At 36.5% G+C, this 72089-nt stretch overlaps 3 protein-coding genes across 6 annotated transcripts; 2 read left to right on the top strand and 1 right to left on the bottom strand.

Annotated features, from left to right (window-relative positions):
- Positions 1-29800: 29800 nt before the first annotated feature.
- On the top strand, positions 29801-34525 carry LOC127128144 (cyclin-dependent kinase A-1). 2 transcript variants are annotated; one of them, XM_051057389.1, is made up of 11 exons: positions 29801-30072; positions 30202-30545; positions 30782-31035; positions 32083-32159; positions 32240-32482; positions 32707-32821; positions 32897-33055; positions 33139-33302; positions 33398-33488; positions 33580-33633; positions 33746-34525. In XM_051057389.1, exons 3-11 carry the CDS (start codon positions 31003-31005, stop codon positions 33818-33820), a joined length of 1011 nt encoding a protein of 336 aa, XP_050913346.1. In that variant the 5' UTR covers positions 29801-30072; positions 30202-30545; positions 30782-31002; the 3' UTR covers positions 33821-34525. The 2 variants fall into 2 exon arrangements, with proteins under 2 accessions (XP_050913346.1, XP_050913347.1); XM_051057390.1 differs by lacking the exon at positions 29801-30072 and having other exon boundaries at positions 30090-30545.
- Positions 34526-34825: 300 nt separating this feature from the next.
- On the top strand, positions 34826-47005 carry LOC127128146 (uncharacterized). 3 transcript variants are annotated; one of them, XM_051057392.1, is made up of 15 exons: positions 34826-35108; positions 35197-35311; positions 40586-40697; positions 42133-42177; positions 42267-42334; positions 42435-42489; positions 42595-42674; positions 42784-42867; positions 43184-43297; positions 44269-44387; positions 44481-44598; positions 44851-44984; positions 45072-45225; positions 45342-45421; positions 46746-47005. In XM_051057392.1, exons 1-15 carry the CDS (start codon positions 34948-34950, stop codon positions 46840-46842), a joined length of 1536 nt encoding a protein of 511 aa, XP_050913349.1. In that variant the 5' UTR covers positions 34826-34947; the 3' UTR covers positions 46843-47005. The 3 variants fall into 3 exon arrangements, with proteins under 3 accessions (XP_050913349.1, XP_050913351.1, XP_050913350.1); XM_051057394.1 differs by having other exon boundaries at positions 44290-44387; XM_051057393.1 differs by having other exon boundaries at positions 42282-42334.
- On the bottom strand, positions 46920-52704 carry LOC127128145 (chloride channel protein CLC-b). Its single transcript, XM_051057391.1, has 6 exons — positions 52096-52704; positions 51814-52014; positions 51543-51720; positions 50250-50782; positions 47364-48522; positions 46920-47227 (listed from the first exon to the last, which is right to left on the bottom strand). Exons 1-6 carry the CDS (start codon positions 52311-52313, stop codon positions 47120-47122), a joined length of 2397 nt encoding a protein of 798 aa, XP_050913348.1. The 5' UTR covers positions 52314-52704; the 3' UTR covers positions 46920-47119.
- Positions 52705-72089: the final 19385 nt, after the last annotated feature.

Below are 72089 nucleotides of genomic sequence, written 5' to 3' on the forward strand. Positions count from 1 at the left end.
CAACTGGCATCTGAAACCAATCTGAGGAACCAAGTCACCATAAATCCGACTCGGGGAGTTCCGAAATAAACGAAACTGGAGATTACATCACTATCATCACAGGAACATCCACTGAACGGATGACAGCCAGCTCCTCTGAACAGGTACTCTCAAATTCAGCCCAGGGATCCGAAATAAACGGAACCCTCTGATAAACCACGGACAGAACTCCGGCGTCCCAAAAATAAATGTCCATAATTCATAGTCACCATTAGTACCGAGAGTCACCAACTGTACCTGCAATAATGATCATTCCCTCCCCACTCACGGGTGTCGTCTAGGCCAGGGTAAGGTCGAGAGAAACGCAGCATAAATAACCTTTCGCAGAATATCATCCTGTGCACACCCGATGTATGCACCGATAATATCCCACCAGGGTCTGAACTGGTCGTGATATCAATGTTCCGCTAAGTGGCGTACACCACCCGCTTCCCATGAATCACTCTATTCCTAGGTTTCCTAGATTTCACTCATAGCCTGGGTATTGGGCCTTTTACCTCGAGTAACTCCCACCCCAAACAGAGAAACACAGCACAGCCAGCAAATGAATATGAATGAATGCAAACATTAATGCGAACAATAAATGCAAACAGTAAATGCAAATATATACAAATGAATGCAATAAAACAGCACAAAGCAACCAAAACCCTAACCTAGAGAGCGCTAGGAGAGACTCGCTCAGGGAAGATGGACCAGCAAGAGGTCAACTTCTCTAGTTTCCCCAGCAGAGTCGCCAGCTGTCGCATCACGCGAAAAACCGGCGGGAAATGAAAACAACAGAGCCGCCATCGTGCGTTATTTATCCCAAAAGAGGGAAAGGAAACGCTCAGAGTAAACCTAGGAAAAAGCATGGTCTCGCGACCAAAGAGAATGGGATCGGGAGTCGGTTATGCGAAGGGAAGGTATTAGCACCCCTACGCATCCGTCGTACTCGACGGGATCCACGCACAATAGAAAGGAAAATGGTTGCTAAAACACTGCTCAAACACACACACACTGGCTGAAAGAGACACAAGAAAACAAACAAGACTGAAACTGACTCGGCAGGATGTCGCATCCTGGGCCTACTTAGTCTATCAGGCATAGACATCAGAGTCGAAGTAGTTCGGACTGGGGAAACGACACATGCTCGCTAGGATGTCGCGTCCTATGCATACGTATCTCCTTTGGACGAAAGAAGAATCAGAGCATTCGTAGCTCGGCTGACACGCACACACAAAACAAACACAGGCAAACATGGAGCCCGAATGCCAATCACTGGACTTACATCAGCATCCGAACCAAAACACACACACACTGGAACCCAAATGCCACTCGATGGACTTACATCAGCTTCCAAGCACACAACAACACAACAAGTTAATAGGGAGTCGGGGACTCGAGCCTATAACTGTCAAACAACACTCACAAAAAGAAAAAAGGCGCCCGGAGAGATCAGCTCAATCTCCTGCCTACGTACCTCATCTGGTATGAGGATCAGGGCGACGTAGTTCCCCTATGCAGGGAAAAAGGACTAGCCTAACCAGATAACAGAGGGAGACACAACACTAGGGAGACTACGACTCGAGCCTAGATGTTGTCATGCAAAAATCGTCCCTAAGTTAAGGTTTCTAGCTAACTTGCACAGGAAGCAAGCCTATCCTAACCCAACTTGCACAGGAAGAAGAAGGGTCTCGATTGCAACTAGGGCAAGAGAAAGGGGAGGTCTCAATCGCAACGAGGGCGAGAGAAAAGAATTAGTGTTAGTTGTTAGTCAAACTCGACAAGACATCGCATCTCGTGCCTACGTATCTCATCTGGACATGAGAATCAGAGTTGCCGTAGTTCGGCTAAACAGGGACACAGGACTAGCCTAACCAGATAACAGAGGGAGACACAACACTAGGGAGACTACGACTCGAGCCTAGATGTTATCATGCAAAATCATCCCTAAGTTAAGGTTTCTAGCTAACTGGCACAGGGAGCCAGACTATCCTAATCATGACTTGCACAGGAAGCAAGCCACACCCGCACTTAACTTGCACAGGAAGCAAGCCAAGCAAAACCTATCTTGCACAGGAAGCAAGTCTAAACTAACCCTAACTTGCACAAGAAGCAAGTCAAACAAACATACAAGCACAGATAGCACACACTATACACAAGCAAGTGGCTCAAACAAGGGTTAGGTTTTAGTCGAGGGGTCATATCAACCTCAACAAACAAACCTCTGGAACTGGGTAAAGGGTGCTCTTAACCTTGACATTGAGAGCCAAGGTGAAGCAGATGAAAGGAGATGAGGGGTGTGCCTCATTGCTCTTATCCCTGGCCAGGGAGAGCATTTGAATATCAGAAGGTGTGGGAGTTCAGAATGGGGGAACTCTCTCCACAAGTGACTCTATAGATCTTGGGCTTTTACCCACTATGCATCAACACAGGTAGTGTGAGCAATGTGAGTGACACACAGACTAGCAGGGGATAGGTTGCTTATCCCTTGGGTTCTGCCAATTGCCTCTTCACTTAGGAGGACTTTGCATATGTACAGGGACAAGATTTAAACATACACAAACATTGCCTCTTAAGGAGGACTTCAGACAGTTGCCTGGCCAAGTAACAGACCAGGTCTTCCAGACTACATGAAGATTAGAAGTATACCTCAATGCAAATTGCTTAATAAGCAAAGAAAAGCAAAAGTTCACAAGGAACTGAGCAACTAAAAGCACCTGAAATAGTCAAGCAGACATTAGTATACAACTTCAAACAAAGCAAAAAGAAACAGACATCAACAGTTAATTAGAGGCAAATGGATGTGCAAGGCACAAGGCTTAAGGCATGTGAGCCAAGCCACCTACAAAACAAACAAGTTAAACAATGATATTCAAGCAAGCTCAATCAAAAAGAATTGGTCTCATTGTTCATTTGTTGGTCAACCTGAAAACATGAACTCAAAGGTGAGTAACAGGACCACTAGGGCAAGCCTAGGGTCAAAAAGGAATGAAAAAGTCAAAACAGCAAAGGGCAAGCATCCAAAATCATGTTAAAACAATCAAGAATCAATGCCAATTGGGTTCACATTCATATCAATCACTATCATCATTTCATGAACAATTTAGGTCAAGGTATAGCAAACAGAAGCTCATAGGAGTCAACAGAAAGACTTGCATCAAAAGCAAACTCAAACATTTCCAAAAATCACCAAATAAATCATGATCAATCACAACACATAGCATGGTAAGCATGTCAAATATCATCTCATTTGGACAAGTGGAAGGCAGTCAATGAAAATCAGAAAGTCAAAGCAATTTTGAACATGCTCAAAGAAGTCAACCAATCATGCATCAACTTAGAAAAATCATAAATCAGAGATGGCATATGATAAATGAATGGGACTAAAACCATGGCAAAGCTTAGGATGTCTAGTTATCTCATGTAAAATTTCATGTCCATCTAATAAAGTATGAGCATTTCACAAAACAAATGGGCACATGCATCACATAAGGTCAACATTTTGGTCAAACAGGGGAGAAAATCTCAAACAATTGGAAAATGCCATAAACAAATCCACAAAAAATCATATGCAAACTAGACATGTTCAAGCTCAATCATACAAAAAATCAATCCATTTGGAGGTCAATAGGCATGGCTATAAAAATCAACAAGTTACACATCAATGGTGTGACACAAATTGTCACACCCTACTTCAAAAATTCACAACTCACAATCCAGATAAGATAAATTCACAAACTCTACATCAAAATAAACATGAATGTGTCTAGTTTGTGCTCAAAAAGTTTCAAGTCCATAGGATAAGTCATGACTATTTCACAAAGGTTTTGGTAAAATGTGTACAATATTGATACATGTCACAAACCCTAATGCCAAATAAAAAACAACCATCCAAAAATTCTGGAAAAAATGTGATAAAATAATAGAGGTCATGCTGAGCATTTAGCAAAAATTCCCATGGAAATTGGACTTAAAATGATGGAGATATGATTTTTACAAGTTGTGTGACAAAATGAAATAAATATTTGAAAGAAGAAATGAATTAAATGGATTTAATTAAATAAAATGGGCGGAATGGCAAACTTGTAAATATGGGATTCACTAAACCAAACGATGCGTTTTGCTCACGGCCAGGGAAATGATTCTATTGGTCAGCATGAAGAAACAGTGCCATGCACGCATGAATATCACTTTTCTGGGCAATGCATGAATGTGTTCTAGGGTTTATGTACAGTGCAACAACATCATCTTCTCAAATTCGACTCAACCAATTTTTTTCCAGAAAATGCAATTGAATATACAAAAATGATCAGCAAAGCACAACTAACATGAATCCAACATTGATTTTAACTAAAACACAACACAACTCATGAATCGAGCAAGAATGAAATTTATCATTAAACTTTAAAACAGCATAACTCCTAAACTAACCAACCATTTCATGTGATTCGAAGCTCAGGGTGATCAGCAAGAAAGGATTTACACAAGGCATAGCATCATTTTAAGAAATTAGAGATTCGATTGCTTACTTGATTTTGAAGAAATTCGTGGAACAGTGGTTGTTTTGTGATGCCTTGCTGAAACAGATGTCCTAACAGCTCCCCAAAGTTGAATGATGAAGTTGGTTTGGCTTGAAACAACTTGAAATAGCTTCAATCAAACTTTGCCATTAATGGAACTTTGAAAAACAGTCGAGCAAATGATGGTTACAGTCATGAAAGGAAGGTTGGAATGAGCTCAAGATGCTGTTTGGATGATGAAACAACAATGGGTAGCTCGAGGCCTTTGGTTCTTTTGACAGATTTTGAAAATGGGAGAAAAATCAAAATCTTGAGAGAGTGAAGTTTTCTGTGTTATGGAGGCAGCTAGGGTTTCCAAAATGCAGAAAAAATGATATATATTGTCTGTTTAAGGTTGCTTTAGTGTATGCTAATCATAATTAGTTTAATGAGTCAAATTGCTAAATGGCCATTTTGGTTCTTATGGTGAGGTGTGATGGTTAGTGCACGAAATTGGGCCTTGTAGCATGACCAAAACATGATTTCAGAACTTATTCAATTGGCAAAAATGGCTGTAAGTGGTTAATTCAAGATTTCACTTTTGCACCACACTTGAAAATAAATCATGATAGTGAAAAAATGCCATTTTGATCCATAGAGTTTTGGTGCATGAGAGTTACATTTTTGGAAAGAGGAGGTTAAATATGACTTGCTGGAAAAAACCTCACCAAATTTGGCCAAATGGTTTGAGAGATATGGCCTTTTGAAGTTCAAGAATTTTTGAAAATGAATTGATCATATCTTGCCAACCATACATGGGAATTGAGAGTTCTTGGACTTTTTGGAAATGGGAGAACAAGATCTTCAACTTTCATGTTGGGAAAAAATTCATCTGAAGCTTGTATCATGATGTAAGTTTAGGATCAAGAAGTTTCCATTTTTGGCAAGTTTCAATTACAGGTCCAGTTTCTATTTTTGGAAATTTCTGACTTGGCTTCAGATTCTTCAATGATGATGTTTGCCATGTTACATGAGGCCTATTTGGACATGAATAAGCTCTCTCAAACCAAATCCATCCATCAAAACCATAAAATCAATCACAGTTGACCAAGTTTGACTTTTTAGGGTTTCTGACTGATTGTGCATTGAATGATAACCTCTGAACATCCAATCTTTGACCTAAACACTTCAAATGGATCCCCAAGTCATGTGAACATGTTGGACCAACCCTAGGGCCTTGGCTCAATGAAAAACACACTTGCTTGCTTGATTGACTGATCTCCTGATCAGTTTGACCTAATTCTCTTGATGATCTTGCACTTGAGGCAAATGGGACAATGCAATGCTATGCAGTGGACCATGTTATGCTATGACCTAATGTGAGAATGTATGTACAATGATAGGTGCAAATTTGAGGTGCTACAGTATGTTTTACCGTTGTAGTGAACGTTGACGCTGTATTTTGGTGAAAATGATATTGTGCAGATGAAAACTATTTTATTGCTGCAGATGAATGTGAGTGATGTGTCTTGGATGTTGATAGTAAGACGCTTAAATATGGAAATGATGTGTCTCACATGCTAGCTAGTTCGAAATGATATGTCGCACATGCAAGCTAGTCCGAAATGATGTGTCAACCATGCAAGCTCCTAAGAAGTGACATGTTCAACATGCAAGAGAGAGGATAGCCACGTGTCAGACATGCAGACACACACTCTAATTGAATTGGCGCCCCCATTCATTCCTTGCACATGCTATTCATATTGACAGGTTCACAGTGGATTGAATAGGGGCAGCTGTAACACCTCAAAATTTGCCCTCCTCTCTTGGGACTAGCTTAACATATTGCATTGCATTTTTTAGGTCATTAGGAATTGCATCTTTGCATATCATGTGGTTACATGGAACAAGTCATCCTCATAAGTCTGGGTCAGAAGATAAAGAGGTTGATGTATGCAAGCCTGAAGGTTTCATGGACTGATCATTAATCATATGAGGATGTGTGGTGCAAATTAGGGTTTCTTGATTCTCAAGGAGATTGGTCTTTATCTTGGTTGCAATGATACATCATCATCATGGTCTTGTTATCATCCAGAAGATTCAAGAGATTGATCAGATACCTTGAGATTAGGGTTTTGACCACTGGTCAACCCTAATCAGTTGTATTGGGCCAATCAGGGCTTGTGAAGGAGATGAGGTCTACAATGGATATGGAGATCATTTCATGATTATATTGAGCTTATGGAAGCTAGGGTTTCATCATTGGGCCATTTCATCAGGAGTTTGAAGCTCAACTTGATCAGCGCATAGCCAGATTCATCTATCAGTCAGAAAAGTCAACTGTGGTCAACTGTGCCTAAAATGATGGATTTGGAAGTGGGAGAGGGTTAGATACACTTCATTCATGTCTATACAAGTTTCATTTGACATTTCAAACATCAAGAATGAAGAAAATAAAGTCAGATGAAAACTTTCCAAAAATAGAAAGTGACTTGTAATTAGAAACGGCCAAAAATGGAAAGTTTTTCACCTCAAAATTATATGTCCAAAAATTATTCAAATGAAATTTTGTTCAACATGAAAGTTGTAGATCTTGCTCTCACCTTTCTAAAAAGTCCAAGAACATGAATTTCTCATGTGTGGTTGGCAAGTTGTGATCAAATCATTTTCAGAAAATGTTGAAATTCAAAGTGGCATAACTTTTGAATGGAATGGCCAAATTGGGTGATCTTTATTTGAGCAAACCATATTTGACATGAACTTTCATGATGCATCATCACATTTCATTGAAAATCATCATAGCAAAAAGTCATTTTTCAAGTGTTCACTTTGAAAATTGGTGGGAAAAAGGGTGAATTTCCAAAATACAAGGCATTTGCATACAAAATTCATTTCAACACATTCCAAATGACAAATATGACTTGCTTGAACTGGTTTGGTACTGTTACATTGACTGATAATGAAAAGGATATTTTGGCCATTACACATAAATTGCATTTGTGCTAATTCACTCCAATTTTGCTAATTGTGATTAACTCTTGGATTAGGAGTTGGTATAAAATGATAATCATAACAGAAAAGCATAATCACAAATCACAATTTCAGATCTAACAAACTTTTTCATTAAAACCTCTCAATTTCCTTCAAACTTTTTCAAACTTTTTTCCATAATTTCCATTGAAATCATCATCTATTGTGCTGTTTCTTGCTAGATCCTTCTTCTGCAGGACCTTGTGTACATCTGTTTCAACAAAATCGTGGCCAAAGATTGAGAAATTGGGACTGTTGAAAGCTCACTCATCCATGGCATTTTGCTGATTCTTCAAACTGGAGCATGCTGGAGCTGAACTACTTGTTGTAATCACTTTCCTAAGCATCAAGCATCATCTGTTTCACACTTTTGGACTTGGAAACGCGCGAAATCATCACTGCCATCATCATAAGGTTAGATCTCGACCTCAATAATTCTCCGAAGCATGATATGGTTCTTATAGGTCTTTGATCATAGAGTGTAGTGCAGCTTGTGGTTTTGAAAATCGTTGAGAATCGCGTGAGAAATCTGGATCTAAAGTTTAGATGTCAAAACTATTTTTGATCGAATCTTATTGTGTGTGGATTTCTGGACAAATTCATGTGGATATTGTGATTGTACGTGATTAGACGGTTCCAATGATGTATGATTTGTTCGTTTTAGAGAAAAAGTGTTCATGAGGATTTTCTGGAAATTTGTTTGATGAACACGATGAAGAACAGCTCCAGAATGCTGTTTGATCTTCATGTCTGGCCTTCAATTTGAATTTCTTGTTTACCGCGCGTTTCAACCAATAGTGTGGTGCCACCGTTTTAATGGAACGGGCGCGTTTCGCCCTGGCTTAAGTTAATTACACAATTGCCATTCGTTTCATTTAAATGTTGAATGTTTCTTTCATTTTGATCATGTAACTTCAAAAATCCATATCTAATTCATTTTTAATCCAAATTTGATGAGACTTTTTTCACCATTCGACTTGTGATGTGTAGTTTTTATGGTGATTTTTAATATTTTTGTGCACGTGTGGAAAAATAAAATGCCTAGGGATTGTTTGAATGTGTCATTTGTGTACATGTTTTGCCATATTGATCATGAAATCTTGATGCCTTATCCAAAATGCTTGAAATTTTACATGCATATTCTTGACTCTTTCCTGGTGATTTTGATGTATAGTTTGTTAATTTTGAGTTTCTGGATTGAAATATATGATGTGATCAAGTTGAGTGTGACAATGTGTGTCACACTATGTTATGCCATGTTCATGAATTTTGTTTCCATGCCTATGCAATGTATTTTGACCTGAATTTTTGCATGATTGAGCATCTGTTTGTCTAGTTTCACCATGATTTTTTGTAGGATTTGTTGATACATTTCCTATTTGATTGGTATTTTTGTTTGCTGTTTAGTCATTTTTAGGTTTTTCTTGAGTGATCAACTTATATGACTTGTAAAATTCTCATTCCTTATCATATGATGATGAAACTTGGTGGAGTGGTTCTTAACATGTTTAACTTCATTTTAGCTTTGGTGTGGTTCATTTATCTTATGCCATTTATGTTTTACACTTGCCTAAAGTTGATACATGATTTGTGGCATTGTTTGAGCTTGTATAAGCATGACTTGACTTAGTGAATTTAATTTCCCTACTTCCACTTGTCCAAATAGCATGAAAATTGATATGCTACTCATTGAATGTGTTCTATTTAAGCTGGAATGTTTGTGGAATTTATTGAGCTGTTTTGATATTGATTTGATTGTGATCATTCTGTTTGCTCTAATGTGTTTCCAAAGTGCATAGTTTGGCATGTTTTGTATATGAAATGAATTTGGTACATAGTTTTGGTGTGAGACCAATTGGATTCTCTTTTTGCTTGATAAATCTTGGTTTTGATTAATTTTCACTTGCTGTTTTGAATTTTTCATCTCCTTTGGACCCTAGGCTTGTCCTAGTGGTCTTGTTTCTCATGTTTGAATGTGATTTTCAGGTTGAAGAAGCAAATGTTTTAAGGAGATTAATGCAAGTTGATTGAGTTTGGTTTATATGCTTGTTATGAACTAACTTGGTTTATTTTGTAGGATGCTTGGCTCACTTGAGTTGCTTGTGCTTTGCACAGATGATTGATTGCATTGTCTGTTGGCTCTTATGCTGTTTGTTTTGACTTTGTGATTGGTATACTGATTGTATTTGATTGATTTCAGGTACATTAGTTGCTAATAGTTCTTTGAGAACTTGATGTGCTGCTGCTTGGTTGTATAAACCAATTGAGGTAGACTCTCTTGTCTCCATGTAGTCTGGAAGACCTGGCCTGTTACTTGGCCAGGCACCTGTCTGAAGTCCTCCTTAAGAGGCAATGATTGTGATTGTTTATTTTTGTCCCCAAGCAGGAAAAGACCTTGATTAAGGCAATTGGCAGACACAAGAGATGTGTAGTTCACCTCCTGCTATTCTTGTTGAGTCGTCCCTCTGCACACACCACTGTGTTGATGCATTGGGATATTAACCCAAGATCTTGTACAGTTGTACAGTTGAGTCAGAGTCATGAGTGTAGAAGGGTTCCCACTTTCTGAACCCACACTCTTTTGTCTGAAGCTCTCCCTGGCCAGGGATAAGAGCTATGAGGCACACCCCTCACTCACCTTTCATCTGGCTTCACCCTGACTATCAGTGTCAGGGTTAAGAGCTAACGCCACCCTGACACAGTTGTGTTGCTTTTGCAACTTAACCCTTGATTGAGCCTACATCTGTCTGTATATAGTGTGTGCTAACTGTGAATGTTTGATTTGTTTTGTTTATGCTTGCATGCTTTGCTTTTTCCTGGTTAGGATTAGCTTGCTGTTGTGCAAGTAGATAGAAACCATAACATAGGGCAATGATGCATGATAACATCTAGGCTCGAGTCCAGCTCCCTAGTAGTGTGTCTCCCTTTGTATTTGGTTAGAATTTCTTTCCCGTTCAGGGGAACTACGTCGCCCTGATCCTCATACCAGATGAGGTACGTAGGCAGGAGACCGCGCGAGGTCTCTCCGGGCACTTTTTTTCTTTTTTGTGTGTGTTTGCTTGACAGTTGCTAGGCTCGAGTGCCTGACTCCTTAGTGACTTGTTGTTTGTTTCTTCTTGTGTGTCGGGATATGGATGTAAGACCAGCGATTGGCTGTCCGTATCCTGATTGTGTTTGTTTGGTTCGGAAGCCGATGTAAGTCCAGCGGTTGGCATTCGGGTTCCAGGATTGCCTGTGTTTGTGTGTGTCCTGTTTGGCGTGCGTGAGCCGAACTACGGCAGCTCTGATTCTCGTTCCAGACGAGATACGTAGGCATAGGATGCGATATCCTAGCGAGCCCTCTCCCCTCTTTCCCCATCTGTGTTGTCTTCAGTGTGTGTGTGTGATGTTTGTTTTAGCAACCTTTTTCTATCGTTTGAGCGTGGATCCCGTCGAGTACGACGGACGTGAGGGGTGCTAATACCTTCCCCTTGCGTAACCGACTCCCGATCCCATTCTCTTTGGTCGCGAGACCATTGCTTTTCCCAGGTTTACTTCGAGCGTTTCCTTTCCCTCTTTGGGATAAATAACGCACGGTGGCGGCTCTGTGTTATTTTTGTTTCAGCTCGCCGGTTGTTTTTCCCGGATGCGACACATGGACCTCTTGGAGACTGATTTGTTAGATGATAACGCAAGAGGTCAAGGTATACTACTTTCACGCCTTAAGTCATACTATAATAGTTTATACTTAGATGAGCATTCTACCGAAGATGCTCAAATAATAAAAACTAGGTGTTACATTATGCTGTTAATTGGTTCGTTTTTATTTCCCGAAGGTAGTGGTTCTAACATGCATATTATATATTTACCTTTACTTAGACATGTAGATAGAATACGAAGTTACAGTTGGGGATCTGCTTGTCTAGCCTATCTTTATAGCTCCTTGTGCAAAAACTCACACAAAGACACATCTACATTTTTTGGATGTGTTGTTTTGCTACAAGCATGGGGTTGGTCAAGACTATCGTCCCTAGCACCCGTCAATAACAACCCTTTCACATTCCCTTATGCATAAAAATAAGTTGTTTAAATTGCTATACCTTTACTTACTTCTTTAAAGATTATTATCTCTAACTAATATTCTTACCTTTTTGGTGTAGATGATCTGCACGTGGTATGAGTTATAACAGATGTCCTAGACATTGTATTACTCAGTATCGCAATCTGTTGGATCACCTTCGACCGACAAACGTAAGGATAATAACTTAATTTATTTCGTTATAATTTGTTAACTTCTTCTACCTAGATTATAATCCTATCTTCTTTCATATTTCAGTTTATTTGGCGTCCATACCTTAATTTGGATCATGACCATGAGGTCAACGCTGAAGACACGGCCGTATGTACTGCATGCACACCGATAATACGGTTCACAACTGTGGAGATGCACAACAGTGATCGTGTGAAGTTGTAGTTCGGTATGCCCCAAAACATCCCAGATCCCCCAGCAAGCCTAGGAGAGTGGCATATGTGCAAAGTTAACGACCAATAGAACTTCAATCCATGGCAAAGCTTCGCAAGATTGGAGTGTCGCAAATGGAAGCACCGCCATGACCATGTCTTAACTGACGCAATCATGCCATATGAAGAAAAACCAAGTCGTACTTATATGGCTTGGTACATATCGGTTGGTTTTCAGTTCATCGCCGAAGATATGTACCTCTACGACCCACGCCAGATGACTTACACACCTGACACCTCAACATCAAACCCCCAACAACAGTGTCAGACCGGATACAACAACCCCTCGTCTGTCAAACATTTCATTCAACCAACACACAAACATACAACCAAAACATGTCATACACCCAACCCCAATACCAAGAGCATACCTCATACCACCACCAACAAATTGACCATCAACCTGAGACCCAACATCTCTTCACACCCACCCAATCACCCTGCCAAAGCCGTCTTAACCAGAACACCCAACGATCATTCAACACCAACCACCCCTCCTCCTACCATAGCCAAGAAGCCCAAACCTCACAAAACCAAAACGTCTAACAACCCTATCTCTACCAAACACCCCAACAACCTTTCCAACCTTTCCTCGACGCATTATTCACACCCATGTCTCCCTTCAACCATTCCGGTCACCCACCAATGAGTCAACCACAACCCAACTACTCTGGCATGAGTCATGAACTCAGCTACGGCTGTAACAACCCAATTTTAGTATTTATTTCGTATATTATTATTATATGTTATTTTATTTATTTAGAGTGTTAATTAATTAATTGGTTGTTAGGTAATATAATAATTGATTATATTAATTAATTTGGTGTGTTAATTAATTATTTAATTGATATGAGATATAATGAATAATTGAATTAATTAACTTGGTGTGCATATTGAGTTGGTTTAATTTATTTGAATTAAATAGAGATATTATAATACTAGGTCTTATTGGGCCTAATAATTAAATTAGAGGTATCATTCTTTAAGCCCAAATATAATAATATAAATAGTAAGAGGTGAGGTGAGCGAGGAGTAGGATTATTTTGATCATTTGACGGCAACAGAGAATGAAAAGAGGAAAAGTAAGGGGAATAGGGGAAGAACAGGATAGAAGCTAAGGTTTCCAGAAAATTGAAGAGGTAAGGGGGAGAATCCTTATTATTATGGGTTAGTATAATTAGGGCAATGGGTATAAATATGTTTAGGTTGAAATCCCTAATTTGCATGGTTTTGGAATTGTTAGGTCTTGATGAGTATTCTTGATTTGTGGTGATTTGATTGTGTTAAAACTGCAAATTAACGTTATATACTTAGAGTATTGTATGAGTGATAATTTTCTGAACGTTTGGCTTTTTACGGAATCGAAATCGGAGGTCCGAAAGTCCTCCAACGATGAAAAATGCAGAAAATTCTGCATTCTGTTTTATGTTAACCGGTTACCCTCCGAGCGTTAACCGGTTACTTGCTTAAAAATATGCGTAGGAAATTGATTCTGTTTTGTGTTAACCGGTTACCCACCGAGCGTTAACCGGTTACTTGCTTAAAAATCTACGCAGGAAATTGATTCTGTTTTGCGTTAACCGGTTACCCACCGAGCGTTAACCGGTTACTTGCTCAAAAACCTGCCCAGAAGTTGATTCTGTTTTGTGTTAACCGGTTACCCACCGAGCGTTAACCGGTTACTTGCTCAAAAACCTGCCCAGAAGTTGATTCTGTTTTGTGTTAACCGATTACCCGCAGAGCGTTAACCGGTTACTTGCTGTTGAAAAATGAAAATTTTAGATTTTAAAAGTTGTATTCATTTGAAATGGAATCTAGTGTGCGTATTTGATAATTAGCCTATATTTGTGAATGATATATTATTATGAATGTGTATATGTACCATTGATGGATAATTCATAGAGTTGAATTATGGTGATATGTGGAATGTTAAGATGGTAGAGATGATCTTAATTGTATATGTGTTGGTATTTGTACATTCATTCATGGCATGGTCGGCTTCATGGTGGAAGCGGTGAAACTGTGGGTTTACATGGTAATAGACGTTGATCCTTGAATGGAAATAGACGTAGCAGACGTTGATCCTTAATTGGAAATAGACGTAGTGGCTTGGATTCTAGATATTGAATCGGAAAGCGGTGGAACTGTGGGTTCACATAGACGTTGATCCTTGAATGGAAATAGGCGTACCAGACATTGATCCTTAATTGGAAATAGACGTAGGGGCTTTGATCTTGTCCTGATCGGAAGCGTGGCTTGGATTCTAGATGTTGAATCGGAAAGCGGTGAAACGTTGGGTTCACATTGCGGTACCACATGCATAGAGTCACATGTCTTGCATTGAGTCACATTAGAGTTATGTGATAATTGAATGTTTGCATTGATGTGATTGTGAGGTGTGTATGAGATATAGTAATTGAATTTGGTGATGTTTGGATACATAATTTGGCAAAATATGTGATTAGGTGATAATTGTAGTTATGTGTATAATTGGGAATATAGTATTGGATTGTAATATTATACTCCCTGAGTTTTGGGTGTGCTTGAAACATGTGAAATAAATGTTGGTTAATATTATTGACATGGTTATACAAGGTGTGATGAATTTCGTTCATTGTTGATTTAATCATTGTGCATTATTATACTTCTTCATAATGATTTGAATTCTCATCCTTCTGTTTGAATGTTGCTTTACATAGCATCGTGCAGATACTCCAGAGTAGTATTGCGGAAGTAAGTGGACGGTAACTCACTCGAGATTTAGCTGGAGAGTTTCCGTGTTTCAGTTTAGAGACTAAGTAGTGAGTCAATGCTCTGGTCATGTAACACTGGGTAGATTAGTAGTATTGAACTCATATCTTATTTGGATATGCATTATGTTATTGCTTGTTTATTTTATCTTGAGGTGATTATTGAGAGATGATCATGGTATGGGACATGGATTATTTTATGAAATACATGAGTATTCATTATTTTCCGCTGCGAACGCATATTCTCAAATATTCATGATAATTGAAATGTGTTATTTTAAATGACCAGGTGTATTGTATATTGATGATGAATGAGGTTGGTTTTTGAAAGCTTTTAGTTTTTGAAAACGTCGATGTGACGCCCTTTTGTTTATATGCGTGCTTATTTACTCTGATTATATTTTAAGTATTTTGGGGTAGAAAAAGGGGTGTTACATTAGTGGTATCAGAGCATGGTCGACCAGTTGGTCAATAGTCGTTAATGTTTTCCAATCCTGTTGTATTTGATTTGTGTATCTGACACGATCGATATTGTTTGTCTGGTGGTTCGGGCTGTTCAAGACGATGGTTGCAGGCAGGAATGATGATGCCATTACTGAGGCGCTGAGGATGTTGGCTGAATCCATTGGTCAGATCCCTCAAGCGAATGCTGGTAACCGAAATGGAGATGATGATGAGTTCCGTGCTTTGGGGAGATTCCAGCGGAACAATCCTCCTGTCTTTGAGGGTGAGCATGAACCTGATAAAGCTCAAGCTTGGCTGAAGGCAATTGAAAAGATCTTCAGAGTCATGAACTGTACTGATGCTCAGAAGGTGCAGTTTGGTACTCATATGCTTGAGAAGGAGGCTGAAGATTGGTGGAATAACACTCTTCAGAGGTTTGAAGAAGACAACATTGAGGTTACTTGGGCTCTTTTTCGTGATGTCTTCTTGGAGAACTATTTTCCAGAAGATTGTCGTGGGAAGAAAGAGGTGGAGTTCCTTGAATTGAAGCAAGGAAATGGTACTATTGCGGAATATGCTGCTAGATTTCAGGAGCTTATCAAGTATTGTCCTCATTACAATACTGCTAATGCTGAGAGATCTAAATGCTTGAAGTTTGTAAATGGCTTAAGACATGATATCAAGAAGGCCATTGGTTACCAACAGATTAATCGTTTTGCAGAGTTGGTTAACAAGAGTCGGATTTACGATGAGGACAGTAGGGAAAGTGCTTCTTTCTACAAGAGTTTGAAGGGGAAAAACCAGGATCGTGGGAAACCGTATGATGACAAGAGGAGACAATCTGGTTTTGGCAAGAAGCCAAGTGGGGGAGGATCTTCTACTCCACTTAAGTGTTTCAAATGTGGCGTTGAAGGTCACCGTGTTGTTGATTGTAGTAAGGATTCTGTGACGTGTTTCAAGTGTGGCAAGAGTGGTCACAGAGCAAACCAGTGTGGAGTTGGTTCGAGTGTGACTTGTTACAATTGCGGTGAGAAAGGTCACATTAGTACCAAATGTGATAAGCCAAAGAAGGAGCAAGCGAAGGGAAAGGTGTTTGCATTGTCTGGTGCGGAGGCCACTACCGATGATAGGGTAATCCAAGGTACGTGCTTTATTAATGGTACACCTTTGACTACCATTATTGATACCGGTGCAACACATTCTTTCATTTCTTTGGATTGTGCTAAGCGATTGAATCTTATATTATCTGATATGCGTAGAAGTATGGTTATTGATACACCTGCTATGGGTTCTGTTTCTACTTCCTATGTGTGTCTGAATTGTCCGTTGAGTATCTTTGGTAGGGATTTTGGAATTGATTTAGTTTGTCTTCCTTTAGAGCAACTTGATGTGATTTTGGGTATGAATTGGTTAGAATTTAATCGGGTGTATATCAACTATTTCGAGAAGACAGTTATTTTCCCTAAGGTTGGTGCTAAGGAAGATTGGTTTGTGTCTGCTAAGCAAGTTGATGAATCGGTGCAAGGTGGTGCCGAGTTGTTTATGTTTTGGCAACTTTGGATATTCGTGAGAAGAGGACGATTGAAGAATTGCCAATAGTTTGTGAGTTTGCGGAGTTATTTCCGGAAGATATAAGTGATTTACCGTCGGAACGTGAGGTTGAGTTTTCGATTGATTTAGTTCCTGGAACTAGTCCTGTATCGATGACTCCCTATCGAATGTCTGCTTCTGAGTTGAAAGAGTTGAAGAGTCAACTTGAAGACTTGCTCGAGAAGAGGTTTATTCGTCCTAGTGTGTTGCCGTGGGGTGCACCTGTTCTGTTGGTCAAGAAGGAAGAGGTTCTATGAGATTATGTGTTGATTATAGACAACTGAATAAAGTGACGATTAAGAACAAGTATCCACTTCCGAGGATTGATGATCTGATGGATCAGCTGGTTGGAGCTTGTGTGTTTAGCAAAATTGATTTGAGGTCTGGGTATCATCAGATTCGTGTAAAGGCTGAGGATATTCAAAAGACTGCTTTTCGGACAAGGTATGGTCACTACGAGTACTCCGTGATGCCTTTTGGTGTGACTAATTCACCTGGTGTATTTATGGAGTATATGAATAGAATTTTTCATGATTATCTGGATAAGTTTGTTGTTGTGTTCATCAACGATAAATTGATTTATTCTAAGAGCGAAGAGGATCATGCCGAGCATTTGAAGGTTGTGTTATCGGTGTTGAAAGAGAAGAAGTTGTTTGCTAAACTCTCTAAATGTGAGTTTTGGTTGAGTGAAGTAAGTTTTCTTGGACATGTGATTTCGAGTGGTGGTACTTCTGTGGATCCTACGAAGATTGAAGTTGTATCTTAATGGGAAGCTCCTAAGCCTGTTATTAAGATTCGAAGTTTCCTTGGTTTGGCTGGTTATTATAGGAAGTTCATTGAAGGATTTTCTAAGTTGTCATTACCATTGACGCAGTTGACTAGGAAAGGTCAAGCTTTCATTTGGACTTCGCAGTGTGAAGCAAATTTTCAAGAGCTTAAGAGAAGATTGACTACGGCTCCTATTTTTATTTTACCGGATCCGTTAGAACCTTTCGTTGTGTATTGTGATGCTTCTTTGTTGGGTTTGGGAGGTATTTTGATGCAAAAAGGGCAAGTGGTAGCTTATGCTTCAAGGCAACTTAAAGTTCATGAGAGGAATTATCCGACGCATGATTTAGAGTTGGCCGCCGTTATGTTTATGTTGAAGCTTTGGAGACATTATTTGTTTGGCTCGCGATTTGAGGTGTTTAGTGATCACAAGAGTTTGAAGTACTTGTTCGATCAGAAGGAATTTCATATGAGGCAAAGGTGATGGTTGGAATTCTTAAAATATTATGATTTTAGTTTGAATTATCATCCTGGAAAGGTGAATGTTGTAGCCGATGCATTGAGTAGGAAGGCATTGCACATGTCTATGTTGATGATTCTAGAATTTGAATTGTTGGAGCAATTTAGAGATTTGAGTTTGGTTTGTGAAGCGACGTATTCGTGTGTTAAACTTGGTACGTTGAAGCTTACGTGTGGCATTCTTGACGAGATTAGAGAAGGTCAGAAGTCAAATTTGAAATTAGTCAATGTTATGACATTGATTAATCAAGGCAAAGGTGGTGACTTTCGGATTGATGAGAATGGTATCATGAGGTGTCGTGATCGAGTTTGTTACGGATTTGAGAAAGAGGATTCTCGAGGAAGGGCATAGAAGTGGTCTGAGTATTCATCCTGGTGCTACTAAAATGTATCAAGACTTGAGAAAGATGTTTTGGTGGCAAGGTATGAAGAAGGATGTAGCGGAATTTGTGTATTCATGTTTGACTTGTCAAAAGTCAAAGATTGAACATCAAAAGTCGACTGGTTTGATGCAACCGTTATCTATTCTCGAGTGGAAGTGGTATAGTATCTCTATGGATTTTGTTTCGGGTTTGTCGAGAACATCGAGTAATTGTGAGGCGATTTGGGTCGTTGTGGACAGGTTGACAAAATATGCTCATTTTATTCCGATGAGGATGGATTATTCGATGGAGAGACTTGCTAAGTTGTACATCGAAAGGATTGTGTGTTTGCATGGTATTCCGTCGAGCATTGTTTCGGATAGAGATCCGAGGTTCACTTCGAGATTTTGGGAAGGTTTGCAAAGTGCTTTGGGTACGAAGTTGTGTTTGAGTTCGGCATATCATCCGTAAACTGATGGTCAAACAGAGAGAACTATTCAGTTACTTGAAGATCTTTTGAGGTCTTGTGTTTTGGAACAAGGAGGAAATTGGGATAGTTTCTTGCCTTTGATCGAGTTTACGTATAACAACAGTTTCCATTAGAGTATTGGAATGGCACTTTTTGAGGCTCTTTATGGTAGAAGGTGTATAACTCCTTTGTGTTGGTACGAATCGGGAGAGAGTATTGTGGTTGGACCCGAGTTAATTCAAGAGACTACGGATAAGATTAAGATGATTCGAGAGAAGATGAAGGCTTCTCAGAGTCGTCAAAAGAGTTATCATGATAAGAGGAGGAAAGCTCTTGAGTTTGAGAAAGATGAGCATGTGTTTCTTCGAGTTACGCCAATAACGGGTGTTGGTAGAGCTTTGAAGTCGCGTAAGTTGACGCCGCGTTTCATTGGTCCTTATCAGATTTCCGAGAGGGTAGGCGAAGTGGCATATCAGATTGCATTACCACCGTCACTTTCTAATCTTCATGATGTGTTCCATGTGTCTCAATTAAGGAGGTACATTGCGGATCCATCACATGTTGTTCCAGTAGATGATGTTCAAGTGCGGGATAATTTGACGGTTGATACATCACCTATGCGAATTGAAGATCGAGAAGTGAAGAAGCTTCGTGGTAAGGAGATTGTTTTGGTGAAAGTGACATGGGGTGGAGCCGCTAATGGCAATATTACTTGGGAACTCGAGGATAAGATGAAGGAATCGTATCCGGAGTTGTTCGTTTGAGGTAAATTTTCGAGGCCGAAAATCTTTAAGTGGGGGAGAGTTATAACAACCCAATTTTAGTATTTATTTCGTATATTATTATTATTATTATATGTTATTTTATTTATTTAGAGTGTTAATTAATTAATTGGTTGTTAGGTAGTATAATAATTGATTATATTAATTAATTTGGTGTGTTAATTAATTATTTAATTGATATGAGATATAATAAATAATTGAATTAATTAACTTGGTGTGCATATTGAGTTGGTTTAATTTATTTGAATTAAATAGAGATATTATAATACTAGGTCTTATTGGGCCTAATAATTAAATTAGAGGTATCATTCTTTAAGCCCAAATATAATAATATAAATAGTAAGAGGTGAGGAGAGTGAGGAGTAGGATTATTTTGATCATTTGACGGCAACAGGGAAAGAAAAGAGGAAAAGTAAGGGGAATAGGGGAAGAACAGGAGAGAAGCTAAGGTTTCCAGAAAATTGACGAGGTAAGGGGGAGAATCCTTATTATTATGGGTTAGTATAATTAGGGCAATGGGTAGAAATATGTTTAGGTTGAAATCCCTAATTTGCATGGTTTTGGAATTGTTAGGTCTTGATGAGTATTCTTGATTTGTGGTGATTTGATTGTGTTAAAACTGCAAATTAACGTTATATACTTAGAGTATTGTATGAGTGATAATTTTCTGAACGTTTGCTTTTTACGGAATCGAAATCGGAGGTCCGAAAGTCCTCCAACGATGAAAAACGCAGAAAATTCTGCATTCTGTTTTATGTTAACCGGTTACCCTCCGAGCGTTAACTGGTTACTTGCTTAAAAATCTGCGTAGGAAATTGATTCTGTTTTGTGTTAACCGGTTACCCACCGAGCGTTAACCGGTTACTTGCTTAAAAATCTACGCAGGAAATTGATTCTGTTTTGCGTTAACCGGTTACCCACCGAGCGTTAACCGGTTACTTGCTCAAAAACCTGCCCAGAAGTTGATTCTGTTTTGTGTTAACCGGTTACCCACCGAGCGTTAACCGGTTACTTGCTCAAAAACCTGCCCAGAAGTTGATTCTGTTTTGTGTTAACCGATTACCCGCAGAGCGTTAACCGGTTACTTGCTGTTGAAAAATGAAAAATTTAGATTTTAAAAGTTGTATTCATTTGAAATGGAATCTAGTGTGCGTATTTGATAATTAGCCTATATTTGTGAATGATATATTGTTATGAATGTGTATATGTACCATTGATGGATAATTCATAGAGTTGAATTATGGTGATATGTGGAATGTTAAGATGGTAGAGATGATCTTAATTGCATATGTGTTGGTATTTGTACATTCATTCATGGCATGGTCGACTTCATGGTGGAAGCGGTGAAACTGTGGGTTCACATGGTAGTAGACGTTGATCCTTGAATGGAAATAGGCGTAGCAGACGTTGATCCTTAATTGGAAATAGACGTAGTGGCTTGGATTCTAGATATTGAATCGGAAAGCGGTGGAACTGTGGGTTCACATAGACGTTGATCCTTGAATGGAAATAGGCGTACCAGACGTTGATCCTTAATTGGAAATAGATGTAGGGGCTTTGATCTTGTCCGGATCGGAAGCGTGGCTTGGATTCTAGATATTGAATCCGAAAGCGGTGAAACATTGGGTTCACATTACGGTACCACATGCATAGAGTCACATGTCTTGCATTGAGTCACATTAGAGTTATGTGATAATTGAATGTTTGCATTGATGTGATTGTGAGGTGTGTATGAGATATAGTAATTGAATTTGGTGATGTTTGGATACATAATTTGGCAAAATATGTGATTAGGTGATAATTGTAGTTATGTGTATAATTGGGAATATAGTATTGGATTGTAATATTATACTCCCTGAGTTTTGGGTGTGCTTGAAACATGTGAAATAAATGTTGGTTAATATTATTGACATGGTTATACAAGGTGTGATGAATTCCGTTCATTATTGATTTAATCATTGTGCTTTATTATACTTCTTCATAATGATTTGAATTCTCACCCTTCTGTTTGAATGTTGTTTTACATGGCATCGTGCAAATACTCCAGAGTAGTATTGCGCAAGTAAGTGGACGGTAACTCACTCGAGATTTAGCTGGAGAGTTTCCGTGTTTCAGTTTAGAGACTAAGTAGTGAGTCAATGCTCTGGTCATGTAACACTGGGTAGATTAGTAGTATTGAACTCATATCTTATTTGGATATGCATTATGTTATTGCTTGTTTTATTTTATCTTGAGGTGATTATTGAGAGATGATCATGGTATGGGACATGGATTATTTTATGAAATACATGAGTATTCATTATTTTCTGCTGCGAACGCATATTCTCGAATATTCATGATAATTGAAATGTGTTATTTTAAATGACCAGGTGTATTGTATATTGATGATGAATGAGGTTGGTTTTTGAAAGCTTTTAGTTTTTGAAAACGTCGATGTGACGCCCTTTTGTTTATATGCGTGCTTATTTACTCTGATTATATGTTAAGTATTTTGGGGTAGAAAAAGGGGTGTTACAACGGTGGTACACCCTCGATGCATACTGAAGACTATGCTGACTTGTCTGACTACCTCAACAGACCATCTCCTGTAGTTGGTAGTGACACTCCTGGCCCCTCAGATGCTCAAACACCAGTGGTGAATCATCAACATGGGTTAGGGTAGCTAGGGGATGTGGGACCGGAGGTCGGTTAGGTGATCCCGGTCATCACCATTAGGCTTTTTTGTGTAAACGGAATATTTTATTAATATCAATTGGTCATATTTCAAATTTATGTATCACGTAGACCATTTACCAAAAAAAATCATTTTACACTGAGGTGCCAATCCAATTGGCGCCTCCTCTCAAGTAATACACATGGGCGCCAATTGGATTGGCTAGGGCATGTGCCCTAGCCAATCCAGTTGGCGCCTCCTTTCAATTTTTAAGAGGAGTCGCCAATTCAATTGGCGACTCCTCCTAAAAGTGGGATAGTTTGGGATTTTTTTTTAAATCGGGGGTATTTTGGGAATTTCAATGAAAAAGTGGATTATTTTTGTAAAAAAAATCCATTAAATGTCCATGTGTTCATCTTCTAAAATGATAAGAAAAATAGAATGCAGTAAATGTTAATAAATATAAGGGAAATAGTCTCACATGGATGTTTTATTCACATTCAAAACTTTTATCATTTTCACGAGTTAATGCTTCTATAGAATTGCAACAATTATTTTTGGATGGTTCAGCTGAAGGAAAATATTTTATGCAACATATTCGAAGTGATAACCATGTTGTCTCATTCACTTCAATTGGTGTTCACGTTGATGAGAATATTCATGCATTTGGTCGTGGTATATACACATTTTGTGCTCAAGGTGCTTTTTACCATAACATATGAGGTTTCTATCCAAATGAGGATGTCATGCTGCATTTCTAACAATTATACATCTACGACACCGATAATGAGTTACATAATAAAATGCAGGAAAATCCACAGTTACACCAAAATGTAGTTCACAAATTACAGAAAATACTCCATCAGTTTAATCCTTTTGTAATATAGCCATCATATTTAAGGAGCGTCCAAGTAATCACCATTAATACAATCTTCCAACTGTATAACAAGTTGCGGAAATAATTATTGGATGTGATGCAGATTCTATGGAATATGGAAGGGATATTAATGTCATTCGTCATGATGGAAGTCTCAAGAAAGTTCAAGAGACAGAGATATTATGATCCTTTGCAATACCCTATATTTTTTCCATTTGGGACGCATGGTTGAAACATTATGGTGATAGGAGCGACAACCATAAATATCAGACAACGAGAAGGTGCAAATGAAAGAAATGATGAGGCGAGTTAGGAGCGACAACCATTCTAACCATCTCCTCCCCTGAACACGCCTTTAGGATAATGTTATCCTTGTTACTATAACTAGATAGGCGGATATGTTGATGAAAGAAGTCCAACCTCTCCTCACAAGTATAAATGGTCTCAAAATCATTGATGCTCATGTATTTGAGATTGTTTGTCGTCATTAGTTGCTTGGAGTTTCCTGGTAAAGAAAGGGGAGTAAATAGAGTTAGCATCCTTTACAAAACTACTAGTGCTCTTGTAACTCCCAAACACCCATATGTCTAAGAGCCTATATCCTAACTAGTCATCCGTTTGTTCAACATTCCTCTTTCAATGAAGATACATTTTGACCACTCTCTATTGTTATAGGGCTCTATCACCTTGCCTATCTTGTCTAAGTCCCTAATGATTTCTACTAAAACAAGAAATGAGAGAATAAAGATGAAAACCTATACTTGTAAGTAAAGGAATGAGAATTGAACCTGGTGAAGTTATAAGCGAGTTTGCATTGAGCTTGATGAATGTCCAAATGAGAATTTGGAGGAAATAGTATCTAAATAGGTGAAAGAGCGGGGGGTTAAACCCCTTTTTACAGGGATTTGAAAGTTAGGCTCAATAGGTAATGAGTAACCACTATCTAGGTATACCTAAGACAAACACATCATTAGTTGCATTTAATGTTGCACGTGTGTTTATCTATGACGCTTGAGGGACTAACCCAAGCTCTGCTTAAGGGAGTCACCCCAAGCTCTATTTGAGAGACTCGCCTCAAACTGTATTTAAGGTACTCACCTTTGGGATGAATAGAATAACTCTTTGGGGGGTTGGCCCAAATGTGAATATTAGAAGAAATAGAACTAAATCACTTTATCCTTTATAAGACCCCATGCTGGAGAGATTGTGTACCCTTATAATTATGTCAGGCCTTAAGAAGGAACAACCCATGTAAGGAAGGAAAAATAAATTGGCAAAGGGCCAATTGCCTTACAAGCCAATCTCGAAGAAAAAAAAATTAACTACTACATTTGTGAACTAGGATGGACGAAGTCTATGATATGATAATCATCATAACGAACTAGAAGAAAAGGTCAAAAAGGATAATCATCGTCTCCATGATCCAAGGAAGAACAACTCCCTTACTCTCCATGTTTCTAAGGGAGGAACAAAGGTAACTACCTTAGCCTTAAGACCGAGGAAGGGAGAATCACCTTCACCTAGAAAATACATATACAGAGCTTTTCATCACTCTACATGTGCTAGCTCTAAACATCATCAATAATCTTAAACATTACTAACAACCCTCAAATACATTGCTATCCTCATTGTACATTTTTAGCAAGTACAAATATTTTATCAAAAGAAAATAATTTTGAAAAACATTTTATGTGTATGTATTCAATGCCTTAGTACCTTAAAACTTATTTTTTTTTCCTTTACAATTTACTGATCAATCTAAAGCGGTAAGCACATGATCATGAGAGATTTCACAACTTCAAGTTCCTTTGCTTGATTTCGATGATAGAACTTCAACTGGAAATTGACATGTTTGACTGATGAGGCTTGAGATATCTTCTTCTTGATAGATGTCATCATGAAAAACCATTGGAGAGTTGTAATCAACTTCCATTTGACAATTTTCACCAAGAAACTATTTAATAAACACCACACTTCATTTGACTTATGGAGTTTTAATAATTTAAATCACGTTACAATTGTCATAATTGGAACCGTTTAATAGTTTTCATCATCAAAACTAATTGAAGGTTATACGTGCAGAACACATAGATTCACGAGAGTGTGATATTTTAGTCTTCTGGATAACTTACAAATTGGCCGCTATCATATGTGCTGCTATTAAAGAAGTTTTTACATCACACTTAAGACTTCTTACACATTATATGTGCCGCTATTAAAGAAGTTTTTCTACTACGAGATTAGGATTAGATATATGAGACTGAGAAGTATATCTAACCTAATCTAGTAGTAACTATGGCTAAACCCCTTTTTACAGGGATTTGAAAGCTAGGCTCAATAGGTTATGAGATATGATTGGCCTATACACGAGAGGATTTATAAGGCGAGAGATCGTCTAAGCACGAGAGGTCTTATAAGGCGAACAATGATTATGAACTAATTGGCCTACACACGAGAGGATTCACAAGGCAAGAGTTTTGTCTAAGCACAAGAGGTCTTATAAGGCAAACAAAGGTTAAGAGATGATTAGCCTACACACAAGAGGACTTATAAGGCAAGAGATTCGTCTAAGCACGAGAGTTCTTATAAGACGAATAAAGGTTAAGAGATGATTGACCCACACACGAGAGGATTTATAAGGCAAGAGATTCGTCTAAGCACGAGAGATCTTATAAGACGAATAAAGATTAGGGGGTCTGCCAAAGCACAAGAGGACTGATAAGGCAAACAAAGATCAAGGAGTGGGCTAAAGCACAAGAGGACTGACGAGGCTCACAATGAATAGGGGTTTGCCAAAGTACAAAAGGACCGACGAGGCAAATAATGATTGAGTTGATTGATTATGATTCAAAGACTTGGTTACAAGGGAATTGATCCAAAGGATATCTGAATGTCAAAGGGAGTATGATTAATGATCCACTGAGGAAAGAAATGATTGATGTGCAATGATGCTTCAATAATGGGGTGTTGAAAGATTGATAAATAAGGTAGCTCGCGAAGAATTTGAATTCTCCTGCTTACGTATCCTTATAGTCCAATAAGGAAATTAGAGCTTTCGTAGTTCAGCCTACTGGGGCTGAAAGCAAGATGATTGATGAGGCAAAAGAATATGATTGAATGATTAAATGGAATGATTATAATGAAGGATGGATTATAAGAGACTTGACATTCGATTGATAAGAATCACACTAAAGTCTATGAATAAGGGTGAATGCTCTGAATCGCTAGGGCCTACGCCCCGTACGCAGAGTCACTCTAGACAAGGATAGGAGAAACTCTGTCTCATCATTCCTTACTACTTAAGGCTCATAGCGCATGATACTTCTCTTAACTGACAAGTTGTTGGCGAGGAATCTGAAGGAGAATTGCCATCCAAGGCGCAGCGGAATTTAAAAATTTCTCCATTTAGTGATCCTTACGAATGGGCATGATCAGTGATAGAATCGTTATCTCTTATGGCGATTCAAACCTTTGGTGCAAATCCCTTGTAACGATCAAAACCTTGGATACAAATCCACGGAGCGATCACGAACGTTGAACGATGACAACGTCTCTACTCAGTCCACACGAACGGGTTCCTTCAATCTCAGTACTAGCTGGTACGAATGAAGGCTTTGAGTGAGAGAGAGAGGGAAACGAAATTCCAAGTCTTCACTTAAGTTGAGTCTGAGTGACAATGCTTCTACCCAAGGGTTCTATTTATAGAACCACTTGTGTGGGCTTCAAGCTAAAAAGCCCACTTAAGTGTATTTTGGCCCATATCTCATAATATGCCAAAATCACTTAAGTATTTGGTACCTTACCATATTTCGTATTCCACTTAAGTGCACCGTATCTTATGGTGTTCCTTAGTTACTCTATTTCTCATCAATCCATCCTTTGTGTGTGACCCTATAGGTTTTCGCGACGTTGACAATTATATTAAATCACTCATTTAACATAATAAACAGTGAGCGGTATCTAGCAACACATCACTGCTACCCAAGTCACGAAAATGTCATGTGATCTGACAAAACCTCCTGTGATAATAATTATGTGTATAATTACCCCTTTGCCCTTATGTCTATATTGAACACAAGGTATAGACCGTGTCATCCTTGTCCAGTTCAATATTGGGCCCATAGACATTTATCCTGTTACGCAGGATGAGCAAATTCCATCTAGGTCACTCATGTCCCTCAGCATGCTTCGTGGAGTACCCATCAACTGTCTTTATGGTTATCCAGTTACGGACAACGTTGGATCAACAATAAAGCACTCGACTCCACATCTAGAATCCATAGTGGTTTCAGGTCGAAGAGTGGTATACATCATTATCACCATGAGAATAACTTATGACACTTTGCATAACTTTCTATATAGTATTCTCATAGCGGGTCAATCCGGTATAAATATTACTCTTAATATTCATACCTATGTTTAAGACTTGATAACTCTTTATCCATGATCCTTGAGATGTGATCATCAGTCTACCAACATAATAGTCTTAATGCTTTAATGTTATCCCACTTCACAATAAAGCTCGACTACGGATACTTTAAGAATAGTGTCCTTATGTTTAATGTGATCTCATGATTAAGTCATACTTGATACATTAAACAGACTAGCTATTCTAGGGACTTTATTAATCAAACATAATAAAGAAAAAGCCTTTTTATTAATTAATAAATAATTTGATACAAGTACCAAAAGCATTGGCCTCTAGGGCTTACACCAACAGAATCTTCATTGTTGATCCTTGTATTAATGTTGTCTTGTATGAAGAAGACTTGGTAGTTTATTCAATTCGTATTGCACCAAAGTCTATGAATAAGGGTGAACACTTTGAATAGCTAGGGCCTACGCCCTGTACGCAAAATCACTTTAGACAAGGATAGAAGAAACTTCGTCTCATCATTCCTTATTGCTTAAGGCTCATTTCGTACAATTTGAATTGTATTTACCAAGTGTTAACCTTTGATTTATCTTGTATAATCCACTGCTTGATGTGACTGAGGATGCCTTGACCGAGAATCTTGACTTGAGGTTTCGAGCTCCACAGCTTAGAAGAAAAAGTCTTATTAAGTGACGAATGATCTTTTGGTCACTCAATTTAGACTGTGGGATTATACAAGTTCAACTGATTTAATTGATCAAAATTGTTTTTGATCAATTTGAATCATAGGGTTTGAAACAAATTAGAAATTAAAACTAATCCTAATCTAATGGTTAAAAATTAATCAAGTTATCCTAAGGGATCATGTCATAGTTAGTCAAAATCTTGATTAAAATTCTATATCAAAATTAATCCTAGGGGATTATGCGATTATATGGTCAAAATACCAAAATCACCCCTAAAGGGTAAAATGCTCATTTCATGAAATAATCCATTTAGGAACACAAATTAAATCTTAATCAATATTTTCTAAAAAAACAAACAAGTTCTAAAATCAATTTAAACTAATTATTAAGGAATCTAATCAAAATTCTAAATAAAATTCCAATTAACCATAATCTTATCAACCTAATTAGATTTTTAAGAATCCTAATTAATTTTAATTCTAATGTAATCTAAAAATTAATCCTAATAAAAAAAATTCTAATTGTATATTCATTAACATAATTAATTAAACACTAATCTAAAACCTAAATACTAATCGTATTTAATTACTAATTAAGCCTAATAGTTAACCAAATTAACAAGTCCAAAACTGAACTGGTGATGATGCAGGCCCATACATCAAAGCCCAATAGTTGCTTTAGGTCCAAAAGAAGTGGGGTAAGAATCAACAAGGTTGAGAGAGGGGTGTAGCGGATTGTGTGAGGTGTATATCCAGAACAAGCTCTCACAATACAGAAACGTTTGGGCCTTAGGCCCAAACCGGATTCACAAGCCTATTTCCAAAACCCGCCCGCTGACTAAAGAAAATTTTACCCTATACCCCTACAATTGTACCCATACCCCTACATTAATTTTTTTTTTACCACAATACCCTCATTTCTGTAAAAAAAAAAAAAAAAAAAAAAACGTACCGGAAGACTTTAGGAAAGACTTCCGGAACACACATAATGCATACCGGAACACTTCTCCAAAGAGTTCCGGTATGCAAATTTTTTTGAATTTTTTTTATCTGAACCGGAACTCTTTCCTTAAGTGTTCCGGTTTGCTTTTTTTGTGTTCCGGAAGTCTTTCCTAAAGTCTTCCGGTTTGAAAAATACATACCGGAAGTCTTTTTGCAAGAGTTCCGGTATGCAAATTTTTTTGAATTTTTTTTATCTGAATCGGAACTCTTTCCTTAAGTGTTCCGGTTTGCTTTTTTTGTGTTTCGAAAGTCTTTCCTAAAGTCTTCCGGTTTGGAAAAATACATACCGGAAGTCTTTTTGCAAGAGTTCCGGTGCGAGGGGTGTGAAAGTGTAATTTTTGCAATTTTCAACTGAATGATAAAAATGAAATGGTAAATTGGTTAAAATCAATTAAGGGTAAAATGGAAATTTTTAAATTTTTGTAGGGGTATGGGGTTAATTGTAGGGGTACAAGGTAAAATTTTCCTGACTAAACCTGGCAAGAAGAGACTGAACGCCTGCGTGAAAGCTAGAACAACATCATCGTCTCTCGCTGAAGCATGAGGAAGCTCCAAGCGGCCACAAACGCTATCTCGCGTCTACGGATCGCGGCACCTCACCACCTATTACCACCGCGTCTTCGCCATGAGGATAAACACCATCGCGCAGGAACGTAGCAGATAGGAAGAAATGCCTCGAATCGGCGCGAAGCAGAAACGACAATGGAGTGGACGTTCACCGATTCCAAACCTTTGGCGCATCCATGGTTTTGATCTCTTTTCCCTCTCTCTGATTTCACTTCTCCTTCCATTCTTCTTTCTGTTTTCTGCGAATTCCGGCTACACGTTTGTGGTTTGTGGAATTTCTGAGTGAGGTTGTGAAAATACTGTTGCAGGAGCGGTGATAACGCGGAGCGATGAAGAAAACGGTTGCAGGAACGGTGCATGAGCAACGACGAAAATGAAGCGAAGTCGCAAATGGTGTCTTTCCGATGCAGAAGGGATAGAGTAGTCACAGAGTGACGAAGATCGGTTGGACAATTCACGATTGAAGAATGGATGGTGTAGAATCAAGAGGAACCTTGAAGGAGAGATGAAGGTTGAAGATATTTTTGAAGAAAACAGAATGAAGAAACAGGATGAAGATTTTGAGAAGAAGAGTGGAAAAAAATTCTGCAGAAGATTGGTTATCTCAAGATTGAAGAGGTTGAAGATTGATTTATAGTATTCCCAAAAATCGGTTAGAAATTCAATCTCAAACTCATCTGAAATTTAGAGTTGGTTAGCAAATTCATAATCTGTTAGTTAGTTAGTTATCAAATGAAAATCGAAATTCAAGTTTGAAGTGAATTTGAAGATTGGTTATCTCAAGAGGAACCTTGTTATCAAATGAAAATTGAAATTCAAGTTTGAAGTGAATTTGATTTGCATGTGATTTTAATTTCATTTTGTGTTTGCTGCCTCTTGTTTCTTCAGATGAAACGCTTTTGAGTTTGGAGGTGCCGTTTTGATCTCGCGTTTTGCCGTTTGGACTTGGAGTGTTACCTGCGTTTTCTGCTATGCTTCTATGTTTTCCCTGCTATGCTGCTGCGTTTTCCGTCACAGGGTTTGACTTCAATTGAATGTGGTTACTAGTATGGAAAAGGGACTTGGATATGGATTGGATTGGATTGGATTGGATTAAGAGTGGATGGTAAATGGATATCGACATGGATTTGGATATTAGCATGGTAATTGGTTATTTTCCTGGTAAATGGATTTGGATATATGTTATTAAAATGGTTATTGGGTTGAATATCTAAAATAATTCCTAAAAATTAATCTAAAAATGATCATTTAAAAAATCAAAATTCAATGAAAAACTCCAATAAAACCAAATTGAAAGTCCAATTAAAATCACATTAATCGATTAATTTAAAAATGTGAATTAAAATCAAATAAAAAAATCCATTGAAATTACCTAATCAATTAAAATTTAAATTAACTTAAAGATAAAGAGTCATTTAAAAATGAAAGAATCCAATTAAAAATAGATTATAATTAATTGGAATTAACTTGAAAGTAAAATTGGAATTGATTAAAAAATTAAAATCAAATTGAAAATCCACCTTTGAATTGAAACTTGACTTCACTTGAAATTAATTGAAATTAATCAACCTGTACTCACAAATCAATTAAAAATCCAAGTTGAAAGGGTACGGAAAACGATCGATGTTATCGAAGTTGAGATAATATGGATTTGAGAATGAATAGTTGACTTTGGTCAACTAGTTGATCGGAAAATCAACCAAGGACCTCAATCAACCTTTTATATTAGAATTAGAGTTTCAATTAATCACCAGTTTTGAATCTATGAATTAATCGATGCTAACATAAATGCATATGAATGAAGTATGAATATGCGCAGAAGAATCTCAAGTCGTAAGTTATTTTTTTATTTTTATATTGTGAAATATATAGTCAAGATACAAACATTTTTTTTTATTGAAAATAATAATAATAATAATAATAATAATAATAATAATAATAATTTTAAGATTTGTTTTTTTATTGAGCGAATCACACGGAGCTAAAGCTAACGATAATAACGAATCGGAGGGAAATAAAGAGCAATAATAAAGCGACTCACAGTAGTAACTACCTCTCTCTCTCTCATTGGGCGATTCACACGGTTCTAAACGTAACGATAATAACGATTTGGAGGGAAATAAAAGCGACTCACAGTAACTACCTCACTTTTCCAAGTCTCTCTCACTTGTTCTCTCTGTCTTTCTCAGAAACTCTCTCTCTCTCTCTCTGAAATGGGAATCAACAAACTAGAGGATCTAAAATGGCACGAACATGACATCGCCATGTGAGTATTTACACTTTCCAAATTTCAGCTTTGATTCTCCGTTCTTCCAAAATTCTGTGATTCATTTTCTTGTGATGCAGACCGAAGCTATCAACAAATCAAGCGGAATTCCTATTTCGGTTCTACAGAGATCTTGAACGGGTCCGAATTGACACCCTGTCTTGTTTCGGCAATGTCATCTCATGCATTCAGCGATTTTCAAATGAGAGAGTCGCTGTCAAGATTCTCCCCATTCCTCAAGACCAGATCATCAACGGAATCCCTTCCTCCATTTTGAATCACGCCTCTATCCTTAAAGATTTGGACCATCCCAATATCGTCAGGTCAATTCTTTGTTTTCTTCAACTCATGTTTTCATTCAATTCCAGTAATTAGTTACCATTTTGGTCGTGTTGCTATAGTGATTGCGGTCATTGCATGTGATTAACCATAATTTGTTCTTTAACATAAAATTGGTGAATAACAGTATCGGCATCTTCTGATACCGTTTTCTTCACGCAGACTGTATTTAAATAGTTATTATATATGTTTGGTGTGATATCTACAGGCTACTTCAAGTTGTGGCTACTGAGGAAGATGTGTATCTTGTTTTTGAGAATGTTAACCTAAATCTTGAAAGATACATCACCAATCCCATGCTTAGCATTGACACACTTGAAAGAGTAAGTCATGTTTAGTAAACTATTGTTTGTTTCTACTGCACTGCTTTGATTCATACCTCAAATTTGTGTTTGCAGTCTGTTCTACGTCAAGCTCTTTCTGGACTGGCATACCTCCATTCTCACAACATTGTACACGCAGATATCGATCCTTTTAGCATTCTCTTTAAATACACCCTAGAGGAACCTCCTGTAGTGAAGCTATGTGGTATTCGTGCACCCAAAACTTCTACTAGTGTATGATACTTTCTCTTTTTTACATACCCAGGATACTTCAAATTACCCATTCAAAGTAATGTTTTTGTAATTTCGATTTGCAGCAGGGTCATCCTTCCTATAAAGCACCTGAACTTTTGATGGGCTCCACCAATTACTCGACCGCAATTGATATCTGGTCTATGGGCTGCATGTTTGCTCACATCATTAAGCGCCGACCTCTGTTCAATGCTATAGAGGAGCATAGGGTATTGGCTGAGATATTTTGGTAATTTCCTCAAAACACAATAACTATTTCTATGATATCTCTGCATGTATTATTAAACAAACAAAATTCATTAATTGGATATTTTCTATGTAAAGTTTGTTAGGTACGCCAACAGAAGAAACTTGGCCCGGCGTGTCTTCTATATGCAAATTTATTCAAGCATTTAACCCTCCAATACAGCCAAAGGTATTCATTAATGTTGTGATTTTTGTTCCATTTCATTTCATAAATTCTGGCCATCCAATAATCAATGTATGGAAACTAATTGATTTTGTAGGATCTAGCTGAAGAGTTCCCTACCCTTGAACCTGTTGGTCTTGATCTTCTTTCGGTAACTTAACTGCCTCCTTCACATTACTGTTTCCGTTTCTTCGAGAATCGGTGCCTAAATTACTTAACTCTTTTATTGATCAACTGATAGTTTATGTGTTTGTGTTGGACAGAAAATGCTTTGCCTGTGCCCAAATGGCAGGATTTCAGCTTATGAAGCTCTTGACCATCCGTATCTTCGACATTGACCACCCATGATGAAGCTCTTGCTTTGACTACTATCTCATCCTTTGTGTACTTTTAACAGAACAATCTTATAGAATCTTAGGTATCCTACTGGTATACGACCCACGCACGGTATATGAAATCTAAAAACCATTGATTTTTAGTAATTCCTTGATCATGTTGTGTTTTCGTATGAAAAGTATTCCATTGATATGTTTCGTTGTTTTAGGAATTTAACGCGTAATTTCTATTTTTCTGTTAAATAATGTTGGAATTAATAATGCTTTAAAGTGGTTTTATGAAGTTTCTGAAATATAGCTAGTAGACATAAGTGTAAATTGAGTAGGAGGCTCAAGTTCAAAAACCAAGTTCGTTACATGAAGCAATGCATGTTGCCTCCAATTATTCATCGTTTAGCTTTCATAAAAAAACACCTTTATGCCTTAGTTTTTGTCAGTAATTTCTTGTGGGCAGAGATCTTGCATGTGTTTTCCAAGTAGAGGCGGGTTTTTCTTGCATTGATTTTTCGTCTCTTCTGTTGCTTGATTAGGGATTGGTTTATCAACTATCTTGGGGTTTTGCTTTTGAATGATTGCTCCTTTTTGTTTGTTTGAATGTCTCTTTTTTTAGTCATATAAGTTCGGTACATCTTGTGCAATCTCTTATTATTATTGTTCTTTGTTTTTTTTTTTTTATATTTTACGTGATAGACTTTATTAGATTGGAAGAATTTAAACCCTGATATTTACCGTTGTGTCCAAGACAAAAATCTATTTTTTAAAGACGATTGTGTGTAAATGATTGAATAAATAATTAATTCAATTTAACTCAATTATATTCATTAATCATATTTTAACATATGATTTTTTAATTTTTTTAACATAAATTAAATTAATCATCTATACAATTAAATTAATAATTTATTTTATAAGAGGATGTACAAAAAAATTTATTGATTGAAAAAGAAAAGTATTTTAAATGGATGCACAGCAGTATAGCAGTATAGGAAACATTTTTAAAAATGGATGTACTCTATAGCAGTGTAGGAAACATTTTAATTTTAAAAGGTATTTTTTAGATAAATATCTTTTCGAACTTTTTGTTACTATACCCTGTTATCCATTCCCGCCTCCAAACTCCAAAACGGAAAATGGCTTTCCGACTCATCTCACCACCGCCGTCTTTCCATCGCTTCACTTGTCACGCCACCACCGTTCCTCCCCCTCCTCAAATCTCAACCGCAACCCCTATTTCTTCAACTCCACAGCCCCCGCCACTAACATGCGCACTTCATTGCCCCCATTTCCAATCGTACGCTTCATCCTCTCCACTCCTAACTGTCCTCTTTTCGCTCATGAATTTTTACTTTATTTTTTAAAATTTTGATGATTGATTTCAGGTGTTCGGGGTGCACGCACGAGCTTAACCTACACCGCCCTGTGATTTTGGAGGACGCTACCAATTTCTTTCGGAAATATGGCGTCACGGACTTCACATTCGATACTTGCAATTTGGTATCTTCATCCACTCTTCTTCTTAATTCACTAATTCATTTTAATTTCACCTTTTAAACCATTTTTCTATCAAGTACTAACTCATATAGGGATAACAATTTGAGAAAATGGAAGTAGTTGTATGTAATGACAAGTGACAGTCGATGTATTGGCGCTCAAGCACGTCTTCAATATGAAGTTAAGGTGTTTGATAGAGTGTTTTTTGAAACATTTAACTGTATGTTTGGTTCTGTTGGCGTTAGTTGTCAACAAGTTTTTAGGAACTATAATAGGAATATAGTAATTAATTGTTAATTACCATGATTTGGCTATAATTATTCTGATTTAGTTATAATTAGAAATAGGTTTTCTGTGTATATAAATATAACCTATTCCCTCCTTGTAATATACGATTGAAATAATATGAAAGTTGTATATCAGTTTAACATGGTATCAGCCGCCAGGTCTTAATCCTTACCTACGGTAACCCTTTCCATCCTTCTTCCATGGCCGACTCGGATTCAAACTCCAATGAGGTTACCTCGTCTTCCATTCTTGCTGAATTGACGATTAAAATGACGGAAGTTCTGAACCGTGCGTCAACCTCGTCACAAATTGGCTCTGACCATACGGTGGCACCGATTGGCATCAAGTTAGATGGCAACAACTATCCCCTTTGGTCCCAGGTGGTCGAGATGTATATCTCGGGCAAAGACAAACTAGGATATATCAATGGAGATCTCCCGCAACCCCCTCAAACAGATCCTACGTTTCGACGTTGGTGGACTGACAACGCGATTGTTAAGGGATGGATAATCAACTCAATGGACTCTTCTCTAATCAGCAACTTTATTCGCTTCTCCACTGCCAAGCTGGTGTGGGATGCAATTGCGACCACGTACTTTGATGGCAGTGACACCTCCCAGGTGTATGACCTTCGGCGACGGGTGATACGTCTTAAACAAGCCGGTGGTTCTCTTGAAAAATATTATAACGATCTCCAAGGACTTTGGCGTGAGATAGATTTTCGTCCAAATCCGATGACATGTCAAGTTGATATCCAACACTACAATACACTTATCCAAGAAGAACGAGTGTATGTGTTTTTGGATGGACTTGATGACCGCTTAGATAATATCAGAAGCGATGTTTTACAAATGAAACCGTTTCCAACAGTGGAGCAAGCATATGCACATGTTAGGAGGGAAGCTCTTCGTCAGGCAGTGATGACAGACAACTCCAATGAATTATCTGGAGCAGTTCTTGCATCTAAGGGTCTCAAATTACATAGCAGTGCTCTCATTGTGGAGGTAACAAACATACTAGCGAGACCTGTTTTAAGCTTCATGGATATCCAGACTGGTGGACAAATTTTCAGGCTCGAAAGCGTCGCGATACAATTGATATCAACCCGGGAAAAGCTGCAGTAGCTACTGTCGAACCCCATCTTTCCCTCATTCCAAAATCAAGTTCCCACACCACTGAAGGTAATGTTCTGATTTGCTCTAATCATGATGATGACTCTAATGCATGGATACTTGATTCCGGAGCTACCGATCATATGATGTTCGATGCTGCTGATTTTTCTGAACGTTCAACCCCTCGGCGCTCAAGTATTGCCAACGCAAATGGTGGTTTATCGGCGGTAACAGGGGCTGGAACTGTGATGTTATCACCAGCCCTTTCGCTTTCAAATACACTACTTGTTTCCTCTCTATCTCATAAGTTGCTGTCTGTGAGTCAAGTTACAAAAGACTTGAACTGTGTTGTGCTGATTTATCCGTTTTTTTGTTTCCTTCAGGATATTCTCACGAAGGAGATCATTGGGCGTGGTACTAAGAGAGGGGGACTTTACTATATGGAGGATTTTAGTGTAGGCCGAGCGCATCACATGCATTATCCAAGAAACAATAAAATGGAGCAAGTCTTACTTTGACATCGCCGATTAGGCCATCCTTCGTTTGGCTACCTGAAACATGTGTTCCCAAGCTTATTTTCAGATACATCTTTGTTGAACTTCAAATGTGAAGCTTGTATTTTAGCCAAGAGTCATCGAGTTACTTTTCCATCAAGTATGAATAAAAGTAATGCTCCGTTTGCTTTAATCCATTCTGATGTATGGGGTCCATCCCCAAGATCTTCTATCTCTGGTTATCGGTGGTTTGTGATATTTGTTGATGATTGCACTCGAATGACTTAGATTTATTTGTTGAAACAAAAAAATGAAGTGATACACATATTTCAACAATTCCATAAAATGATTCAAACTCAATACTCAAAGAAAATTAAGATCCTTCGCTCTGATAATGGTGGGGAGTTTGTAAATCATCAATTCCATGAGTATTTCAAAAACCACGGACTTATTCACGAAACCACGTGTCCACAAACCCCACAACAAAATGGTGTTACAGAACGAAAAAATCGCCATATTCTTGAAACTGCCCGTGCTCTGTTACATGGAGCACATGTGCCTCACCACCATTGGACTGACGCTGTTACTACAACAGTATATCTCATCAATCGGATGCCATCGAAGGTCCTTGAATTTAAAACTCCGCTGCAGACCTTGTCCACATTTGTACCGCTGCCTACAATACAAATGCCGCCACCTCGAGTCTTTGGGTGTGTTGCGTTTGTTCACCTACATAAAAACCAGCGTACAAAGCTTGATCCGTGTGCCATTCGCTGCCTGTTTTTGGGATATGGTGTACACCAGAAAGGGTATCGTTGCTATGACCCTATTACTACGCATTTATGTAACTATGGATGTTACATTCTTGGAATTCGACCATTTCTACTCATCTGTATCACCCAATTCTTCTCTTCAGGGGGAGACACCAGAAGAAGAGTCGAAAGAAGAGTCGAATTGGTCGACATTTGACTGGTTCAAAGATATTGATATACCTTCAACTGAAGTTTTTGGTGATTCTTGTCAAACTCAAACAGACCATATGAGTCCTGAAGTTGAAGTATCGGAATTCCCTCCCTCTCCAGTACTCAACGATCCATCTCCTGAGAATATCATTGAGGTAAACTCTCCTATATCTCATAATAATAATAATAATGGTGATATCTCTGTTAGCTATGAATTACCTCACAGGCATAATCAGGGAAAACCACCGAAGCGTTACTCTCCTGAAGAAGAGGATCATAGATCAAGGTATCCAATTGCTAATTATGTCTCTATGAAGGACTTGTCTGAATCCCTTAAGAAATTTGCAAATGAGCTGTCTTCATACAGTGTACCTAGCAACGTTGAAGAGGCCATTGAAGATCCTAGATGGGTTCAAGCTATGAATGAAGAAATGGAGGCATTAAACAAGAATGCGACATGGACTCTTGTCCCTTTACCAAAAGGAAAGAAACCAGTAGGGTGTAAGTGGGTTTTCTCTATCAAGTACAAAGCTGATGGGTCTATTGAAAGGTACAAAGCAAGATTAGTGGCTAAAGGCTTTACACAAACATATGGCGTAGACTATCAAGAAACTTTTTCACCTGTTGCCAAGTTGAGCACTGTCAGAGTCCTGTTATCTCTTGCAGTAAATCTGGATTGGCCATTGCATCAGTTAGACGTGAAAAATGCATTTCTCCATGGGCACTTGAAAGAAGAAATATATATGGATATCCCTCCGGGATACATGACAAATTATGAGACTAAGGTGGTGTGTAAATTGCAACGCAGCTTGTACGGCTTGAAGCAATCTCCTAGAGCGTGGTTTGGGAGATTGAACCTGGCAATGAAAAAATATGGCTTCCAACAAAGCAACGCAGATCATACGTTGTTTCTGAAACATCGTCAAGGTAAGGTCACAACTTTGATTGTGTATGTAGATGATATGATTATTACAGGAGATGACTCTGAGAAAATAGCAAAATTTCAAAAACAACTTGCAACCGAATTTGAGATGAAAAATCTAGGTGGGCTCAAATATTTTCTAGGTATTGAAGTTGCTAGGTCGAAGAAAGGCATCTTTTTATCTCAACGAAAATATATCCTAGATCTTTTATCAGAAGTTGGGCTACTAGACTGTAAACCTATAGATACTCCAATTGTCCAGAACCACCAACTTGGAGAATATCCAGACCAAGTGCCAACAAACAAAGGAAGGTACCAGAGATTGGTTGGCAAACTTATTTACTTATCTCATACACGACCTGATATAGCGTATGCGGTAAGTGTAGTAAGTCAATTTATGCACAACCCGAGCAAAGATCACATGGACGCGGTAATTCGAATCATGCGGTACTTGAAGTCCTCGCCTGGAAAAGGATTGATGTTCACAAAGAATAATCATGTACAAGTTGAAGGTTATACAGACGCTGACTGGGCAGGAGATATCACCCCAACAGAAAATCCACCTCAGGCTATTTTACCTTTGTCGGAGGAAATTTGGTTACATGGAAAAGTAAGAAACAAAAGGTTGTAGCATTATCAAGTGCTGAAGCAGAGTTTCGAGGGATGGCTAAAGGTCTTTGTGAGCTTCTTTGGCTTCGAAGATTGTTAATTGAAATTGGCTTTGCTCCGAACAATGCGATGAACTTTTTTTGTGACAACAAGTCTGCAATTGAAATTGCTCATAATCCGGTTCAACATGATCAGACAAAACACGTGGAAATAGATTGACACTTCATTAAGCAAAATTTGGAGACCAAGATAATTCAATTCCCATTTGTTAAATCTGAAGATCAATTAGCAGATATACTCACAAAAGCTGTATGTAGCAGAGACTTCTGCAACGCACTTGACAAGTTGGCCATTCGAGATCTCTATGCACCAACTTGAGGGGGAGTGTTGGCGTTAGCTGTCAACAAGTTTTTAGGAACTATAATAGGAATATAGTTATTAATTATTAATTACCATGATTTGGCTATAATTATTCTGATTTAGTTATAATTAGAAATAGGTTTTCTGTGTATATAAATATAACCTATTCCCTCCTTGTAATATACGATTGAAATAATATGAAAGTTGTATATCAGTTTAACAGGTTCCACTTTTGAAGAAGGTTAAATTGGTTCCTGAGTGTAAAATTGTTTTCTATATGTTTCGATGTTCTTACAATTGCTTTTACGTCCAAAATTGATTTTAATTTGAAGATTTAATTGAGAGCTTTTGTCTTTAGCCTCAAATTTGAGCCTAGGGTTAAAGAAGTTGAAGAAGTTAAAGGCTCAAAAATGCGGTGAAATAGAAAATACTAACATTTGTCTATAAAAAAATCAATTTTGTCACCTCAAAACTAAACACACTAAAACTAAAATTTATTTGACTTTGGTTATTTGGGATTCTTTTTACAGTGGGGGTGGAGGTGTCGTGCGAAATTGGCGGTGCGTGGTTCTTCAACCAACCCTCTCATTGGACTCTATGAGGAGGGTACTCATAACGTAATTGACATTCCACAATGCAAAGGTCCAGAATTTAATTATATAATTTTTAGTCCCTTTGGTAGATATATTAGATTACAACACTACTTATAGTATAATGCTTAATTACTGTGATGATATACTAATACCTTAAGTTAAGTCTGCATTTTACTATTTTATATTTTGCATTTTACTATTTTATGTTTTGTATTTTATTACCTAATTTCATTTTATATGTTCCCATTCGAGAATTTGATGTACCTTATTACATCTGAGATCACCTGATGTGTTTGACCACACCTTTTGCTTCTTACAAGCTGAGGCGGCATTAGAATATTTCTATTGGTGTAACAACTTTGCATCCGACTAGGCCATGTGGCTAATGGAAATATGACATTTAAAGAAATTATTCTCTCTTTCTAACCAACTCTCTGTTTGTTTTTCGTTCTCTTCTCATTGCTGCTCTTGCTTAGATCTCAAGGTATTACGCATTTAACTCCCTAAAATCCAATCTGTCATAATATTAAGTTCTATGAACTTTTCAACAACTATTTATGGGACAACAAAATTTTAAATTATCTTGTAATAATTATAAGTTTTTTAAATAATATATTGTGCTATCTCAACTTCTTGAGAAGGTCTTTTACTAACATCCTTATAATCACTTGTTTAAATACAACCAGATGAATAATGAATAGAAGGACAGAGAGTTAAAACCTGCTAATACAACAAAATTGTAACTCAATCTAATTTTTTGTATCTCATCTAATAACCTAGTTACCACCTAGGTGCTTATAGTTATATCTTTTAATCCTCTAATAAAGTTAGAACTAATTACTTATTTTAGTTAAGGAATTTCTTAAGCTACAATATAACATCTCAACTAATAATCAATATGCTTATTTCTTTTATTCCTTTAGTAAACATAGAACTAAATGCTTATTTTAGATGAGAAATTTCTTAAGCTAGAAGATAATTCAAATTGGTTTTACATATTTGTTTCATTATAAAACAGAATAAGCACGGGTTTAAGAAATAATACATATTTGATCACTATCAGTTCATGAGTGGAATTCTGTAAGGATATATAATAATGGCTTACCAGAGTGGTTAAAATAGTTAAAAGTTGTTAGAGTAGTTAGTTAGTTAAGCTTGTTTTAGGGATATTTGTATAAATAGGAGAATACATGTATTGAGTATTGTAAATTGTAATCATTTGTGAATATAGAGTAGTGACTCTATTGGGAAGGGGAAACCCTTGAAAGAGAGGTTTCTCTTCTACTTTCTTTTATAGTTTCTCAACCTTTCAACAAAACAATTCATTCTTTTCAATTGAATTATTCGGTTCCTAACAAATTTTGTTGGAACTTATCTTATTTAATTTGTTTCAAAAACTATGTACTTTTCTACCGTTCTGTTATGTGTCTTTTTCATTGATGTTTTCTTTGGTTGATATGAAACTATATTAATTAATATTGCAGCTCATCATCCTAATATTAATGCTGCCGTGGAGCTGCTTAGACAAGGTATTTTCTTTTTTGTTATTACCTGTGTGTTTATTATATTTTTATCTTCAATTCTTATATTTCTCTAGTTTTTCCTCCATATTAATTAGGTATTACTGAATTAGATGTTGATCCATATCTTGAAGATGAAGGCACTGGTGAATTGCGATATGTTCAGGTGAACCATTTATAAGAAATTGAATGCCTAGATGATACGTGCAGTTAACTGTCGAGTTTTGAAATTGGGATAATTACTGATGGTGGGCGTGTTTTTACAGATGGCTGTGACAACACACAACACATCTCTTCCCGCTGCACAAAGATATATGAATGGTTAATTTTTTGCTGACTCGTGAAACATGTCGAGAAAATGTATTATTTTCTTTTAGTTAATGAAATTAAATTAACCATTATTTGATTTAAAATCATAACTTTCAGGTAAGGTTCAGGTTACATTGGTTTGGAATTCAAGAAATGAAAATTCCCATGGTTCAGACAAACTGATTGCATTAGCGAATGTAAGCTTACTGATTCCTTTCTACCATATTTATCTTAACTATAGCAGATTCTCTTGCTTGATACTTCCCTTTTATCCTAAAATGTGACGGTTCATTTGATTGATTGCAGTTTCTATGGAAAAATGGTGGGCCACAGAGCAGGCTTCATTTAATTCATTCTGTGTGGGCCAACTTTCAGACTTCTGATAAAAATGTGAGTTTAAACTGCTCTTGTGAAACAAATGAATGGCTAGATTTGATTAAAATGAAATACGATATGCTGCATGTCATACAGGGATGGTCAATACCGAAATGATGTTGATAATACATGTTTGAAGAGAAATCTTTGAATGCTGAGACCCTGGAACTAGATATATCCATTTTAATAATTATGTAAAATAAGCTACTTTTATTTTAAGTTTTTTTTATGCAGATCTTCCTAACTTTTCAGGACAATTTATGACACTATGCTTGTGCAATTGTTTCTATCAAAAGATATACATTTGAAAAAGGTCTACTTGATGTTGCAGATAATATTTGGGAATAGATGGAGACATCTTCTTGGAGAGAGAGATTTTTGGGAACGTGTTGGTGGAATTGATGTGTCATTGGCCCCTTCTAGTTTTGGCCAGGCAAACACACGGGTAAAGATTCTAATTCAATGGATCTTTACATTTTATATTTTGGATATGCATTTAATAAATCTTCCGAATTAGTTCCTCTCAAAGCATGGACACAAGGCCCCAAAACTACACACACACGCACACACTATACATCGTGTAAATAAATAAATTTCGATTTTTACATACATACATACATACTCACATGCACTAGTATAGTCTAGCTACATCAAGAAATATTTGAGCATATATGAAAACAATATTCTAGTACGTGTTATAAACATATTTAGAAGATGTCTTACTAGTTTTAACTTATTACTTAAATACTTCTTTTGTTTCTAAGAGTATTGATAATAGTCTCAGATTATCAACATGATATGAATTTGTTTGTGAGGTAGACGAGAAACAACATGAAATATTTTATTATCACTAACTAGTAGCTGAAAAGAAAATGACTGCACTGGACGGAGTGCTTCAGTTACCCAGAGTCTATGACTCCAAAGAGAAGAATTTGCTGTCCAATCTTACAGCCGAGAAACCAACCTGAGTCATATTAGCAATGATTGATTTCTCTCTATCCTCCCAGCCTAAAAACCAGCTCCTATTCACGAGTATCCATTCTAGCAAAACTAACGTGCTAAATCAGTAAGTTATTTCTGGCCTTCTTCACTATTGTGCCCCTTCTATCCCTTCTAGTATAAACCCTCCCTGGCCCGGGCCTTTGATCTGGGTCATTGATAAATAGGCCTTGAAATTGACCTTCATATTTGGGCCCGACAATCTGGACGGGATACAATATCTATTTTTACTTTTTAGCTGCCTGTGATTTCAAATTATCCAACCAAAAGGAAAATCACATTAATAAGATGCATGAAAACATACGTTGATATGCACACATGTGTATATCCAGTGACAAGTGTTCTCACACCACTGAGGGTTGCTATGCCGTTGTACCATGAAAGAACTGATACGTCTTTCTTGCTTTATATCATCAGGCTTTTGACTCCTTGCTGCAGAAGTTACAGAAATATGTTCCATATGAATCATCTGTTACTGATTTGTATGCTGGAGCTGGTGTCATTGGGTTATCATTAGCTGCCACAAGAAAGTGCAGGCAGGACCTGATGGTTCTAAACCTCAAATTTTATTTTTTAAATTTCTGCTACATAGTTGATTTGGAAGATTTATGTTTCTAGTTGTCTTACAGATCCATCAAATGCGTCGAGATTAACAAAGAGTCGAAGGTATCTTTTGAGAAGACAATTGAACGCTTGCCTACCACCGTTAACAGCAGCATCACTTGGCATCATGCAGATGCTTCAAAAGTTAGTACTGGATAGCTGAAGCCTCGTCATATATTCATGCTTTAATTTTAATATGAAAATATTGTTTCTGATTCATGTAACTATCTAGCACAACTTAAATTTTTGTACATGTATTTCTTTCATCAATGTATGCAAAGATTGTTTATAGAAAGGAAAATAATTTTAGTCCAAAATATAAAGCATAGTGTTTCATAGTTTTTTCTTGTCATGTCTTATTGGAAGCTCATGGTATGAATCCTTTGCAAGTAACAGGATCCTTTTTCGTGGCTTGTGGGCTCAGATGTTATAGTCATTGATCCTCCTAGAAAAGGACTGGATTCATCTCTTATTGATGCATTGAAGAATATATCCTTAGTGGTCCGCAAAGCTTTGTCATCATCTGAACGGTTGTTTATTTTGTGAACTTATCAAGTTTGATCAATTTGAAAATATTTCCCTCTATCAGTGTCTGATTTAGTGCATGTTTACTGCAGCCCAAACTCAGTCCAAGAAGAGAAAAGACCATGGGTTTTACGTGCTAATGAAGCTTCAGTCCAGATTAAAAGCAAATTACCTGAAGCAAACATTACTCCATTGGTCCCACAAACCGTTATTTACATAAGTTGTGGATGGGAAAGTTTTAAAGAGGTATTTCCGGGCTCATATTTATTTGATGCACTTTGTTAACTCTAAAAGTTGCTGTCCGACAAAACTTTATCAAACATGAATTCTCTGTGTTAACTCTAAAAGTTGCTTTCTGACAGGACTGCAAGTCATTATTGTCAAGTAAGGCATGGTATTTGGAAAAAGCTCATGGTTTTAATTTTTTTCCTGGTACTCAAAGGTATTTTTCTTTAAATTCTCATCCTATGTTTATCTATACTTACAATATTTATTAAATCTTACAATTTTTATTCTTGCAAAAAAAAACTGGTGTTAATTAATTTTCCTCTTTACGCTATTCTCCGAATTTCATTCTATTTGCATTTCAGCTTTGTAAACTTAAACCTTTATATAATTTTTAGGCAAAAGTACAATTTGATCCCTTATCATATTTTTTAATTTCAGTTTGGTCCCTTGACTTTTAAAAGTTTCAATTGAGTCTCTAATCTTTTATTTTTGTTCTGAAACGATCTTAGTATGTGAAAGTTACACCAATATGGTCCCCTTTTTTTGTTCTGAATGATCCCTTATTTTACAAAATTTTGTGTATGAAGGGAAGTCTGGTGAGAGTGACCTAAGTAGTGCTTTTAAAGTTTGAACTGTCCTCACCATACAAGCCGCTGTTGTGGGATTGATTTAGAATTTTAGACTCAACTTAAGTTTTAAGATGATATCAAAGCTTATCCTAAATTTGTTATTGGGCCTAAATCTATATTAGTCCACCCGCATACTCCATATTTCTTCGCCTGGATGTGATGGTGTGCTGAGATCCTTGTTATCCCATCCACATTAGTCCATGCTTAATCTGTGCATCTTGTGCGTGAGGGGTGTATTGAGATTTGTTTGTCCCACAATGTCTAAAGAATGCCTTAGTAGTGCTTATAATGCTTGAGCAGCCCTGACCTTTTAAGCCATTTTGGGGTGTAGAGTAAGACCCATCCCAATTTCTAAGAATCTCTAAATCAAGAATGCGAATAATGGGGAGTCCTGGGAAACTTAATATTGCATTTGGACAGATAAGATGTATATTTGAACTCAACTTGTTTCTAACAGTACTGACGAGTGAGCACTCCCCACCCTTTACAGTCTCCTCTTTTCTCAAGATAACGCTATTGATATAATATTATTGTGCCTGGGAAGTGTTAAACATCTCATGTTTAAATCACATTTGATCCGTCAAACATAGTGTTGGACTAATCTGAAAGGCATGCTTGTCCAACCTAAATCTAAACATTGAACCAATGTAGCAAAGTTGACCACTAATTGTTAGTTCATATTTTAATTACAGTTACAGGATGATTCCTAAAGACAGTGTTTTTTCTGTCTCCATACAATGTATTCTGTACATATAACCACATTTCATGGAGTTTTTTCCTCAAATTATTTTTTATAGTTTTTTATCTATATTAGGACACATTATGCGGTTGATTGGGTATACTATTATAGGTTCCCCTCCTCCCCAAGCTAGTAAAGATACTAATTTGTCACTTGCCAATTGTTTGCAGCGTCGAAATTCTGGCAGTGTTCAAGAGGGGCCCTCAGAAAAAGAAACCAGGAAAGAAAAAGAAAAAACATTCGCAAGGAGCTGCTAGACATAAATGAGCACACGAGTCAGTACCATCAAATTTTGCGTCGAAGAAAGAAACTGATAAATTTAGTAGCAGTTTCATGTTTTGTACTGATCGAAAAAGGGAATTTGTTTCATCATTTGATAAATTATTTATTAATAATTTAATGGATATAGTTTTTCATCGTATTTGTATCATATCCATCTCCAAAGTATTGATTCAAGAATACAAAACTGAGGAATAAATTTATAGTTTTAAAAAAGCCAATTTGTCCAAAGAAGGTCGATGGCCATTCGATGACTAGGAAAGCTTCAATTTCTCTTCTGTCTGCTTTTAGATTTTGCCAGGTGAGGAAACACTGTCAGAATGTTGTGGGCCAATAGATCCTGTCTCGTCAAAATCCCAACAACAGGGGATACCTGTGAAATGACATGATTAGGTTAGTCATATATGTTCATTTTCAAATAAAATATTATCCATGAGTTTAATATTGCTCCTCATATGCTACTAGGAAATAATATATTAACATTTCTAATTCGTGTTAAATATACTTACCCCTGATGCCTGGTATTTCGGAACGACAAGCAGATGACGAAGTCCAACTTGCCTGAAGAGGATCATTGCTTTTGCTACTGATATGCTCTCTAGCACAGTAAATGGAGTTGTATTGGTGAGAGGATGTAGATCAACAAACATCTCCATTTCTTCTCTTGTTATAGCTACCTCTTCAATTTTCCCTTCTCTCTCGGCCAGCTCTACCCAGGTAAATTTCTCTCTCACTTCCCATTCCTCTGTTCTTCTTATCTCTTTCAAGAAGAACTTCTTCTTTAATGCTTGGATAAGGTGTGCTCTTAGAATTAGTCCATGCAATTCTGTTGCCCCGTTGGCCTGTCCTGTTGGCGGTACTACCCCATCGTCCATCACTGGGAAACCATTATGTGTAGTGTTTTTCAATACATCTACTATCTTTGCTACCTTTTCTACTCCTTGGAGGGAAATCACTGCCGGCTTTACATCTACAAGCTCGCCAACAGTGAGGTTTCTCATCCATGACGCAGGATTTGCATCCATGAAAGGAAGGCCTTTCAAATGCAGTATAATCTCATAGATGCTAGGGTTGAAGCAATCTCCAACAGTTTTGGCTATTAGGAGAACAATCATTGTTATTGGTAGTAGGAGAAGATTGCTAGTAAGTTCAAGGAAGATCACGCAAAGGGACACAGTCATCCTCATCGAACCAGCCATGAGGGAAGCTGCACCAAGTACAGCAAACAATCCTTGGTCAATTTTTGTATGAGGTCCCATCAACATACCAAGAAGACGTCCGTAGGCCGAGCCCATAAGGATGATTGGGAGGAAGAGTCCCGTCGGCACAGCAATTCCAAAAGTAATTAGTCCTAATATGCAATATAGCACAAAGAAAATTATGAGGGAGGAGGGTTGGTATTCATGAGGTGTGTTTGTTGAGAATATGTTTCGGACAGCATCATCATTAGTGGTAAGCAGCAGAGTAGCAAGATCGTTGTAATGGCCAGGGGGACAATTGAATTGTTTAAAGTTTCCAGACCTTCCATTGGTGGGGCAAACAGATTCCGAGTCTCGAAACGATGAATCACAAGGGGTGCATTTTGCTAGGAATGGGAGACCATATTGACATGCAGATGTGAAGAGTACTACTGCAAGACTTAGGAGGACTTTATGTATTTTTCCTTTCCTGCAATAATCAAAGGTAGACTCTGTTTTTATATAATTCAAATACTACCAAATTTGGCTGTGTTGACAATTCTACATGTTTATTTCATTTGACGCCATAATTGTTTTCCGTTGCTGTTTTCTTTATTTTTTGCTTCATATGTAGTTTTAACCCCTTATTTTGTTTCATTTGCGATTTCATGTCCCATTTTAAAATCCACAAATTTGGTCCTTCAATTTAAAAAAACAAAGAAGACATTTTTCCACTTATGCATTTTGGGTTGATTTTTAATGATTTGCAGCTGAGGTATATATATCTGGTATCCAAATTGTTCCATTTTTAAAAAATTCAAATCAAATGTTAAAATAAAAATTTGGGTATCCATTTTATTATTTAGATATAAACCGTTAGTGATTATAAAAATTTGGTTTTGTTATTGGGTATCTAAATTTTACTTAAATTTTTATATTTGTCTCTTTTCATTTTTATCAAATTATATTAAATTTCATAAAAAAATTATTTTAAAAATAAAATTCAGAATTTCTTTTTCTTTTACGAAAAATATTATATTTGAATTTTTTTTTTCGAAAAAATTATATTTGATATTTTTTTCAAATAAAAAAAATATTTTTTATCAAAAATATTTTGTATTTTTTTCAGTAAAAAAGTTTAGATTTTTTAAAATAATTTTTTTAATTTTCAAAAAGGTTATTTTTTCAAATTTTCAGAATAAAAAAAATTTTTGTTTTCAGAAAAAAAATAATTTTAAAAAAAATAAAATAATTTTTTATAATTTCAGAATAGAAATTAATTTTTATTTTCAAAATCTTTTTATTTCTGATTTCCATTTTTTTTAAATAATTTTTTTTCAGTTATTTTTATTTTTTGAAATAATTTCTTTTTTTAAAGATTTTTTTATTTTCAATTTTTTTTATTTTCAGAAAATAATTTTATTATTTTCATTTTTTGTATGTTTTTTAAATTATAAAAGAAAAAATATTTTAAAGCCTCATAAAATTTGTTTATATTTTTAAATTTAAAAATTAATATTGATTTAGAGAAAATAAAAATAAAAATAAATAATTTTGATTAAAGTCAAAATCCATTTTAAATCGGTTATTAACCAAACCGATTCAAACATAAACCAAATTTAAAAAATAAACCGGTTTCGTCAAACTGATTTTAAGAACCAAATTAATTCATATATTTGGTTCAATTTGATTTGAATTTTGAACGATGCACACCCTATGTGTTACAACTGAGTTGATGACATGAAGATGAGTTTCTAAGTGAGAATCCACTCATTTGGGTGCTTTTGTGATAAAAATTAATGTAAGATTCTAATGAAATGAAAATTAGTTATTAACTAAAAATGAACTTCGTCATTGTGATGTCATCAACAGAGTTGACACAAGCATCTCATTTTTCATGTCATCAAAATTCAGTCTCAAAATGCAAGACATTTTAAATATGGAGGGAGTGAAATCGTGGAACCAAAATGATTAATGAAACAAAATAAAAGGACTAAAATTGCATTAAAGTCTAATTCTTTTTATGTAAACTGATGAGCACGTGCATGTTTATAACTTCATTGACAGCCACCGGCACATTAATAGATTCTTCATTGGGTAATGCATGTGGTTAGTATAGAAAATGAAGTTGTGTGATTAGTTTTCAGTTCTTGCGCAACCTTAAAAATTCATGATATGCAATATGTTTTGAGTCTAAGATTGTATATAGTAGCTTACTGATTGATGAGATTGTAGAGTCTGAGGACCTTGTGTAGGAGATGATTATAAAGGCTTCCCAATAACCCACCAATGATTCCAATGACTACAACAGGTAGGATATCCATCACATGATACCTAACAGTGACATTGCTAACGTCAAACATGATCAGCCCGCCTGAACCGAAAAGGCCACATTTCCCGGAGTTGCAGATTTCAATGAAGGCCCTAAGCACTACCACCACAACAGCGGTGCAAAAAAATGTTCTCCATAGAAGAGCACTTCTCCACCAGGTTGCCACCTCTTCAAGGGCGAAGAGAACTCCACCAACAGGGGATCTAAAAGCTGCACAAACTCCTGAGGATGCACCACAGGTGATAAGATCACGACGATCACAATCATTGTTGAAATATCGTAGCCAGCGCCACTTGATTCTGTAATTGTCAGGGCCTCCTTGGCCTAGTAAGGAAGCAATGCAGCTTCCTATATGTACCAAGGGTCCTTCTTTCCCAAGATCTAGGCCTGCTGAGACAGCTCCAATGCTTCCAATTATCTACAAAAACAAATGTATGATATAAGATATTACATGAAATAATGCTTGTCCTGTGGATTTTTTTCACTGCAGTGAATACAGATAATGCCATTGACCCTCATGATTTTGTCACTCATTAGTCAAATTGCAAGCACTAAATGATTGAAGTCAACAACACTTGTATCATAATCGATCCATGTGCATTGCCTTTTCTGCATATTATAAATCATTGCTGGGTCACCAGAATTGCTCTATTATTATATGCATTATTGCAAAAATCAGTGCTGCAATCAATAGAACTGTTTCCATCCCTTTTATGGATAGATCAACAACATGAAGTTGAACAAATTTATAGATTAAAATATCAAATTTTTTGAGTCCTCTATAAAAGAAGTAATAAGTTTTGGAAGTATAATCTTTCTAGATAATTGGAAGCAATGAATTTGTCTCTGGAAGCTTAGATCTGAAAAGATAAAGATCCCAAGAAACTATTTTCCCTCCTTCCAAAATATTATTTAAACCGGTTTGAGTTATATACAGTCAAAAACAACTCGTGCAGTTTACACAGTTAGAACATTGATGACCGTTGGATCAAGAAATTGAATGGTATAGGATATAAATTTCTAATGAATTTTAAATGCCAAACTTGAAACCTTGACAATCCGATGTTGATTCAACATATATGTCAATTGCATGAAGGATTTTGACTGCATTACAAATGAATTGCCTAAGAATTGAAGTAGAGTAAGAAACAAGCCGACCAAACATTGTTGCTACCTACCTTAACTATTAATGTTGTAGCACCAAACATGTTTGGTGTATCAACACCATTAAGATAAGCTTTGATTTCAGGTATTCCAGGTCCAGCTGCAGTTGGTGCAAAACACACACAGAGAATAGCAGCAACAAATGTTAAGACGAAATTAACTCCCGCAAAATATAGAAAACCTGTCAAGTACCTGTACCATGCATATCAATGCAAAATCACTTTTATTTTAAGTCAAATTTTCTTAAAAACTAAAATAACAAAAAGGGTTGCTCTAAAATCTAACCTTTCTCCGTTGATATATTTAATAACAGCCAAAAACTTGTATCCAGCAATGTTCTCAACAGCAAGATTTATAAGTGTAGCTATAATACCAGTGAGAAATCCAACAAGAAATGCAAGTAACCATTTCAAGAATATGTATTGTAATGCTTCAACTCTTGATCTACTTCTCCATCCATGTTTGAATAGATCATTCTCATTTATCCTTCATAAATAAACAAAGTCAAAAAATTGATCTTTTTATATTATTGTATTGATAATAATATGTTTTTGTTTGAGTTCTTACTCATAGTCTAAGCTTTCTATGTAGGAAACTTTTTCACCAACAAGAGCAAGTGGATTTGAAGACAGTGTTCTGTTTCTCTTGATCAGTGTCTGATGTAGTGGATTGTTACTTTCTGGATCCATTTCTTGTTCTTGTTCTTGTTCTTCTTCTCTTTCAACTTCTTCCATTTTGTTGTTTCTTGTTGTACTTTCTATAAGGTTCATAGAACTCTCTCCCATTAGAAAAACACAGAAGTTGTTGAGACAGTTAACCTATAAAGTACTAAGCTATGTTTGTTTCGGATTAGAACAAAGTGAGACACCTAAGCTATATGAAAAAAGTGGATACCATATATGTTGCTTTCATCTTTGAAATCTATATATTTGTATGTTTTTGGCATTGCTAAATTGTTTATTATTCAAATCATGTAAACTAATATTTGTTTATTATTTCAAATGAAAACTTGACAACTATTTTTGAGTATATGGTTCCATTCCTTTTTGGAATTATTCACATGGTAAAGCCACTTGTTCAATAGAAAATTTATGGCATAATATTTTGGACTTTGGAAATTACATGATTGAGTTTAAAAGATTAATGAACAAAAGAAACTTGTGTTTCCAAGTTGGATAATTAAGAAGAATAATTCCTAAGTTGTTGCATAAGTTGTGACTAAAATAAGGTGTATAATGAAGTTAGTTTAGAATAATCAAGGATTAATGCCTCTTGGGAGCAAAGATAGTGAAATTTGATTATTCTTTGAGATGAGTGGATATGGATTATATTTCTCTATTTAAATAATCAGAGTAATTACTTTTTTGTTGTTGTTATACATGTGTTAATCATTATCTCCATTTTATAATGACACATTTTGTTGATGAAATCTCTCACTCTCTAGCTATTGAATATATCTGTTTATTATTTTTTATATTTTTTTTATATTTATGGATTGTTGTTGTAATTAGTGGTTAGGTTGTTATTTAGTTGCATCATAGTTAGTTTTATTGATTTGATATCTATCATTTAAGTATAGATGATAAATATAATATTTCACTTTCTCTAGTAATAAAGAATCAGGTATGTTTATAATTTTTTTGTCTTCTCCTTTTATCTTAACATGGTCTCTGTGTTTTGGAAGGTAACAATTTCTTTATACATCTCTTGATTTAGTTTTATCATGTTTATTTTTTTATTAAATTGTTTAAATTTAAGAAGTTTTTAAAACAATTTCCTCTATGAGTAATTTACCCAATTTTTTTTTTGTAATGGATAAATCAGAATTTTCCATTATTATTCAATCCAGTCTTTTTCATCATTCCAATTTTTTATTTTCGTGTTATGAAAATGTTATTGATTTTAAAGAACAAATTCAAATTTAATATGTAACATTCCTTCGATCCGTCCCCAATGACGAACTATTTGATTTAATAATCCGTTGCAACAACATTGCTATCTCATGACTTCAACGATCCATCTAGGAGAACATTGTCAAATCAATCTTATTGATTGATAATGCAACAAAAATCTTGAGGAATTTGTAAATTGTTTTTCCGATGGCGACATCTTTCAAATCTCAGACATTCAAGATGACTTGACTCGATTTTAACAAGGTACACTTGATGTATCTATTGATTTTACACAATTTACTTTAATATGGGAAAAAATTGATAATTGGTCCTACACGCGATAGTACTTGTGGCATTGGTTGCATATGTGACACCATGATAGACCTTTGTAAATATAAAGGTCTGAAAAAATTTATTAAGTTCTTAATGGTGTTAAATGGACAAGTTTCTACTGTTTGATCTCCGATCATGCTTATGGGTCCCTCCCTCCTTTGAACAATTTTGTGTGTGTGCATATTCTAAGTCAAGAACAACAACTGAATCTCTCTTATCGTTTCTAATTCCAATCTTATTTAAGAACCACCGGCCATGAAATGACGACCTATTTGATTTAATAATCCGTTGCAACAACATTGCTATCTCATGACTTCAACGATCCATCTAGGAGAACATTGCCAAATCAATCTTATTGATTGATAATGCAACAAAAATCTAGAGGAATTTGTAAATTGTTTTTCCGATGGCGACATCTTTCAAATCTCAGACATTCAAGATGACTTGACTCGATTTTAACAAGGTACACTTGATGTATCAAATGATTTTACACAATTTACTTTAATATGGGAAAAAATTGATAATTGGTCCTACACGCGATAGTACTTGTGGCATTGGTTGCATATGTGACACCATGATAGACCTTTGTAAATATAAAGGTCTGAAAAATTTTATTAAGTTCTTAATGGTGTTAAATGGACAAGTTTCTACTGTTTGATCTCCGATCATGCTTATGGGTCCCTCCCTCCTTTGAACAATTTTGTGTGTGTGCATATTCTAAGTCAAGAACAACAACTGAATCTCTCTTATCGTTTCTAATTCCAATCTTATTTAAGAACCACCGGCCATGAAATGACGACCTATTTGATTTAATAATCCGTTGCAACAACATTGCTATCTCATGACTTCAACGATCCATCTAGGAGAACATTGCCAAATCAATCTTATTGATTGATAATGCAACAAAAATCTAGAGGAATTTGTAAATTGTTTTTCCGATGGCGACATCTTTCAAATCTCAGACATTCAAGATGACTTGACTCGATTTTAACAAGGTACACTTGATGTATCAAATGATTTTACACAATTTACTTTAATATGGGGAAAAATTGATAATTGGTCCTACACGCGATAGTACTTGTGGCATTGGTTGCATATGCGACACCATGATAGACCTTTGTAAATATAAAGGTCTGAAAAAGTTTATTAAGTTCTTAATGGTGTTAAATGGACAAGTTTCTACTGTTTGATCTCAGATCATGCTTATGGGTCCCTCCCTCCTTTGAACAATTTTGTGTGTGTGCATATTCTAAGTCAAGAACAACAACTGAATCTCTCTTATCGTTTCTAATTCCAATCTTATTTAAGAACCACCGGCCATGAAAATCCAATCTTTGTCATTGTCTAGAAAAGGTCGTGGCTACAATCCTAATTCTTCTTGTAGAAAAGGAAGAAATTTTTTCAAAACGACTTATGGCTTCAATCGAAGATCAAGGAAGAAATTCCCGTGCATGTGGTACCAAAAAAGGAGGTATGGTTGTCGTTCATAACGAAAAGAACGAGTTGATTCTAACTCGAATTGTGACTGGGTGGCAGATGTGCATTGATTACAGGAGGTTAAATCAAGCAACTCGAAATTTTTTTATTTCTCATTACCTTTTATGGATCAAATGTTAGAAAGATTGGCAGGTCAAGCATACTATTATTTTTTGGATGGGTACTCAAGGTACAAGCAAATCATAATGAGTCCAACATATCAGGAGAAGACCACATTCACTTGCCCTTTCGAAGTTTTGCCTACTGTAGGATGCCATTTGGTTTATGCAACGCTCCCGCGATTTTTCAAAGGTGCATGCTTTCTATATTTTATGATATGATCGAATCGTCTATTGAGGTATTTATAGATGATTTTTCTATTTTTGGTAGTAATTTTGATAATTGTCTTGCACACCTAAATGTTATTCTCGAGAGATGTACCTAAATGAACCTTGTTTTGACATGGAAAAATTGTCATTTTATGGTAACTGAAGGTATCGTTTTGGGGCATAAAATTTCATCGAAGGGCATAAAGTTGAATCAAGCAAAATTGAGGTGATTGAAAAAATGACTGAAGATTTATAAAGGACTTCCCCAAGATCGCAAAAACTCTCTGCAATTTGCTAATTAAGAAAAATGATTTTATTTTTGATGATGAATATTTTAAATATTTCTTAGTTATTATCGAAAAACTTGTAACTACATTTGTAATCGTTGCACCAAATTGGGAACTCCCATTTGAGCTGATGTGTGGTTCAAGCAATTACGCGGTAGGCGCAACTCTTAGTCAACGCCACGAGAAAATTTTCCATGCCATTTACTATGCTAGTAGAGTTTTGAATGAAAATCAGGTGAATTATACCACCACAGAAAAAAAATTACTAGCATTAGTATTCACCTTGGAAAGTTTTTGGGCATATCTAATTGGTTTGCTGATATGACTAATTAGCAAACAACCTTGGTTTGCTGATATGACTAATTATAAAGTCATAAAAAGTGTTTTAGAAGACTACACTTGGCAACAATTTTTTTTCTATAAAGAGGTTAACCACTATTTATGGGACGAGCCTTATCTATTTAAGATTAGTGCTAATTGTTTAATCTGCAGGTGTATTGCAGATAAAGAAGAAAATGACATTATGTGGCACTGCCATAGCTCAGCTTATGGAGGCCACCATAATTGTGAAACAACAACAACAAAGGTATTTCAAAGTGACTTCTAGTGGCCAATTCTATTTAAGGATTGTAATTATTATGTGCAAGAATGTCTCAAGTGCTAGAAAATAAGTAACATTTCAAAACGAGACGAGATGTTGCTTAAAGGTATAATAGAGGTTGAACCCTTAATACATTATAATTTGTGTTGATTATGTCACTAAATGGGTTGAAGCCATATCTTGTGTTACTAATGATGCCCAAACTGTCTTTAACTTTTTGAAAAAAAATGTTTTTGCTAGGTTCTGAGTCCATAGAGTTTTGATAAGTCACAGGGGACACACTTCTGGAATAAATACTTAGAAAGTGTGTTAAACAAATACAATGTGAAGCATAAAATATCCACATTGTATCATCCTCAAACTTGTGGGCAGGTGGAAGTATCAAACAAACAACTGAAACAGATCTTAGAAAAGATGGTTGCTACATCTAGAAAAGATTGGTCAAAGAAGCTAGATGGCGATCTCTAGGCATATAAAATAACATTTGAGACTCACCTAGTATTGTCATCATATAAATTATTTTACGGGAAGGCTTGTCACTTACCGGTCGAGCTAGAACATAGAGCATAATGGGTAACCAATTTCTTAAATTTGGATGAAAGAGATTGTTGAAGTTGGATGAGTTATAAGAGGTTAGGTTGAGAGCATATGAGAATGCTGTGATCTACAAAGAAAGAACCAAAATGTACCATGATAAGAACTTGGTGAGAAGATAATTTCAGGTAGGGCATAAGGTTTTGTTGTATAACTCTCGACTGAGGTTATTCCCTGGTAATTTAAAATCTAGATGGTCAGACCCTTTTATTGTTAACAAGGTGTTTGCAAATGGTGTTGTAGAAGTACAAGATCTGGGAGATGTACACTCTTTTACTATAAATGGCCAAAGATTAAAGATTTATTAAGGATGTGAAGCACCATATGAGAAGGTGTCGTTGATACTAGTAGAGCCTTAGACAGAAAGAGTCTAGCTAATGACCTTAAAGAAGCGCTTCACAGGAGACAACCCATAAAAAATTTCAGTTTCAGTTTGAGTTTTAATTCAGCCATTTCCTTTTATGTACTTTGACCCAAGGAAGAGTAATAACTAGCTCTACAAATACTCCTCCCCTTTTTTTACTTCTTTATGCTTTGAATTAATGAACTAGTTTGTTATTGTTGTTTCTTTCAGCTATAATTTGCTACCTTACCAGTGACAAGATGAAAAGAAAAAAAAGAGAGAACAAAATTCACTAGAAAAGAATGAACAAAAGTGATCAATATTGAAGTTCACCCTTTTTTATTAGCATTTGATGAAGAAAAGGAAAGCTGACTACTTGTAATCAATCTCCATATACCTAGGCTAGTAAGGTTTGAGCCAAATATTTCCATTGTTCACTTTTTTTTCTTATGAAAATATCCCTACATGAATTATATTCTAGAACTTATATTGTTTCTACTTAGTATATTGGTTTGATGAATACATACTGAGGTAGTTGTTTGTGAAAACTCTGAGTCTTTTAAGCTAACCTGTATTTAAATGATTATATCTTTTGCTAAACCACTTCGAGCCTTAGCCATTCTTTCAGTGACATAGCTTGTTAGATAGACATTTGACTTGAAAGATTAAATCTTTCCACCCTCTTTAGACTTAGGTAGAAAATTTTATTTTCCTTGTCTGATGCAAATGTATAGGTTTGGGATTGCTCTTGGAAGTTAGCAACATTTAAGTTTGGGGTTGGGGTACTAGAGAAATTGGTCAAAATAAGGAAAAAGAAAAAGAAAAATAAGAAGTTAAAAATGACTTCTTCAAAAAATATTTTGTGAAAAAGAAATAAAAAAGGTGAGTATGACCAACAAAAACACATTCTCCAGTATCAATTGAACAAGTAAAGAGTGATATGAAAGGAATCATATAACATAGGGAAAACTAAGTACCTAACTCCAAAGGTTTAAGCCTACTATTCCCAAAATATTCTATTCTGGCATAAGCCACGTTACAACCATAAAAATACCTCAAAAGTGTGTGTTCAAATGTGACTTTGATTGCCTTTGTTACAAAATTTTCAAACTCATTATTAAATGCTTTTGTACGCTGATTGTGTGATTACCCTGCCAATTCGAGCGAACAAATGTCAGATGAGAGATATGTTGAGTACTTATGATGTTGGAAGAACTTTTCACAGTTATTTGGATTGAAGCAAAGGACAAACATGTTGATTAGATGAGAAAGGTGATGTACATTGGTATGGGTAAGCATTTTGTTCTGTTGAAATTTTCAATGTGCAAACAAGTTACTTGAGGACAAACATCGTAGTAAGTTTGGTTTGTGATAACACTCTTTCATTACGTAATATTTGTGAGCAATTTAGGCTAAATCGATGGAATTATGAATAAAAGCCAAGCCAAAATGATGAAGAAGTGATCAAAATGACCAAAGGTGAAGAAAGTTGGGACTTAGAAAAAATATAAGAATAAAAAGAAAGAAAAAAAAGAAGATTTTGCCATTGTTTTTCACGCGGTCGCAATTCTTACATCGTGGGCGCGATGACGTCATATTACGATCGCAATGACACATTTTCCTGACACGCGTGTGCAAAATTTTAAAGGGACTTTTGCTACTTTTTCAGGGTTACAAATTCTAGACAGATAAAGTGATGACAATGAGCGTTTGTGAGTGAATTTGGAGATCATATTTTTCATTAATTTTGATGAATACTTCTTATCAATTCATGGTAATTTTTAAATTCACTATGAGTAGTTAGGCTATTTTAGATTAGGTTTTTTGAGATGAACCTAATTATATTATGTTGGATCATATGATGTTTTATATTATTTGATTACTTTTATGTTATAATTATTATTCATTTGTTCTTGTGTTCATTTCTCTTTGTGTGTTGACGAGCGTGCAAAGTGATATTAGATAAGTAGGAGTTATTGACCGTAAGTCTACCAATTTGAACTAGAGCAACTATTTAACAAGTAATTAACTAAGAATAGGTAGTTATAAGTTATGGTTGTAGAATAAACGAACTTAGAAACACCTAGTTTACTTTGAATTTGCCTAGGAATTAGGGAATTATTATTTAAATTAGTGAGCCGCACACCAAGGCATTTGGTGCACTAGTCTTGTTAATTCGCCGTATAATTATCGCGTAATTGTTATTCATCTGATACACATTCATCAACAAGTATAATTAGGGGATTAGAAATAAAGACCTAATCATTTTTCATTATAGAAATTTACTATGAAAGTTTTCTCTTATTTGTTGTCGTACCGATCATAAAAAAAAACCCCTTTATTTATTTTTAAATCGCATAATATAACCTTGTTTAAATTCACAATCCTTGTGAAGACAAATTATTTTATTACTTTGACAAGACTAGTACACTTGCTAGTTTAGTCATCAATAATTAATATTGAAGCAGTCAATTGCAAGAGATGTGTCAACATCTGAAGGAGAAATTTATAACAAACATGTGATTCAAGTGGATGTTGATCGCCACTAGTGAATAATATGCAGGTAGTTCCTGAACCACATGAGCAACCAATCGCTACTGAAATTAACCACAAACCTGAAGTTTCAGGTGGAGTACAAGATTATATTCTTGTATATGATAGAGAGCATTGTTCAACCAAGCCATAAGAAGGATATGTGTATGAAGACTTGATAGCCTATGCATTTCTTACTAGTTATGAAGATCGTTCCACCTTTCAAGAGGATATAGCTATCTAGAAAAAATATATGTGGATATGTGCAATGGTGGAGGAGATGAAGTCCTTAAAGAAATATCATACACGATAGCTTATTCAACTTCAAGGAGAAAAAAGCCATGGTTGTTTAAGAGAAAACCAGTAGTAACAAAAAAAAGGGGAAAAGTTCAAGGGTCGTATTGTAGCAAAAGGGTACTCAAAGCACTTTGATTCATACCTATTTCATATTGGCTACAGAAGGTATAAGTATGAATGTTGTGTTTATTTTAGGAGCCTTGAAGATGACTCTTTTATTTTCATGGTACTGTATGTTGATGATGTGTTGATGTAAATGAATTGAAAAACATGTTGGAAAATGAGTTTTACATGAAAGAATCATGCGTTGCTAAAAAGATTCTTGGTATGGACATTCACAAGGATAGAAGTGCTAGAAAATTATGGCTCTCTCAGAAATTTTATGTTGAAAAGGTGCTAGACAAGTTTGACATGAGTAATTCGAAGCCTGTGGGTACTATATTGGGAATCACTTTAAGACATCATTGGATCAATGTCCAAATACAAATGTAGAAGTTGAGTATATGTCAAATGTTCCTTATGCTAGTATTGTTGGTTCCTTAATGTATGATATGGTTTGCACTAGGTTTGATAAGAAAGTTATAAATCAAGTTTGTAAGTTTATTCCAAATCGGGTAAACGCCATTGGGAAGCAGACAAGTGGATTTTCAGGTACGTAAAGGGTACAACGGGTCATGGCATCATGTTTATCAGTGAGCATGGTGATCCTTTGGTTGTAGGATATGTTGATTCAGACTATGCGGGTGATATGGATGATATGAGGTCTATAACATGTCATGTATTTATTTTAGCAGGATGACCTATTTGTTGGAAATCATCGATTCAATCCATGTGACCATATCGATAATTAAATCAGAGTACATTGTGGCAGGCGAACTTTCCAAAGAAGCCTAATGACTTACAAGATTGGTGAGAGAATTGAGTGTTGAGCAAGGAGGAGTCTGGTTGCATTGTGATAGTCATAATGCCATTTATTTATAGTTCCAGGACCAAACATATTGATGTGAGATATCATAAGATAAGATAGTTACTTCATCTGGACATATATTACTTGAAAATGTTCATACTTTAGAGAGTGTAATTGTTATGTTGACCAAACTAGCCATCAATGACAAGTTCAGGCATTGCTTGGACTTGTCTCTCAGTATTAAACAAGAGGTTGAACTTGTTACATGTCTCTTATTAAGCATGAGGTGTACCTTCCCAATTGGCAGAATGTGATAGTCTTGCAGGAAATCTTCACAGGGGTTTGATATTCTTCAAGATGGAGATTATTGAGTATGACTTATATTGTGAAAATTATTATGGATATTATTGAGTATGATTCATTGTAGAGATTATTATGAGTATTGTTGAGAATGATTTATATTGACAAAATTATTATAGGTAGGTAACTACAGGTACAAGGGGGATGGGGACTTCAAGAGTATTATTATAAATTGGGGCCTAGTATTACATATAATGCTTGCAACACTAGAATCCTAACTCATAAGACAAAAATAAAGAGAACTATAGTTGCTCTATCACTGCAGAAACTATGACAACAAAGATCGACCGCGTTCGTTATCTTTTACTTTCATTTATTTTTAATCTTCTATATTGATTATTGTTCTAACAACAATAGATATGCTATTTATCAAAACCATCTTTAAAGATAGGTAAGACGTACTACCACATACTATTTAAAATATTTTGTAATAATTGAACAGGCTAATCTACCGATAATTTAAAAAAAAAAACTTAAAGATAATCATTTATTTAAACACATAAAATTCAGATCTCAGCATAAAATACAACTTGTATATGTCTAGTGTCATAATCAAGAAGAGATAAATGAGTAATAGAAAAATAGAAAAATATATAAAAAGAACATTTCAATATTGAGAATAGGATAGAACATGAATTTGAAATCTCTGATTGTCATACACAACTGCCATCTCCATGTGAGATAAAGACCCTCATTTGAGCCACTTCTTTCACGCCACGTTCCTTTCCTTTCATTATCAACTGCCTCTTCACCATCACCAAAGGCCAACTTATCAACATTATTAATAATTTATCTTAGGTCATGTCCTCGCGATTTTCTTGTTCATCATTAAATATCAATATAAAGACTCAAACATATGATTCAGTTAATTCATCTCATTTCATATACCTAACCTATCTACACCACATGTTTGAATTTTTTAATTCAAACTAATATTAATAAAAAATACATGTTCTAGAAAGTAAAATAAAATAATTTTATTTAACTCACTAACCAACCTAATAATATATCATTCCTCATTAATTTATTTAAGAAAACTCGTTCCGAAAATTAAAACATTAATATCGTGCTTAGGTAGGTCTGTCTCTGTTGAGAACACCTGAACTTGAATCTTCATCATATATATATATATATATATATATATATATATATATATATATATATATATATATAATATATATATATATATATATATATATATATATATATATATATGTAAAACTGATCCAAATAATACTAATTACAATAACTAAATGAATAGTGGCTATTGGCTACACATACATTGCTTAAACACCGCAAAATAAAATGAAATTTAATTATAGTAAAAAATAAATAAATAGTTAATATTAATACTCCCTCTTTATCTATTTTTTTAAATGTAAATCCAACTAAACTCTACTAATTCATTTAATAAGAATATTTCAGTCAATAAAATCCATTTTATATCGGCAAACTTTATTTTTGGCAAAGATATATTGTGCTTATAATATTTTGTAGAGGATCACCATCTATTGTTGTTATAGGTCACTAATGCAAATAAATAAAACTTTCACCTCCTCCAATGAATAGGTGTCATTGCACGAGGGGGTGGAGATAAATCGTCACCCTCTTCTAGATTTTGTTATCCTTTTCACCATTGTTGAGATTTATGCGTGTTTGGATGAAATTGTGTGTAATCTGTTATATTGTTATGAAATATATGAATTTGTATTCCGTTTTCATACTGGAAATTATAAATGATTTGAGTATGTGCATCTGAATGTTGTAGTAGTTGATGATGTTTTTGGTTTTATGAACATAAGACTAGATTCATGATTAATTGATGAACATGATGATGATTATATGTTGAATTGATGATTGATGATAATGATACTCAACGAGTTACGGGTTAAATCAATGGTATAGGTGATATGTTATGATTATTCACGTTAAGGGTTAGGATAAATTTAGGTTGAAAAAAATGGGTTTTAGGAAGAAAATTGCGTTTTTCTACCGTGAACGAAGCTTAAGCCTCCATGTGCGAGAAAGTAACGTTTAACTGCTAGAGTGCGAACCAAGCGTATCCACTTTACCGCAAACAAGCAAATACTTTCCGCTCCCATGACAGAATATACAAGCAAGTGAACAGTAGTCCGCGAACGTTAATACTGTTCAGTAAAAATAACCAAACAAATACTCCATTTTTGAGCCGAACTACGAAGCTCTGACTTCCCTATTACACGTATGGGGATACCTAGGCACGAGGGCCCAAATCCTTGGCGAGCACACTAACTTAAAACTTATTTTCTCTCCCACCTCATCCTTTCATCTCATTCCCGATAACAAGCAAGTTACAGATAAACAAACATCCATACATATTTGATACGAGCAAGTGGTTCCCATGGAGTACCATGGATGTGAGGGGTGCTAATACCTCCCCCTTGCGTAACCGACTTCCGAATCCGCTCTTCCTTGCGAGACCGTTTCTCTCATTTGGGGTTTTATCGCTATTTTCCCTTTCCTTTGGAATAAATAAAATCTGGTCGTGACTCTGTATTTTTCACGGCGCTTCAGCTGACGACTCTGCTAGGGATAATATGGAGTTCCCATAAGCGAGTCAAGCTTAGCTTGCCTGTATCCTTTTCCTTGTAGGTTTATCTTTGTTATTACTTGCTTTATTTATTCATTCCTGTTATATATTCCTGTTATATATTATCTTGCTTTGACCTTGTGGGATAGGTAGTATAGAGTGAGAAGCCCAATACATGGGCTTAGAGAGTATACATAAGATAGGAGGGACTTCGTGTTGACCTATCAGACGTAGTTGTCTTAAGAGGGAGACATGAACATCCCACTTGGAATAGATTCTTTTTGGAGTTTTGCTGGCACGTGAGTCACGTTCGTGCTGACAACCATTCTTCCAAAGGGAGTCCATGACTCCAAGGACCTTAGACAACCAATGGCTTTCGAAGTTGAGGGAAACCTCACTTAGAGGAGATCATCCCGAAGGTATTGTTAAATCACAAATCATCTTGTGGCGATAATGATACTTTCGCCTCATGATCCGTGAATCTAAGCATCTTCATAAGTCTTAGTACTCACCCTGTGAGGGGACATGGTTGTTTCTTGTAGGGAAATAAACCTTCAATACCTTGAGCTTCACCATCAGATTGTCCAAGATGATGCGAACCCTTGAATCCATGATGTTGCATGCCATTTCATCATATCATTAATAATATGCATTCCTTTGGGAAACATAAAAACCTGTTGCATTCATAATTGCATTTCATCAGACCTACTCAAGAAAGATCACTGTTGTCTGGCCTTTATCCAGAACCTGCTACAATCAAGCTGATTACCCGACATTTGTTCAAGCCAGAAGTATGTCTCGAGTTACCATGGACGAGTTGCTGGAAAGTCACAAAGCTTTATGCTTGGAACTCAACGAACTGAAGAGTCAGTCTGGTCGTGCTTTAGATCTCATGAATATACTGTTGAGCTATCATATGCCAGTTGTTATACCAGAAATGACCGCTCTTGTGAACGTGCCTGAATTTCTTCCATATGAGGAGTTCCCTTATGGACGACATCCCCATCCTAGATCTTCAAAGGCTCCATGTCAGCAATCACTTCCTGTTCCCCGACCCAAGTAAAGCAACCCCATGCAAAATCAATATCCCAATCAGCAAGGGAGTTATGCTCAGCAGGGTCAGAGAAAGACAAAGAAGTCAGAGAGGCACATGGATCACGTTCCTATGTCATACAGTAGACTTCTCCCCCTATTGGTTATGCATTCATTGGTACGACTACGAGAACCAGGGCCTCCTCCAACACCTCTTCCTCGTGGCTATGATGTAAATGCCAGGTGTGAATTCCATTCTGGAGCACCCGGGCACACGACCGAGGATTGCAGAGCTCTAAAGCACTTAGTGCAAGATTTGATCGATTCGAAGGTTATTGTGTTCACACCGCAAGGCCTGAATGTAGTACGCACCCCTAAGACTTCACCGACAAGTACGTATGAGGTGCTGAACCCATATCTAAACCAACAACAGGACTACTATCAGCAGCTTAGACTAGGACCAAGAAGGCCTCCCAGGAAGTTCGACCCAATTCCCATGTCGTATGGTCATCTGCTAGCTTATTTGCTCAGGGATTCGTTGGTTCAGTTAAGAGAATCCAAGGCTCCTAAATACCCCTTCCTCCCGAGTATGACATGAATGTTAGCTGTGTGTATCACTCTGGGACGCCATGTCACTCAATCGAGAATTGTAATGTCTTCAAGCACAAAGTACAAGATTTGATCGACTCGAAAGCTATATCGTTCACGCCAACTGTAATGAACGACCCCAAACAGGCAAGCATATCTACAATACCACAGTCAAAGTCGAGGTGGATCTGAAGAAGTTGAGTCTATGGGACTACCCCATCAGCTTCTGCAAGCACCCAGACCCCAAGTTGTGGGAAGAATAAGGCTGATCACTCCAGTAATCATTAGTTTGGTCAATCATTTCTCATGTGTAATTTTTCTTGTTTGTCATTTGTAGATATTCACTTGTAATAAACTTGTTTGTTTTTGAATAATAATGACATTGAAATAAATATGCATTATTTTGAATAAATACATTCGTGTCCACTCATATTTTCCATCGATATCAAACTTTTGTTAAGCAAAATCAAAAGGAGAATGACGAAATTAAAAACATGATACCGCTGCACGATGCTTTTAGATAGAACCTTGCTGATGATGTAAGGCATTATTTTGAATCCCAAACACTGGAGTTATAAGGAAGCTAATCCCTAGTCAACCCCTTCGAGCCAAGGAGTAGAAGTTTCTTTATGAATATAAAACCCTCAATCTTAACCCAGGGTAGGGTAGGGGTCAATTAGTTTGACCAGGCATTCAAACTTCAAAAGAGGAGTGTCCTATCTGAGGATCAACCATATCTTATCCCTCAAAATAAGTCCACATTGGTTGTCCCTCACCCATAGAGGCACGAGGCAGACACAACCCTTCCAATCAATCAAGCAAATGTCACACAATTTGTTCCATAAAAAATCCAAAGAAATAAAGCCCGCTAAGTCAAAAACTTGAGAACAAGCGACTTAGAAAAAAAATTAGGGCATCCCTGTGGATCATAAATCAGAGTCAATCCAGCAAAAGTAGGGAAATTGAAAAAACAAATCAAACAAAGAGGAATCATAAGAAAATCCTCAGCAAGAACAAAATCGTGTGGCTACAAACCAAACAGAAGGTGCATGACTGCCACTCTAAAAACCTCGTGGGTTCATTTTCGCCCCCCAAATCCCTTTTGGAAGACAGACACTTGTATCGTACTAGCTAAACATAGGACTGGAGAACATCACGAAGAGTGGGTGGGTTAGAATAGGTTTCGAGCCATAAATCCTTTTTTCTGAAAACCGTGAACCAGGCCACGTTACAACCCTCAAAAGACCCAATTGAAGCAGGATTTAGTTCAAAAGCGTACTATAGTCAGTACTATCGTGTTAAAACTGACTCCTTAATGATTTGCTTATCATTTGTATTGGTATCGATATGACATTCTCATTAGTGATTCATTCACTATATGTCATAATTCCAATGAACAAAATGGGATTTCAAAACTAGCATAAACATGACATTTGCATTATCATCTACAAAATGAACTTGTTTTACTCGTGGGTAAGCATCTGACCTCCAGAAATCTTCCATAATGAACATGAATTGAGGAACTTGATGATTCAAAAGTGCAGAATGCCTGAGACCTCCATTGAGCAGAGGCAAATCATCTTGACTGATGATTCAAAAGTGTAGAACGCTCGAGACCTCTGTTGAGTTGGGCAAGCCATTTCTTTTGATCATACCAAAAGTGCAGAATGCCTGAGACCTCCATTGAGCAGAGGTAAATCATCTTGATTGATGATTCAAAAGTGTAGAATGCTTGAGACCTCCATTGAGCAGGGGCAAGCCACTTCTTTTGATCATACTAGAGCAAAATGTTTAAAGACTCTGCTGAGCTAAAGACAAGACTGCTACAGGATCCAATCGATCAGAAGCAGTCACGTCGAGAAATCTCTATAAGATCCAGTCGATCAGAGGCAATCACGTCGAGATTCGATAAATCCCTCTGAAGACCAGTTAGTCGTGGGCATTCCCTCAAAAATCAGCCAGCTATAGGCAAAGTTTTTTCAAGGCTCATACTGGGGCAGGCCACCCCAAGAGCACAAGAAGTCAATCTCTCCGAGATGGTTAATCAGAGGAGTGCAACTCCAAGACACTAGGACATGTCAGATTAAGACAATCTATGACAAAGTTGCTTCATAGCTTGTGATTGGGGAAATCCGTGCAGGTACCCAACAGACTGGGGCCAGACGATCCAAAGAGACGAAGGTTCTCTTCCCGCTCGTGAAAGATTTTCAGATTCGGTCTGGGGCATCAAAAGATCCGCCTCAAATTTCATTCTCCAGTAATATCAAGAAGTCAGATGTCGGGGAGTCATGCAAGATGCAGCTCACACCCCATAAATCAGAAACCTTGTAACCCAAGCAGATGTACCTCTGTTCCGGGCACACCATGCCTAAACTTGGGGCATCCGGGGACCCTCATACCGTTGCATAAGCCTGTCATGCATAATTCATATCATTTCATGCATATCCTCCGATATGATCATGAAGCTCTTTAAACAAGAAAGAAGCAAGTCCAAAACTCTATTGGCACTACTCAATAGCCCATTTCCGTCGGCACCTTCCTTGAATCCAACCTTGCGGATAAACCCTTTTTCAATACCCCCTAAGTGTTCGGTCCCAGTCGGGAGAACCATTTGTAAGTCCAGTTCCGTTGGCCAAACCATCCCCAGAGTCCCGTTCTGTTGGCGGCCCTTCCTATTTCCCTAACCGTGTCAAACATACATAATATCGGACCTTCCTGTGTGTCTTTACAAATTGAATATGTTTGAGGAAGTTTTTCATTCGCTTTAGAGTGAGTCACATGGCTATAACCCTTCTCTTCCTATCCCGATAAGGTTAACTTTGGGACAACACCCCTAATGGTGTCTCCATTTCTTTTCTTTCCGATAAGGTTAACTTCAGAACCATCTCCCATTTCTTTTCTTCCTGATAAGGTCAACTTCAGGATTCACTTCTCTCCTCTTCCCGATAATGTTAACTTCGGGATCCGTTCCTTCTCTTCTTGATAAGGTTAACTTCAGGATACATTTATTTTCTTCCTGATAAGGTCAACTTCAGGGTTCATTTCTCCCCTTCCTGATAAGGTTAACCTTAGGATACATTTCTTTTCTTCCTGATAAGGTCAACTTCAGGGTTCATTTCTTCCCTTCCATATATGGTTAACCTCAGGATTCATTTTTTTCTTCTTAATAAGGTCAACTTCAGGATTCACTTCTTCTCTTCCTGATAAGGTCAACTTCAGGGTTCATTTCTTCTCTTCCTAATAAGGTCAACTTCAGGTACCTTTCTTCTCCTTCCGATAAGGTTAACTTCGGAAACCTGTTTTCATTCCTTCTCTTCCTAATAAGGTCAACTTCAGGACCCTTTTCTTCTCTGTTCGATAAGGTTAACTTCGGAAACCTATTTCCATTTATTCTCTTCCTGATAAGGTTAACTTCATGACCCTTTTCTTTTCTTTCCGATAAGGTTAACTTTGGAAACCTGTTTCCCTTTCTTCGCTTCCTGATAAGGTTAACTTCAGGACCCGTTTCTTCCCTTTCCGATAAGGTTAACTTCGGAAACCTTCTTCTCTTCCTGATAAGGTTAACTTCAGAGTCTATTTCTTCTCTTCCTGATAAGGTTAACTTCAAGATATTACCCTTCTCTCCCCGATAAGGTTAACTTCGGGGCTCATTTCTTCTCTTTCCGATAAGGTTAACTTCAGAAATCTGTTTTCATTTCTTCTCTTCCTGATAAGGTTAACTTCAGGGTCCATTTCTTCTCTTCCTGATAAGGTCAACTTCAGGATACCTTTCTTCTCTTTCCGATAAGGTCAAATTCAGAAACCCGTATTCATTTCTTTCCTTTCTGATAAGGTTAAATTCGGGACTCATTTCTTCTCTTTCCGATAAGGTTAACTTCGGAACCCTCTTTTCGTGTCTTCTCTTCCCGATAAGGTCAACTTCGGGACCCCCCCCCCCCCCCCCTTATTTTTTTCTCCAGTTCCAATAAGGTTAACTTTGGAATGTTTCCCCAGCGATGTCACCATTTCTTGTCTTCCTGATAAGGTTAACTTCATGACCCCTTTCTTCCCTTTCTGATAAGGCTAAATTCGAAATCCTATTACCATCCCTTCTCTTCCTGAAAAGGTTAACTTCAGGATCCATTCCTTCTCTTTTCGATAAGGTTAACTTTGGAAACCTGTTTTCATTTCCTCTCTCTCCGATGAGGTTAACTTCGGGATCCGTTTCTTCTCTTCCTGATGAGGTTAACTTTAGGATACTTCTCTTCTCTCCCCGATAAGGTTAACTTTGGGATCCATTTCTTCTCTTTCCGATAAGGTTAACTTTGGGGCCCCGCCTTTTACCCCTTTCTTCCCTTCCTAGTAAGATTAACTTTAGGAACCCGTTCTTCCCTTTCCGATAAGGTTAACTTTGGAGCCCCGCCCTTTTACCCTTTTCTTCTCTCTCCGATAAGGTTAACTTCGGAGCCCATCCCTCAGCAAAGTTGAATCGTGTTTGGCCTCCCTCCCCTTTTCCTTTCCAGTCAAAAACCATTTTTCAAAAAAAAAAATTCACCCATTTCTCCCCGACGGAAAATTCTCTCAATGAATGCCAGAGAGTTTCGAAAAGAAAAAAAAACGAAAAAAGAAAAACTTGTTAATAAAAAAAAGAAAAGCTTGTTCATAAAAAACAGAGATCCTGTTGGAAAAAAAGAATAATCATACTGCATTAGCATCATGCATATGTCATGCATCCCTAACCTTTCACAAATATCCATTAACCAGATAACATTTAAATCCCCAGCAGCTGTCTTGCACAAAAGCTAGCTTGTTCACTCTATATCTCCGTGAAGTATTTCTTCGTGACCTATCTTCACATATAATTTGTTCTTGGTGGGCAAATTTTCCGATATTTTTAGTATTTAATTCCCTCATACCTTGAATGTCCGGAAGTTGTTGCCATTCATACATTCAGTTTGAGAAGATTAAATAGGGGCAACTGTCATACCCCAAAATTCACCCTACATTTCACAAAGTTCATCTAGGTCACTAACCCTGGTCATATGCATATCTTCATATCATTCATAATCATTGGTCCAATACAAGAGGACAAATATCATGGATTCAAAGCTCTGTACTTACACCTAGTGGAAGCTAGGGTTTCTCCGCAACTTGAGGTGGCTCATTTAATCAAACCCTAATTGGAGGTAGATCTTGAAGCTTATGTTCTATGCATCAACTTTGGAGATTCAACTTTGGCTTCCTGGTGAAGCAAAACCCTAGATTGGTATCCTCACTCGATCTAGTATCCCTAATCCCTTGGTCTACAACATTGGTGAATGATTTCACCTGCACGATAAATTGCTTGGTTTTGAGTTGATCAAGTTCGACCATGCCTTGATCATCAGGGCTTGCCACGTGTTTTTTTAACCAGGTGATTGTGTATCTCATCTTATTCATGGGTCTAAGTCCATTATAAGTTAGTCATTTGATTCTTGGTTACATGTTTCTTGATGCATGATCCCTTAGTATATATATATATTTCCATTCATTTCATGTGGCCATGGTCCATTTTCATTCAATGTCGTTCATTCATTGTGATACAAGGGGTGATAGTTCATGACATCATTTGGTTACTTCACCTGCTTTCTTAGGCTTTGCATTTCACGCGGTCCAATCCATATTAAGACATGGCATGTTCCATAAGCATAAAAAACTTTCTCCAAATCTAAGTCATTCGATTTGTCTGACTTGCAAGCCTTGCTATCATTTAGATTTGTTAGTACACTGCATGTTGTTATTAGGCTCACCTTTGGGTCATAATCCTTTTCCAAGTTGATTTCCTTTTCAAATGGATTTTAGTTGATTTGTGAGGTTCGAATGGATTTTTGTTGATTTGTGAGGTTCAAATGGATTTTAATTTATTTTTGAAATTCAAATTGACTTTAAGTAATTCTGGAAATTTAATTTGATTTTTGGGATCGTTAATCTTTGTTTTCATTTCAAATCGGTTTTAGAGGCATCAATGTTTTAGAAGTTCAAATCATTCTTACCGATGGGCCGTGATTTCCAAGGAGGTAGGCCATTCCTTTTATTTTATTTCATTGTTAGAAGTAAACATTACCATCCATGAAATAAAATCCAAATATGCAAATTCCCATTAATACATTTACCTATCCATTTCAATCCAATACAGAAAATCAAAAAAGTGAAACTTTCAAATCCTAAAGCCTACCTTTCCAAGACTTTTTGTGGCTAAATCTCACGTGGTCTTGACTCATGTCTTCGTGGTAAATCTCACGCTTCATGTTTATCAATCCAGCTCAGGCTATGCCATGTCTGCACCATTCCTGCATAACCAAAACCTAATCACATGTTCATTTCTAAACCAATATGTTTTCTATACATGTACAAAACAATATTCCATAACATACATTCAATTCAATCTCCAATTACAAACTTT

This window comes from Lathyrus oleraceus, chromosome 3 (assembly GCF_024323335.1).
Source record: "Lathyrus oleraceus cultivar Zhongwan6 chromosome 3, CAAS_Psat_ZW6_1.0, whole genome shotgun sequence".
Lineage (NCBI taxonomy): Eukaryota > Viridiplantae > Streptophyta > Magnoliopsida > Fabales > Fabaceae > Lathyrus > Lathyrus oleraceus.

Bases quoted from the DNA above. Each gene is read 5' to 3' on its own strand.
- LOC127128146 (XM_051057392.1), top strand. From the start codon at position 34,948: ATGGCTTTCCGACTCATCTCACCACCGCCGTCTTTCCATCGCTTCACT. The intron at 43,298-44,268 runs GTAAAGATTCTA...TTATATCATCAG, and splicing joins TTGGCCAGGCAAACACACGG to GCTTTTGACTCCTTGCTGCA. The intron at 45,422-46,745 runs GTATTTTTCTTT...AATTGTTTGCAG, and splicing joins TTTTTTCCTGGTACTCAAAG to CGTCGAAATTCTGGCAGTGT.
- LOC127128145 (XM_051057391.1), bottom strand. From the start codon at position 52,313: ATGGGAGAGAGTTCTATGAACCTTATAGAAAGTACAACAAGAAACAAC. The intron at 52,015-52,095 runs GTAAGAACTCAA...TTATTTATGAAG, and splicing joins ATAGAAAGCTTAGACTATGA to GATAAATGAGAATGATCTAT. The intron at 47,228-47,363 runs GTAAGTATATTT...GTCATTTCACAG, and splicing joins CGAAATACCAGGCATCAGGG to GTATCCCCTGTTGTTGGGAT.
- LOC127128144 (XM_051057389.1), top strand. From the start codon at position 31,003: ATGGATATCGACATGGATTTGGATATTAGCATG. The intron at 31,036-32,082 runs GTAATTGGTTAT...TGTCTTTCTCAG, and splicing joins TGGATTTGGATATTAGCATG to AAACTCTCTCTCTCTCTCTC. The intron at 32,483-32,706 runs GTCAATTCTTTG...TGATATCTACAG, and splicing joins GACCATCCCAATATCGTCAG to GCTACTTCAAGTTGTGGCTA.